The following is a 54,791-nucleotide window of genomic DNA, read 5'->3' on the forward strand; positions in this document are numbered from 1 at the left end:
GTACAAGAAAAAAACCCATTAAACATGTCACAAAGTATACTGAAATTGAAAAAAAAATGGTTTCAATATAAGATACAACAGAAAGTAGGCCCATTACTGCTACATCCATAAAGATGATTTTGAAAATGCTTCTTCTAAGCTTTCTAATTATTACAGACTTTAACCACACAAAGTAGAATTGATATGAAATCAGATTACCATTCAATTACGACGTAACACGCTCAAGTTTGTGACAAAAAAACAGTTACACTCAATGAAAACAACATTATTGTTATTATAACCGTGCATAATAGTATTCATTTCATAGCAAAATAGTACAGAGTAACAAACGAAGTTTGAAAAAAGCTACATTGCATATTAAGTGGCTATATTGTGTGTTCACGCGCCATGTATTACCAAGCAAATACAATCATCTGTATCAAACGTGTTGCAAAGATATACGAAAAGGCAAGATGTATGGATAAAGCAGGTACATGCCCTGGACCAAGGCTTTCTTTAAGTCTAGAGATTGCATACATCACGATTGAGATTAATGTAAAGCTGCCCTGCAGAGACAAACTAAAAGTTTACTGCAGATCTGTCAGTGAAGACAATGGCCCACGATTTAAACGGTCGTCCCAACATTGACTGTCAACCCATGCTGTCGTGAAGTCAGATTCGATGCAAGTTTGATAATAATGAGGATATTCTGGATGCTTAATAACCTGTGGGTCTCCTTATGCTCGGATTGAGAAAGTCACTTCTGAAGCTCCTGGCCAATTCGCGTAGCTGGAGGCTTTGTACCACTGACGCAGGACCGGTCACCGAGATTGACTGAGTGAAGTTTCCCGTTCATTATTGATGTTGTCATTAAATTATTCCATCCACTAGGTGAGCTGCTGGATGAAGAGTTGTCCTTAAAATAGATTGCTTAGTGCGCACCTCGAGATCTGAACAAGCGTTGCTTAATCTTACCGTTTCTTTGTTCACAAATCTGGGCGCTTATTCAATTAAGCTCAATCGGGGAGCATTATACCAAAAATCAAATACTGTGATTGCAGTGCCCCAGCTATCAAGCGTTGTCTTTTATACATCGTTTACGTCGAAACCAGGTAAAAAAAAGACAGAGCTAGTTAGCCAGGGTCATTGAGCTGGTGTTGACCAAACATATTCTGAAAATGAAACGCTGTGCATATTTCTGCGATTTACATGGGTATTTGCGTATATCTTGTGTGACGTTACAAAATTGGACAATGGACATATTTCAGAAAAATCTTTTACATGGCCTATGTTTTCTTTGAAAACTCAAAGCAATGTTTTTGTCAAGCGATGAAGTATTGTGAAGCTAGCTGCTGAAGCCACCTGACAATTCCTACTCAAAATAGTTATACAAACGTTTCCATAGATAATAAATATACAAATCCGCATTTGATCAAATTCTATCAAAACGACTGATTAAATAGCTAATAAAAAAAAATGTTTATCTCATGACAAAAATAATAAACTTTTAAAGAAATTTTATGTGTATATAATTTCCTCAGTCTTCGATCATTAGATTGAAGAAAGTTATTCAGTATTGCATGACAAAGACAGATATATAACAGTATACACCAACTAAAAACTTGTGTTTGCTGTTCAAAGAGTAACCATTGCTTTATCACGATCAGAAATAAAAACACCCAATATGTAGTTTTATGAAAAGTACAAATAAAATCGTGATTCTAAAATCACTAAAACATTTAAATCCTGAGTTATAAGGCGAATGGAAAAAAGTAAAGTTACGATATAAAAAGTGAACTTTATGTACAAGAATATAGGAAGGCTTCAGTTTCATGAAATCACCAACAGGTGTTGGCATTAAGCTACAAAACCATTAGGGGACATGTTTGATGTTACATTATGCTTAAAGCACAGCACGTCGGAAGACTACTTATCAGATGCGGTTTATGAAGAAATTAAAGTCCAAATAAAACTTTACAAAAAAATGCAAACATGTCACACTATTAAACAACCAATGAAGATAAGTGTTCCAACAGATTGTAGCTCAACTACCAAAATTGGTCTTTTTAACATTGATTTAATGTCTTCTTACAGACATAGACATTCAATTAACGTAATGTGGACGGACCAATTTTGGTAGGTGAGACTTTTTCGAACAACTCCACATCTTATAGTTGTCATAGCTAATGCAAAACTATCGAATGTCATTCTGACGGAATGTCGTTGTGGTGTTGAACTGTTTTAGGGTTAAAGTCACATCAAATTGTTTCAACAAACTAAACTGAACTAATTATTGTTAAAAAAACCTCACGTCAGGAAAAATGACATTAAAGTAATTTCATGCCACAACGTTTCAGCACCAACAGTCCAACACCGATCCTCTTTATTGTTAAAAATACGAAAAATTTTCTATACATGTAAAAAAGGTAAACGTTAAAACCAGCAGTTGATAAGATGGTGATAACAAGAGCTGAAGAACTTTTGAAAAAAAACTATGTTACTCAAGCATAAAGTTGTAATATTTTAAAATTTTAACTTGCATCCAGCAACTTAAAAATTAAAGAACATAGACTAGTTATTGTAATCTAGATCAGGGGTGTGCAACGTGCGGCCCGCGGGCCAAATGCGGCCCGCGAAGAAAAATTGTGTGGCCCGCGAAGATGTGCCAATTTTGAATTGTGCGCGGCCCGCGAAACGTGTTTATAATTTAGTTTATTCTGATAGGCCTACGTGTGAACAATTCATTGTGGAGTGGATTATTGTAGCCTACTGTAGATTTAGCACCTTCTGTTAATCATTTTAGAAATCTCCCACCGGTGACCGCAAATCCATTGTATTTAATCATTTGGAACGTAAAAATGTATGGTCACATAAAAGACTTTATGAACAAATTACGACTTTGGAAAGCTCACATGCAGACTGAAAATTTTTCCACTTTCCAACTTTGAGAGACTATGGAATGCATCCTGAGAAGAAAACTGACTTTGCAGACCAACTTGAAAAATTGTTGTATGAATTTTTGGCTCGTTTCAAGGACTTCAAATCTCATGAACATTGGTTTGATATATTCTCTTCGCCATTCAACACGGACAGTGACAAAGCACCAGCTGATATCCAACTTGAACTGATTGATTGGGAAAAAGCAGTCGAAAAAAACCAGCTGCAAATTTCTCACTAAACTGAAAATAAAGTCGGTGTGACATTAAATTTGAATAGCAGTTTTGTTAAGAAAATTATGCGTCTTGACTTATTATATCTGCAAAGAGATAACCCCTAATAATGCCATAAGAATAACATGAACAACAAAACAATACATTTTTATTCCTGCAACTACTAGAAACCATATGTTAAATAAACGTGCGGCCCGCGGTTTCACCCAGTTATTTATATATGGCCCTCCTGTAATAAAGGTTGCACACCCCTGATCTAGATAATGGCCAAAGATAACTTTAAAAGTCACAGAGAACTGCATGTTTTACGTAAACTTTACAATCATAAACAGGATTACGGAAAAGAATTCACAAATTTGGTCACATGAAAAAAAAATTATATATTTTTCTTCAGCGTTTCTCTGTCGCCTTCGTCACCAGCATAGAAAGTGGCTGCTTTGCACTGGCAATGCGCAATTTCATCTTGATAACATTCCTTCAGCTTACGGGAGAAATAAACTCCAACAAACAGACAATAGACTCCAAGCAGAAGTACGACCACACATACTGTTGCAACGGAAGGATAGTCAACCTAAAGGCAAAAAGCGACTTGTAATATAAACTAGAAATGGGCTTCACTTAAACTTGGGAGATATTCAGGCGATGTAAAGAAGACAGCCATTATCTGGATGAGATCAGTCGTACTGCAGGTTACGTAGATGAGCTCAAAATAATTAATAAAAAGATCTAAAAAGTAGGCAGTAAGAAAAAACAGACCCTCATTAACAGATCAACATGATGACGGCAAAAATAATTGCACAATACCTGTCCATGCAGCTCTTGCCATTTGCCAGTGGTAACATCCAAGTGGATGGCTATAATATCAAAATAGCAACCTAAGGCACCAAAGATGTGGAATATCTGATGTGAATGACCTGCAATTGAAACAACGTTAAAGCATCATTGTTTGTATTTGATATAAAGTTTCTGGAATATGAACAGTCATGCAACAGATAGGGCCACTTTGGAGAAAAATCGTACAAAAATATTGAAAAGGGTTTAATCTTATTACCCACTACACAGCTTGAGAAAATATCTCAAATTATGGGAAAAACGCAAAGACAGACACTATGTAGGATGAGCTTGTTAGCTCTTCACGTAAGTGAACGACTGAATCTTGAAGGTCGTTGTCACGTTCACCCTACTATTCTCGTTTCACGCAAAAAATTCAATGTTTTGGCAGTTAAAGGCACAAGCGTCTGATAATACTACTATCAAACAGTATCGATATGCTAACTTTATAAAATAAAACCACGCTAAGGGCGTGTTGGTTTAGCTCGTTATTGCAGTCAACACCAGCGTATATTTCGTCTTGTACCCTAAGCTATTTAAAATCTGCATTAATATATGTAACTTGTAAGACAAAAATCCAGATAAATATTAATTCTTATTAGGATAACCACAAATTAAAAGTGTTATAATGCGTACGTAATGTATGCTATCACGCTGATTTGCTGACGGCAGTAAAAAGTTTTGTCTCCTTGTCATAACAAAACTTTTCCATCTCATTGTTAGTTTTCATAATAAACCGTACGGTAAACAATACTGGAGTGAATAAAAGATTTTGTTGATTAAAAAGACAAAAAATGTATTAAGCCCATAGGGAGAAAAGAAAGGTGACTTAGCGTAGGAATAAAACAACGCGATTACTTCAAATTAAATCAAATGTAGTTATTACTATCTAAACCCTTGACAGCCTGTTTCACCTAAAGGAGGATTATTTATCAGAAGGTCCTTATTCAAATGGAATCTATTAATTTATATTATTATTATTATTATATTTATTATGGAGTTCTATTTGAATAAGGACCTTCTGATGATCCTCCTTTAGGTGAAACAGGCTGTCAAGGGTTTAGATAGTAATAACTATATTTGATTTAATTCGCTCTGGTTTTTGCTTGACATTGAGCACTTTTTGTAGTATTAATAGTTTTCATTGTTTTATTACTTCAAATTATATTTATATGCGATATCAACAGAATAGACTATTACAACCACCAAAATGAAAAGTGAAATTGTGCTTTTTAGTTTCCATTTTCTGGATTCAAGTTTACAGTTAGCTATAGCAGTATAGCCTATATCGTTTCAACGTATGGGGATGTTGAAACGATGTAAAAATTAGGACATTTGTTAGCTGGGATAGACAAGTCGTCACTCGTCAGTTGTTAATTAAGGTAAAATTACAAAATCTTTCACTGCTCACCGACAATATCAAACTTGCCAGGCCAAAATCTCTGTGGGATGTCAGAAGCATACCAAGCTGGACTGGATACGAAAAATACAAATTGCATTACGTGATAAAACATGGCGGGGTCTCTGCTACTTGCTGTCAATAACCTAAAAGAAAATTGCAGAAAATCATACAGAATTTTTTTTCTGAAAACCCAAGCAGTTGCACAAATGCACAATGACAACAATAAACTACATCATGGCACTCAAAGCATCAACAAAATTAATACAATGAGTAATCCCACGTATAATTATGTGTTTTTCCAGAGTCATTGTTTCAGAAAAATGTTGGAACATTGCAAAAGCAATTATGGTAAGCTTTTAGAGCCATTGCAATAAGTTGCAACAACAACAAGAGATGAAACTCAGTCACATGAGTTAAACAATCGAAGTTAGTTCTTCATGAGATTTGATTTAACAACAAAAAAGTTGTTGCTCGATCGCTGAAAAAAAAACTAAACGGAAATAACGCAACGTCAAACATTATAATCCTGCAGAAAAAAAAACACAGACGAACCTGTGGCCGATCGGTAGAATGCCATAGAGGTAACCAATGGCGTTGGACCAAAGTTTAAAGCTTCTGTGATAAGTGCTACCAGACTCCTTGCTGGTCTGTGAAAATGAGCAGAAGAAGAACCCAACACTGCATACCACCATCAAGACCACTAGGTTGTACCAACCAACCCTGCAAAAATACGGTAAGGATTACCGTAAGGTCATTCTGTGAATATCACTTCCACGCTTCTCGGTTTTTCAACCTGGCCTAGACTCTGGGATGGTGTGCGACTGCGATGGAGAAAAAAATACCCACATGTGGACTACCAACATAGTTTAGAAACTCGAAAGTAGATTTTACCTTGTAAAGTATTCAGATACAGGTTGAAGTGAATTTGCTTTTTACTATTTCGATCGCACCAGTGAAAACACCGTCCAGGGGCCACATACAATGCGCTTCGTACGAAGCAGGATATTGGTCATTCGTAAGTCGTTTATGTTTATGTACGGTACTATGTTCGGTGAGCTTTGTGCGACTATTTTGATACACGAAGATTTTAATTTAGCAAAATGTTTTATAGTCAAAATTTCTGTAAAATAATTGCAAGAATAAAAGAATGATTCAAGTTTTTGACATAAAAAAATCTTCGTGTTTGTCTTCGTAAGTTTTGTTCGTGTATTTCGAGCGCAAAAGTTTGGCTGTGAATAAAAAATATCACCTGCTAACAAGAAATTGTGACAATACGTTTAAAACAATGATTACGAATAAATAACAAGCATACTTTCTTAAATTTTACTGAAACGGATTGCACAAATTTGCAGTTGTTTTCAGCCAGCCTAGTAATCAAACAATACGACTATCCAAAGAAATAGATGTAAGCCTATAGTGACTGTCTCAGCCTTGTCGATCAAACGTATGAGTTTCTAGCTGACTGCTGCTTATTTTTTGTATTTCTACATGGCAATATCTTTCATCAAGAAAAAAAACAGGGAATAAAATGCCATTACAAATATGCTATAAATCTTTACTGCTTTGATACCCTAAAAGCTGCAATAAAGTTAAACATGACTTGAGCAAGCATGCTTGGGCCTAGTCTAACTTTACGTGTAAAGAATGTTCGTGATAGTTACGAATGGTCTTGACAATTCGTGAAAATCCACGAAAAAGTGCCCTTTCTACAAAGATTTTAATAAAATTAGTACGTACAAAAATGTCTTCGTACGAACAAAACAATTTTTCACAAACAAAAAAATATTCATTCGAAGAAAAATATCTTCGTACGAATATTCGTAAGTTTTGTTCGTAGCGAAGGCCATGGTATACCAAATTGCCGAATCACGAACATTCATGTTCACACGAAGAGCATGGTATGTGGCCCACGGCATATCCTTCTTTCGCACAACGTTTTAACTTTTGGTTCGGTCAACGGTTTTACAGAAAAAATCTAACATTCGAAACCACGATAAAAACGAACCGAAAAAGTTGTATAATATTTGAGTTCATGGCAGCAACGTGTCAACACAACAGATTTACTCCAAGTTCTGTAATCATAGTCAAATGCTTAACTTTGAAAGTATCAGCACTAATTAAAATTACAAAATGTGTAGGGATTCATAATCGTAGAATTGTCAAGAAATCGTAACAGATTACATCGACATTATAAATCGCATTGACCCATCCCTGCTCTGTCAAGTACTGTAGTTGCAAAGACGATATTTTGTGAATAGAAACCGTTTACATTTCTTTACTGGAAAAGATTACCAACAAACTGATTGCGTTAGAGGTAATTGATGTTAAAATTCATGGTGCTGTTTTTAGAGTTTTACTTCGAAAATAAAGCTAGTTGTTACGTGTGCTAAAGTTTTGCAATATTCCCGCCAGTGAAGGTTTACGTTTTCACTCCGTTTCAATGTCCTTTAAAGTCAAAACGATGTAAATAAAAGACAAATTGTTTTAGCCTGGATAAACTGGAAGTTTCTGTTGATCAGGACGCCACTACTAAAATGAGTGAAGCAAAAGTGTTTTGTACAAACTTTTCACGACATTTGGATGATTCAAGTGTCTAATGTCGACAGGAAGTCGCTATTTGGTACGATATAAACAAATTTCTACAAAACAAAATGTGCAATATACAAATTTTCTTATGGCTTTACTTTTGAGTCACCCCGTAAAAACATTGATAATGCATAATGACAATGACAAATAACGCACGACATCAAAAGTGATTATGATGACAGACGTTAGAGCAGATCCAAGCAACCATGGCTACTTAGAGATACGGCCTGATCTGGTACATTCTGCAGACTTTTCCAGATTTTGCCAACTTGGGGTAATTATCTGAATAAATTTATCTTTGAAATAATATATTAAACATATTTTTTACTATATTCCCCTGGTAATAAATTAGATTTTAAGATCACCATTCACCAGGCTTCGACAAACAAAGACAATTTGATTCAGAAATTTCAGGAAGACTGTCTTCATCAACAAGATTAAAGCAAAAGCGATTGATTATTTAATATCAATCGTAAAGCTTGGTCACAAAAGTAATTCTACACACTACAACACCATAAATAGATGACCGACAGTTCTTAATGGGATTGAATAGCATTATTCAAAACAAATACAATACACTGATAAAATAACAACATAATAAACTCAAGCGTTTTCAGCAAAAACTCTTTGCTCTCTTCAGGAAATACCTAATACATCTAAACAAAAAACGCAACCCTAAGCTCAACAAGCAGTTGTTCGCTGGAGGGGCATCTTTCCTACTGAATTTGTATCAGATTAGGTTTGCTTCAAGTTGATTGTCTTTAACTGCCGCTCGCTATTTTGTCTTGTGATTACACTCACACGTATCAACAAAACGTTAACACCTTTGGTATCTATTCTTCAGTGCAGTTATTAGCTCAGTGCATTTTGCATTATTGCAGCTATTTATTTTAGTCACTTGTCACCACCATTACGTACAGTTATTTATTTGTTTGTTTTTTGTTTAGATGCATTAGGTATTTCCTGAAGAGGGCAAAGAGTTCTTGCCGAAAACGTTTATTATGCTGTTATTTTGTTAGTGTATTGTATATTTTGTTTTGAATAATGCTATTCAATCCCATTAAGTTAATGTCGGTCATCTCCTGTTTATGGTATTGGTCACAAAAGTTGTACAAAAGATACCATTGAATTAAGATTGTGTCACTGTCACCATAACATAAACAGGGGGGAATTTAACAAGCTGTCACTCTACGGTGGCATTGCACAAAAGAATTTAAATGAAATTTGAAACGCATACCCATCAGTGGGTGGGAATGTGAGAGAATATCATATTGTCGGGCAAGGTTTTAATATTTTTTTTTTTCGGTGATACTCCTCTGCAAAGTGCAAACAACACAATAGAAAATCCATTGTGTCTTGGGCTTCAAGTGTAGCATCAGCATATTTTAATCTACGTTTCTTAATATCTTTTAGTTGCTTTTTACTAGATGAAAAGCGAATGTGAACTAACAAGGCATTTCAAAACAATGGCAAACAGGACAAAGTTGATAACAATTTTTCATCTTACTTTTCATAATAAGTGAGCTCTGAGCTGGCGAAGAAGTGAGCTGTAGTTGAACAAAAAGCAAATAAAGTTATCCCAAAATAATCGAGGATGAACAGACAACAATGGTGATAGCTGGATCTGTAATGTAAAAAATAAGCAAAACTGAACATTACGTTGCAATGGCAATTAGAAATGTATTTCTACTTTTATGTTATTTCTACGAATGTCGAATTGAGTGAGGATTCAAGTAATTATTACTATACATTTCTCAAAGGGCTGAAAGCTAGACTACTGGATTGTCACGTCTGGCAGCGAAAGACTGGTTCATATATTCTATCCATACTGTTATTCTAACCAGGGTTGTCGGTATTTTACCCGACCCAAAAAAAAACCGGGTGGGTTTTTTTGAAAAAACCCACTTAAAAAAACCCAAAAAAACCCATAAAAAAACCCAGAACATCATATTTGTCCAGTTTTTATTAGAAAATTTAAAAAATGAACAAAAACACTACAAGGCACTTAAAACAAACTTTAAATTAGGACTTAAGGATGTGATTGTGAAGTAAATTTCCAAGAATAAACTGAAAACGCAGTGGATATTGTACAGTACACAAAAATCAAGCAATGCCACTTTGTGTCTACTACATTAAAACTCATTTATGCAAGAAGGCCTTATAGTTAAACTGGTGAAAGTACTACTCTACTGTAGTCTGAAGAATGATGTGAAATGCATTTTAGGAGGCTATTTACCAATTACAGATTCATGATGCTAACGCATGGCTGTTTCAGAGCATTTGCCTAAATGGCCACGCAATCGCTCAATTGCTCATCTATTATTAGTATATATAATATAATATATAACTGGATAGTAGCATAGATACTGGACATTGAGCACTTTTTGTAGTATTAATAGTTTTCATTGTTTTAATATAATATATATATATAAATGATAAAAAATATTTAAACATGACGGCATAAATGCTCCTTGCCTTTAAATCTAAAGCAAATGATGCAATAATGTGATTTCTACCACGGTAGCATCAACTTGGCATAGAAATCAGTGGATGATGCAACATCCAACTTGATCTTGAAATGAATGGATGATGCAACATTCAAGCAACAACAGCCCTAGTGCATTATTTTATAGAGTTATGCAAGCATGTACTGTGAGTGAAAGGCACTTCATTCGTAAAAAGTAGTTTTGAGGTGAAATAAGCATGAATCTACCTTTTTTTGCATCTTTTTTAAAAAAACCCAATAAAACCCAAAAAACCCGGGTTTTTTTAAAAAAACGCGGGTTTTTCTCAACCCTGATTCTAACAAGGTTTGAATAACGTTAAACAAAGTCAACATTGAAGGAAGTCGTTGTCGTATGTATCGTTGGCGATGCAGCCCTGGATGAACCAGAAGCTGAGGCCGAAAACGTTGCCTGCCTTTCCGGTTGGGAAAGCTGGCGAATTGATTAATTGATAGGCTGGAGAATAATAAATGTGCCACCCGTCTCAGTATTCGGCTTAGTTGACCATGATGCAAGGAAGAAAAAAGCGATAAAATATCAAACCTTTCTAGACTTCTCTCTTAATTTATAGACGTGTAAAAACAAAAGTCATTCAAGCACAACTCAAAACTTAAGTGATTTGGACGATTGATCTACAGTACAGGACTACAGGTATTGCAACCATAGCATTTCGAATAATGTTATCCTTGAAAGAAATACACAATCTAATCGCAAACGTAACTAAAAGAATGATAACTGCTCGTTTCAAACAGTTTGTCACAGAATGACTGTCTAAAATGCAATTTACTTTGGCAAAGGTTGAGAGTTGCAGTATAAAGACGAGAAAAAGAAAAGATTGATGTTGATGGACTAATAATTTGTTGAGCAATGACGATTTTAGTCAAGCACGGCTTGAAAAATAACGAACAATCTAATTTTGACAGCAACCCAATAAAATATACGGTCTTGAAATGCGAAACGTGATCTCACTGAGATAAACTTACACAGACATTGAAAAAGGAAATGATAGTTTACTTCAAATAAATTCAATGATACATCAAAGATAGAATCCCAATAAAAATTTATATTTTGTATGATATCTTTAGAATTCCATGACAGCTCAAGTCTGATCAGACATAACTTCAATAAATACAATATTTTCGGAAAATAAAAAATATATACAGTACCGTATTTAGTGTACATCAAAAAGGAGTAAATTTAATAAAGATCTTTTTGTACAGCAATGAGCAGGAATATTGCATGGCATGAATCTATTCGTATCACTGTAGTAGATAGAGCCTCTTCTACCCGCATTACTCTCTACCGCAAATCTAACGAAGGAATGATACACCATTAGGGTGTACAGTTTTTTACAAGCTATAGAGAAACCATTGTTTTTGTCGGGAAATAAGTAGTTATGACCACATGTGAAATATTTTTTCTCAACTCCATGGTTTCGAGGTCCCAACTGCCACTTTTCTACATTTAAACAAACCTAATCTACAGTGTGTAACAAAGAAATAAACGCATCTCTTGATTTTCATTAACTGATATTTTTTTTTGCTTCTGCTTCAAAGGCACCAAACCCAATATGTTAGCAAGTGCAACAATAACTTCTGTTCATTTTTTATTATTACGAGAACATGTAAGTTGAGTACTGAGCACACAAAAAAGTAGATACATTTTTGGTACACACTGTATGAAACCATCAACACTACCAGACTGTTCAGCGCAGGGTGGGTAGGAAAATGCCCTTTTCAGGGCACGGCAGTGCTCGCACTGTCGAAAAGTACCGACGACCCACCGTACTGCAGCTGAACACCGAGGGCATCACGGCCAGCAAGCTCAACATCATCGAGCACCTGGCCACCAAGCATCAAGCCCTCATCATCCTCCTCCAGGAGACTCACTGTACATCTGTGGATAAGTTGGTAATAACCAACTTCACACTCGCAGGCGCAACCTGCAGCAGGAAACACGGCCTCGCCACGTTTGTCCATGACCGGCTGAGCTGGTCCTTGGTTGACCAATCCCAAGCTCAATCGGAGATCGAGTGGCTTTGTGTAGATGTAGCAGGCTACAACATCGTCAATGTCTACAAGCCCCCACCTTCGCGGATAACATCAACAGCCATCCCAGTGTTCCCCCACCCCAGCCTCTATGCTGGCGATTTTAACTGCCACCACACTGACTGGGGATACAACTCCATCAACAACGACGGAGATAGTCTGGCCGCTTGGGCAACCAACAACAACCTCGCCCTCTTACACGATCCTAAGGGCGCACCGAGCTTCCACTCCGGTCGTTGGAACACTGGCACGAACCCAGACCTGGCTTTCGCAAGTGATGACCCCGATGATCGCCAGCCGGACAGACGTGTGTTAGAGAAGTTCCCAAGGTCTCAACACCGACCCTCGCTAATCACGGCCCCCTTGCTTGCCACACCTATTCCGAGCAAGCCTGTCAAGCGATGGAACTTCAGAAAGGCCGACTGGGAATACTACAGCTTCCTTACAAACGAAGCTACGCAGTACCTCCCATCCCCACACACCATCAAAGTGGATGAAGCCTACCAGGACTTCTGTGATGCAATCATATCTGCGGCAAAAGACTCCATCCCGCGAGGTCGACGGAAAAACTACATACCTTGCTGGGATGTGGAGTGCGACAGGCTTTACCGCGACTTCCTCCGTTCCCCCCAGGGTACCGCCACCACCAACTCAGCAACAGCCCTGCTGGCAAGATTGGATTCAAAGAGGAAGAAGCGCTGGACAGAAGCCATAGACTCAATCGACTTCACGCACTCCAGCCGCACAGCTTGGAGTACACTCAACAACCTCACTGGCAGATCACGTGCCTCTCGTCGCCAATGCCCCATTTCAGCAAATGCCATCGCCTCACAACTTGTGAAAAATGGAGTGCACAGAACGAGAGACCGTGAATCAGACAAGTCCGTCCTCAAGGAAATGACGGACCTCTGGAAGGTCCCAACACCTGTCGAGGGCAACATCTCTGGTGAGTTTACCCCAGAAGAATTTGCCTGCGCCCTCCAGCACCTAAAGCCAGGCAAATCCCCGGGCCTTGACCACCTATGCCCGGAACTAATACTCCAAGCTGCCCCCTCTATGAGGTCCTGGTTAAAAGAATTCCTTTCCTGCTGCTTGCGTCACCTGCGCATCCCAAGAATCTGGAGAAGAGCCCTAGTGGTTGCAGTCCCAAAGCCGAAGAAGCCCCCAGGGGATCCGAAGAGCTACCGCCCCATCTCTCTGCTCTGTATCCCCTTCAAGATACTCGAAAGACTTATCTACGCCCGTGTCGAACCGATAATAGACCCTCAGCTCCCTCGGGAACAAGCCGGCTTTCGCCACGGAAGATCAACTGTAGACCAGGTCACCCTGATGACCCAAGACATCGAGAACAGCTTCTCGGCAAAAAAGAAGGCTGGCGCCGTGTTTGTCGATCTCACGGCTGCCTACGACACTGTATAGCACAGCGGCCTTACCTGCAAACTACTCCGTCTCCTTCCTGACAGGCACATGGTCCATATGATTATGGAACTTGTGCAAAACCGCAGCTTTACCCTTTCCACCGGTAGCGGCCGACGAAGTAGACTACGTCGACTCAGGAACGGCGTCCCACAGGGCTCTGTCCTGGCTCCCCTCCTCTTTAACACTTACATCTATGACCTGCCTGACACCATCTCCAGGAAGTATGCTTATGCAGACGATCTGGCTCTCCTGCATCCAGCCGGAGATTGGCAGTCAATGGAGAGGAACCTAAGCCAGGACATGTCAACTATATCAACATATCTCCAGAAATGGAAGCTACAGCTCAGCAAGGCAAAGACAGTGTCGGCGGCCTTCCACCTAAACAACAAGGAAGCAAAACGTGAGATCAACATTACCACCGATGACGAACACCTCCCCTACTGCGCCGAACCCACCTACCTCGGCGTAACCCTGGACAGGTCACTCACGTACCGACGACACCTGGAGTCACTGCGCAAAAAACTATCTGCGCGCGTTGCACTTTTGAGGCGGCTGGCGGGTTCCGGCTGGGGAGCTGATGCGAAAACCCTTCGCACAGCTACCTTGGCCCTTGTCCATTCTACCGCTGAGTACTGCGCACCAGTGTGGTGCCGCAGCTCTCACACCCGCCACATTGACACCGCCATCAATGACGCACTACGCACTGTGACTGGATGCCTGCGTCCCACTCCAACGGACTGCCTTCCCATCCTTGCAGGCATCCAACCTGCTGAGCTTCGCCGTAAAGGAGCCATGATTTCCCTTGCTCGTCGCGCACTGGACCCCGACCACCTCCTCCACAGTACATTCCAGCGCCTACCTGGAGGACAGCAGCGACTGAAATCAAGACGCCCATTTGTGCCCGCCGCACGACAGCTTCTGAACAACGTTGAAGATCTTGGAATAAGTGCGGCACACTGGACGAACTACACATGGAACATGGAGTGGCAAAACAACACCTCCCGACTCCGTGATTTCCTACCCGACGTCGATCCCCACCCTCCGGGAATGTCCCTCGCAAGACTTGCGTGGGTCCGGCTTAACCGCCTACGAACCGGCGTCGGTCGCTTTCGTTCAGACATGTGCAAATGGGGCCTGGCTCCCTCACCGGGATGCGAGTGTGGCGCCACAGACCAGACAGTAGATCATGTCGTCCATGACTGCCCAATCCATCAACCACCACATGGAGCGCTTGGACTGAAGGCCCTGGATGACGAAACTGTCGAGTGGCTGATGACATCATGCCCAAACATATAGTCCAGAAGAACAGCTCATACGACGAAGAAGAACACTACCACAATGTCCAATGCACTCCTTTGATGCTTGTCTAGTTGTCTACACCAAAATTTTGAAATATCAGTCAGAAAACAGACATTTTAAACACTACCATATAACATAAAAAGCACATAATCACATTAAAAACGAACAACAAGATTGAAATTTATTGCAGCAACTTTCAGGGCTGTGGAGCCGGAGCTGTGGAGCCAAGCATTTTCTCTGGAGCTGGAGCCTTTTTTTAAATGTCTGTGGAGCCGGAGCTACAAAAATTTTATCTGCTCCAGCTTCAGGGTTGGGTAGCCTAATCTTGATTAGCTTAAAATCAAGTAGTAATACTGGTAAACTGATAACATGAGGCTGCAAAACTACTACTTTAGTGTGCTTGCCCCTTTAAACATAATTTTATATATAATACTACAATGTAAATTACTAAACCGTTGTGTCCTACTGTGGTAAATGCTTTAAACAATAAACATACGTAATGGAGCTGGAGCAATTTTTTTAAAATTTGCAGCTCCCGATACTGTTGGGCGATATTGAAAAAACAAAACGATACGATATTTGAAAAAATACTCGATATTTCGATACTTTTGTTCTAATTAAGAAAAGAGTTTCTCAGTTTTCAAAATTAGTGTCGGCAATTGCCAACGCAGATGCATGAATGGCGCAATAAAAATGCCGTGGCCACACGAGCACTTGTAAGGTTAGGGTTAGACATTCCTCCCAGTCGTTATGCCACAGCCATAGATTTGCTCCTTAGTCAATACCCTGAGTGATGGAGCTCTGCGAAAGATCCGTGTGGAATGTGGATGGGTATCAAAGCACGAAAGCGGCAAAACGTGGACGCTTCATTGCGAACGGCAAAGACAGTGTAGATTTACAGCCAAGCGATGAGCCTCTTGAAGTGTCCGATTCCAGTGATGACACGACAACCTCATCCTCCGATACAGCATCTGATGATTCCGATTCTGACATTTAGTTCTTCATCAAACAGACTTTGTGTTGCTCGCAGTATCCCAATTGTGTCGAAATTATGTTAGTGCATTGTCACGATTTCTTTCTATCTCTTACCAGGAAAAAGACTTGGAAAGGTTCAATGACGTAGTTTAATGGGTCAAACCGAAAAGCAGTCAATTAAATATCGAATGATTCTACTAGTGAAATGATAATCTGACTTCTTGAAGGACTTTAACGAACGGCTTCTCAAATAACTCTAATTTCGAACACAATTTATATCAGCACCAATTCTCATCTACTTGTATTCGATTACTTCAACCTTCAATCAACAATAATTTCTGCACCAACTACCAATCCACAACTCATAACACAACTCTCATAACCAACTCATAATAATCTCATAATAATATTTACACAAACTACACCACTATTTATAGTTGGTTGTTCAGTCCAGTAACTTCGAGAAGGTTACGTAAGGTTACATCATAAAGAACCATTGTTCTATCAAGCAGCATTTAAATGTAAACAACAGAAGTCTCTAGAATGTCACGTAGGGAAAATGATTCCAGAAAACACGTTTTACATAATACAGATTTCGTAATCAGAGGTTACTTCAGGTCATAACCGATAATAACACATCGCACCAGAATTCTACAACCAAAACAACATGCTCGTTGAAGATACAAAGCAAGCCATTGCGAGGCATTGCACCTTGATTGTGACATGCATACGTAAATCATGGCAATCTTCTCGCAGGGTGCTATTATTTTGTTACCGGTACTTGGTTGAGCAATATAACGTTATTTTATGATAATTCAACGTCACTAGATGTCAAATTAATGTAAAACAAACGTAAATTTCTTATTGGGCAATGTTGTTACACAATATAACCCACCTGGAAAATTAAATCGATTTGTGCTGACTCGAACGTTGAATCAACCCAAAATTAACTTGCTTTTCCTCCCCGTGAGTTATTTAACGTGAATTACCGAATTAATCAATTATTAAGTGGTTAAAATTCCCATCGCCAGTACCATGATTTTACACCAAATTTCTTTCTTGAGTTGGGACCTTGAATTGTTGGAGTAGGAAAAAAATATTTGAGATAATGAGTTTTCAGCTTATTTCCCGACAAAAAAAATGGTTTCGTTGGAAAATTTGAAAAAAGATTTTGAAACCGTACACCCTAATACACCATACACGAGAAATATGAGCACACAAAGGTCATTCGGTCGGTAAACATTTAGTGCAAGCACCGTGGCCTAGTGATAGAGATGTCCGAAAGGTCATTGAAAGATTATTGGTACGATATCCAGCTAGAGCCTTGAAATGCTTAGTGAACACGAAGATTGGCTTTGCTTCTCAGTGTAAATCTTCTACACCAGGCAAAAGCCTGGATTCAATTGTGAAAAACTTTTGATATAGTCCTGATTCCATTTACAGTTCATAACACAAAGGTTATTTAAAAAAAAACAGAATACCGTATTTGTTTCGTGTTTGTTTGTCTAGCACACGCAACTTGACGGTAGTATAAAAACGCTATTACAAACCAAAGTCAGCAAATGAAAAGATTTTTGAGAGTCTTCCCCCATGCAATACATTGAATCAACATAAAAATGTTGGATTTTGTCAGATATGATGCTGCAAGCTCGAACGTTTTCCGATATCAGAACAAACTAAACAACGCACATAGATTGTGCAAACGATATTCTAAACAGGATGGCCTGATCGCCTGGCATAAGATCCGATTGCAGTCACGAGACTGTTCAGTTCCAACAATGAGAAAGTAAATCATATGACATGATTTTCCAAACGGGTGTTCGCTAATGAACTAATCATAGCATGGAAAAGATTTTTGTTTCGGTTGAATAAAAGAAAATCTTTCAAGCATCTTTCATGAATTTACATTAAAATGAATGGCCTACTTCAGCGATACTCAATATGTTTAAACTAGTGGCATCTCACAATTGAGACATATGGAAACTGCTTAAGTAACAAATCAGTGAAAAAAACGTAAAAAAAAACTTTGCTAAGAGCTTTAAAATTGCATCAAAAAATCTACGCTTGTCGTTCTGTGACAAGATTAAATTGTCACAATGACTAGCTTTAATAAATTTCAGCACTGGTCACAGTGACTGGCTTGACACCCACTAAAGGCCGATGGTGAATGGTGATGGCCGATGGGGTACGAATTCAAACCTTGTGGCATCACTCTGTTGTTTGAGAAAAATCCAAGCCGACAGATTCTCAATACTTATACGCGGACCTTTTGTCATACGCAGCTTCCGTTAAATTGCTGCCAAAGCGCATGGCAGGTTCAGGTTGAGAAGGTAACCTGGCCAACACTAGACACTAAAAATCGTAGCAACAATGTCATGTAAATACAATCGGCTAACAAGCCGCGTCTAAAAATAGAAAAGTTGTTTGCACATCTGGGCAACGCAGACGTGCAGAAGTGTTGGTCTGCAATTAAAGGCAAGTTTGAATATGAAAAAATAACACGCTAATGACAAAAAGTTTTTAGCACGACGAAAATGTTTCGTGACAAGTAGAAAACCACATCTTTTCAAATCATGATTTGATCATGCCTGATATTTATGTGGCCCCTACTTTTTGTGTGAACAAAGTTATACAAGTGCTGCTTCGATTCACTAGTAGAGTACACCTGATATTATTAATGCCCTAGGAACACAAATATCAGCAACAGTGACATATAAAGGATGATCACAAATGTGACAGCATTCATTTGAGAGAAAACAAAATGGAAATCGTAGAGAAAAGATGCTTTTAAACTGGACTAAAAACTTACAAACAACGATTAATATTGTGCATAATTGTTGTACCAATAAATTATATTCATCTATGTCACCAACACCAATGATTCATTAAAATCATAATTCTTTATTATGAAATTGACAGTTCATAAACTATCGTCTTCCACAGTCATAGTCGCAAATGCCAAAACGTGTCAGTGATAAGTTATTATATTCGAAGTCAACATGATGCATAGGAGGATATATCTTTCTGCAATTTCGCCTATGAGGTTTTCGCCGATTGCCAAAACAGAGCTGAGATTTTACAATGACCAAACACAATTGTAATTTTCAGTAATTCATAATTTGAAACTTTCTAACAAAACGGAAAACTAAGATGAGTTGAAGTGAGTTTCATAGACACAACAGGTCATTCACAAAACCTTTTTTGTGCAACAACTTGAATACGAGGCTTTTGCTTAAAATCATTTTCCAGTCATACTTTTCGTAGAAACAACCTCCTAATGACCAGGGTATAGTATGGCAATCGAAATGGAATGAAAATTGCAAAAAGAAAGATGAAAATTTTAGGCTTTAATCAAAGATGTAAAATATGACATAGGAAACTTCTAAACTTTGTTATTTCTGTCGTCAAATAAACTTGATTGTTCATTTGATTTTATCATGTTCTTAACACTAGCGTTTGCACAGTTTTTACCTTCCGAAGCAGCCAGCTTTAACGTTTACAGCTACAGCTTTTCTGCACGAAAGAAAAAAAAACTTTGCAAGATACGGAATGCAGCGAATTTTCGGCCCGCTTTATAGTATACTTTGACAATAACATGTTTAACTTTTTATATTAGTTGCTTGCGATTCTGACGGAATAGTTGGTATGGTTTATGATAGAAATTTTGTTCAAAGAAACTAATCAACTGTAGCGGCGGTTCCCAGTCCTAGCACTGCAAGGTTTCACCAGGGGCGCCGCGCAAACATCCGAAAACTGTTGCGTTCATGTTTTGTTCGCATATAATGATACACGAAAACGCGAAGCTAAGTATAATTCACACCGCGCGAAGGTATGTTTTGTAACTGATTGAACGTTCTCTGTTACACCACAAAACGCCTATCTATACGTACATCCGCCGGATGTGATTATGCTTAGTTGTATAACAACGACAATCCCCCTTTATTTTTTTAAGAAAATTTTAGTTCCTGAGTTGCCAGTTTCTCGGTTTGTTGTTTTGTTTCCCAGTCGCGTAAAAATTTTAACAGTTGCGGTTTGTTTGGTTTTGTTTCATTTCAAACTGACTTTTATAGAATAAATAATAACTAAGTATCATTTCAATTTTCCTTTATGTTGCTTCACTTTGCGGGAAAGTATGGGTTACTTTTTCTGGGTCTGCTACTAGTCTTTTTCGGAGAGTTCCCTATTCGGTGATTTTTTGAATTTTTTTTTTGAAAATTATCGGGTACCGTAGCTTAATTATCATTGCCGCTTTTACATCGTTTTAACGTCGCTAAACGTTGAAATAAGACCCTAACCCTAAACCCGTAACTCTCTAACCCTAACCCTTAACCCCCAGTCCCTACCCCTTAACCCCTAACCCTAAAACGCAATGATAATTAGGCTACGGTAACCAATAATTTTAAAAAAAATCACCGAATAGGGCTCTCACCGAAAAAGGCTCTCACAGGGAACTCACCGAATCGGACTCACCGAAACGGGCCATTCCGACTTTTTCTAGTTGCTACTTCGCATTAAATGTTTTTATGTGGTTTAGAAACTTCGTCATGTTTTGTGCGTTAAACATAATTTAATACGATTTCTTCTTCATTTGAAATAGTTGTAAATTTGGTTTGATCGGGGCACAGTGAGTATTTGTAAGTTTTTACAGGGCGCTGTCAGCAATAAAAGTTTGGAAACCACTGAAGTACATATCAACCTACGAATTCCCACGGTTAAGTTCGAAACATTACTTCTAACGAAACCATTCGTTTTTTTTCATTTTCATTGTATTTTGTCTTATCGTGTCATGCCATAACACAAATATGCATTGAAAGAGAATCGCCAAGCAAGTACTCCTCAAAAATTGTTCATGCAAACAGTGCATGAAATATACAGTAATTACGATTCCTTTAGTTATATAGGCATACCTGCTGTGGAACATATGAGCCAGGGCACTGAATAAGGTAAGAAAGATTGCTGCTGTTGTGATAAACAATAACGGCCAGGCTGCAAGCAAGTCGATGGTCTGCAAAACATTGGTAGATGTCAATAAATTGTGACAAATGCAACTACCCCTGTTTACAAGGTACACTACAGTCATTGCATCAGAAACGTAATATAACAAACTTTGGGTACACAATTGTTTTAAGGGACGGTTAATTCAATATTTGAGCGTTTGCCAACAAGAACACTTTTAAAAATACGGTTATTCCAAAACTTTACGGAATTATTTTTAAAGGTAATAAATCGTAATTATTTGTTGTCTCTGAAAGAGCGCGTAACGAATTTCAAAAAGCTTGTTACTAAGCCATCCTAATCGGTGCGCGTTAAGGCTGGAGTAATATGTGTGAACAGAAGAATAATATGTGTAAGCCACACCTTGAATAAAGCTGACACGGGAATTTGCAGTAGCTCAAATCAAGGTAGATTTCTGTGATTCACTTCAGACACTACCAGTAAGTGGACTGTTAGACCAACAAAACCAGTGACGACTTGCTTACAAAGTGCGCAACCACTAAAATCCATTGCATTGGGAAACGTCGGAATTGCCCGTTTCGGTGAGTCCGATCCCTCAACGGGGGATTTTTACCGTAGCCTAATTATCATTGCCGTTTTAGGGTTAGGGGTTTGGAGTTAGGAGTTAGAGGTTAGGAACTCACCGAATCGGACTCACCGAATAGTAGCAGACCCGGGAAACGTAATTACAAAATTTATTAAAATAAAACATTTCAACAAGCTTCATCACTTTGAGTACGTGTACATCAATAAAGTCTGACATTAATCACATGAGACTGATAGAATGTTTCCTTTAAAGCAAAAAAAACTTTTTTGAAGATTAAAATACGCCCAGTAGCCATTCAAACATCTCACGTTTTAAAATTATAATACGATAATTAAATAACAATCTTGTTTGATTTTGCGACAACATACAATACAATGGGAACAACATACATGCAACAGTTACAACAAAGCAGGCAGCTGGAAACAGCATCGACTTAGTTGCTCCCATTAAGATTCTTGCGGAGACACAGAGCTATGACATAAGGAGCGGTGCCAAGGGTCGCGCAGACGTTTCACCGCTCAGCCGAAAACTACATGATGATTGCACAACCATTTTTTCGATTGCTCATAAACTTGGTCAATGTTAAGCAAAAAATCAAACAACAAACCACCTTTCATCTACTTGAGTTAGACACACAAAAATTTGACTGAATGAATCCACTTATTTAGATTCAACATCGATGTAATCAACCAAACACTGCGGAAGTGCGCAAGGACAATCATTGTTCGGCGGAGACAGCGAATCCAACACGATACTATGACTACTGACCAGCAAGCATAGAATTAACCTCTCCAAAATACGTTAATCTGCTCAATCAATTGTTGTTAGAAAATCCTTGGAAAGAATACAGCGCAAAAATGGAGAATTAGCAATATGCTTAACAGCACAAACTATGTTATTGTCACAGGCTTCAGTGTTGCTTTTAAATGTTTCAGTTCAAATGCACTACCTCTCTCACAGGCTCACAACACTCACGCAGCACAAGCAAAGTTAATGTTTCACATTCACCTGAAGCGATTTTTACATGACACACATTTACAAACACTTCATTGATGTTAATTATTAAAGATAAAATCCTCAAATTTAAGATGTTATGCTATTGCATTGGTGCATCGTCCTTTATCAAGCAAGTGAAAATCCGCGGGAAATTATTCATTTAAAAGCTGGCAGACTTCCACTCAATCGCAGAGGCGCAAACCACATCCGGCCAGCAAATCAGTGATTTTGACATTGACTCAACGTCTGTAACTGCTGTAAACTAAAAAAACAAAAACAAAGAAAGATTGATGTGCTGCCGCATGAGAAGGGTGTAACTGGAATCTACAGCGTACGTCGAGGTCGAGAGCGACGAAACAAACATGTGCCGACAAAGGTCACGATGGCATAAACAAAGCTTCGGTGAATTATATGGCACCTTTAAGCCTTTCATGGCAACAATTAAAACAGCCACACCCACTAAAGATAAGAAAGCGATTGGTCAATGACTAAGAAATAAGTATATATATACAGCACTTACAACGATTGTACCTTAAGGAAATACGGAGGTGGTTGAAATGAAATGGTGTATTTTTTATATTACGGTAATCTAAGTACCACAGTAATATGGACAATGGCATGTACCGTTTCGCTTGGTTTTGAAACTTTATTCTTTGACTGACAAAACCTTTGATTGCCGCTGAACGGAGAGGCTTGAGCGCAACCCCAAGAGTCGAACCAGTGCCTCTTGATACGTTTAATGTTTTGCATAACAAACTATTTTATGAAATGGGCTCAAGTAATCTAACTGCAGTTGAATTTTGTTTACCAAGAGTCTCAAACTCAAATTGCTCTGAGGACCAAATGAACACTTGTAAATTTAACCCGAGGGCCGCAATACACAATAAAAATAAACAAAATAATACGGTTAAAACGCAATAAAAAACGTAGTAACAAGACATCAAAAACAATAGATCGCAAGAAAAAGTAGTAAGAACAAAGAGATGGAAAAACGCAAACGAAAAAGTAAAACAAAAAAGAACGCAAACGAAATGACGGGCGTGGAGAGTGAAAACCTAGCAATCAGTTTTCAAAAGCGCGGAAAAAACTAAACCCTTGAAGACTTCAGCAAATACCAAGGTTACTATTGCCATAACAACACAATTAGTGAATAGGCAATGATGTGATTGTGATCTAACAATACGAGTCCCTCGCATGCAATAAAATAGTGGACAGTAGAGCTAAAAAGTCGAGTGAAGTTTGGTAGCTGTTTTCAGATTTTTTGAGAAATTTTAGAGTGCATAATTATTATCTTTCTAAATCTATGAAAGAAAATATGTACTGTAATTGTTATTTCAAAGTTTAAAAGTGCATCACCGGCCCGCGTATATGAGACCCTTGTTGTAAATGATATCACGAGCTTTTAATTCTCTTGCAGCATATCGATACAATGAAACAAGAACGCCGATATTTTATTGCATTCGCTTCAGTTTAGACTCGAATTACAGTTTGCAAACGCGTTCTTTGCAAGCGTTTTGATATCGACTCGACAAAGCGTTTTCACAAACAATCTTTGCTTTTGTCTGGCTTGATCTTAAAAATTTTCTGAAGCAAACTAGGCCTACGTCTCTAAGGATAGACGGGTTGTATCGTGACGTTTCAATAACTTAATCGATCCGGAAGATCAGTTAAAGACTAAAATGCAGCAAGCAAAATTGTTTAGCCTATCAGCAATTCATATGGACACGCACAGACTTACATAGTATTGCAACAAGGGTTGCAATATCAGGTTGCCTATGACGAAGGCTACAGTGTTTTGATAGCTGGCTTAACACATTGTGATGAGTGACACGCAAACGATTGAATACAACGGTTGTAGCGACGCTTTTCTTGCAGCTGACACGTATTCACTGATCACCAAAATTATAAATGAAGGTTAACCTTGTCAAAAATTTTACTTCGATGTGTTAATTAAACAGATAAACACGCGACGCAATAGCATAAAAATGAACACGATCCATACACGAGTTATATCTCGTTGTCATGTCGCATCTAGTCCAGGCATTTAATTGACAACGAGATATCAACAAACACAATATAGGAATTTTACAACAAAATAAGATAATAACCAGAAAAACACAGATGGCTCAGTCACACTTGGCGTGGTTTGGAAAAACTTTAGGCAAAAATGAAAAGCGACATTGGGTACTACCAGATATTACTGCCCAGTAGACTAAATTAATCTTTTTTACATGTGTTCAAGCTATGCAAACGATGAATTGATGTAGAAAGAACCAAATAAGGAACTAAATAAGGAGTTAACATAGTATAACATACTCTATGTCGGTCTATGAATTAAACTAGCCTTTGAAATTAACACAAAAACGTGAAGTCTTATATTAGCCTACTCAATAAAAGCAATAAATATTGTAGCAATAAAAGCCAATCATTTAAGGATAGCATGTGATCACTGATTAAGCAAACATTTTCATGACTCACAGAAAAACAATTTGATGAATGCCATGAAGCAAAAATTAGTTGTAATCGTGCAGTTATCTTATGGTCAACTGATGGTTATGTATGTGACTTACGTGCTTTTAACAAGTCATTTGATGAAACTTTTTGACTGCTTTTGTATTGCTAGGCTATATTGTAGCAGTTCCCATTTAACAAAAGTTGCATTTTTTAACATGTTGATAAAAGCATTCTTGAGAGTGGTTTGACCTTCAACAACAATAAAGAAACAAATACTGTTGCTACCAGTTCACAATCAACAAGTGGTTTTCTCTTTTACTTTACATTGAGTCAACAGCTCCAGATGTTGTCAATACAAAAAAAAAGCTGATCAGTTGACTGCGATATACCACACTCACTAAAAATTTATATGCCCTCTCATAAACCCATGTGTAATTTCATGCTGGTGATCTTAATCTATTGGTTGGATGAAATGCTTTACCTTGTGATAGGAATACAACATCCACATGAAATAGAACGAAGGTAAAAGATGAGTCCACACATTCAGAGTCTCATTGTTGGGAATGTAGAGCACTTTTAAATAATACCTGCATAATAATAGCATTATATACGGTACATTAGGGTGTTGCAGGCGCCCCGACCCTCTCGGATTTTGCTTACCTTTTTTGTGGTACTGTGTTTAGCTCAGTAGATCACAAATATAAAGTTTCATAAATTTTCATCGACGTTTACCTCCACCGCCGAGGCCATTTTGAGGCCCACTTTTTGAATTTTTTTATGTATTTTGCCACTAGAGGGCAGTGTATAAGTTTTGCAATATTGGGGGTACATTTAAAAGATGCTCTATGATGTTCTGAATTGTTTAAAAAAAAAATTGGAGAAATGGGATAAGTATATCCTAAAATATTCAAGTTTTGTCACTAATTTTTTGCACAATACTGCCCCTAGTGGTAAAAAGAAAAGTTAAAATATCTTGAAAACTACTCATCATATTGTTATGAAACTTGCATGCACCCCTCCATTTTCATGGGTAAGGAGTTTGATTTCAGCAATATTTTTGCAAAATATTACCACTAGAGGGCGGTAGTTCTAATTTTGAACTATTTTCCTGTGAAAAGGCGATATTGTTGCATTTCTTGAGCTGTGCTTCTGAAGAATACAATTTCATGGTTTATGCACAACAAAATTTATTCAATTGTAAAGAAACTGCATGCATGCATGTACTATATCAATAAGTCCAAACAGGCAATGTGAGTCTTAGTTAACACAATTTCCGCAAAGGCAGTTGTGCATCTTCATTGTGTTGATAAACGACGTTTTCTAAGATTTGGTATCTTCGATTCTCCTCCACCACTTGAATATAGTTTTGCAGATTTTTTTCTTGTTTTGCTAGATGAAGAAAGTCAGATACCACTTTTACCCCTCTCTCTGCTGAATCTTTACAGACTTTGAGTGCACTTATGATACTATTAGCAGAAGCATAGCCATCATCTATTTCCCACTTTTTTGGGTGTTTGACAAGAAAAGTTGTTGAAATGTGCAAAAGTTCAAATAACATTTTGCTGCTGGCATTTGCATAGGAGCACAATGACAGTGAGTTACCATTAACAATGTCTGGCAGCTCTGGCTTACCGTATCCATTACCAAACCTGTTTGTAACCTGGCCATGGAAACTTGCATTTAAACGCAGCAGAGTTCCAGCCAAAGCTTCCTTTTCATCAATAGTGACTTGTTTGTCCCATAGAACTAAGGGGATCAGCTCCCCAGTTACATACCATGTGTGCCTACCTAAAGCTTTTAAAGCAGCAAGACTGATAATTTTGTCTACTGCAGCATAGCTTTTGATGTCACTTACCAGTTGCAAATCTTCTCGGGGTGCTGATGCAGCAATTGGACAGTTGAACCACCATCCATTAAATACAAAACTGCAGAGGTCAACAAATCACTCTATGTTTTGTATTTGTGACTTGGAAATGATTCCTTGCGGTAGAAAGTCTTGCAGCATTACTATCTCATAGCAATAGAGCTGCTTTCCCATCCACCTTGCTCGATGGACAGCAGAGAGAAATGCATGCAGCAGAGAAATGGCCTTAAAAAAAAGAAAAATTTAAAACAACAACACCCAAAAACTTTTTTCAAGCCATCTCTTTGCTGCATGCATTTTTTTTTGAAATAAAGCTAGACAAACCACTTCTCTGCCTAGCATGCAGAAAACATATTGGAGAAGTTATACTTTCTCATGTGTGGGAAGCCCTGTAAGTCGAAACGTCAAGATCTCCAGGCATTGAACTATTTGAAAGATTCCGGAACAAAGGATTCAATGCAACCCCACATGCTGCAGCTGTACTGCACACCAAAAATCCTCAAGAGTTGGGAGAATTTGTAACAACTCAAAGCAGAAAAGTGTAAGCACATAAAGTTTGAGAGAGATATGCAAAATTATCAGAGGGGTGATTACAAAGAACTTTTAGACCTGATGACGGTGTAGATTGGAATCAACAGTGGACAGTACAACTTCATGAAATGTGGTACAGTCCATCGAGCAAGGTGGATGGGAAAGCAGCTCTATTGCTATAAGATAGTTATGCTGTAAGACTTTCTACCGCAAGGAATCATTTTCAAGTCACAAATACAAAAATTAGATTGATTTGTTGACCTAAATGTGCTTTTGTATTAATTTAATGGATGGTGGTTCAACTGTCCAATTGCTGCATCAGCACCCCGAGAAGATTTGCAACTGGTAGGTAATATCAAAAGCTATGATGCAGTAATGGATACGGTAAATGGATACGGTAAGCCAGAGCTGCCAGACATTGTTAATGATAACTCATTGTCATTGTGCTCCTATGCAAATGCCAGCAGCAAAATGTTTTTTGAACTTTTGCACATTCCAACAACTTTTCATGTCAAACACCCGAAAGAGTGGGAAATAGATGATGGCAATGCTTCTGCTAATGGTATCATAAGTGCACTCAGAGTCTGTAATGACACAGCAGAGAGAAGGGTAAAACTGGTATCCGACTTTCTTCATGTAGCAAAACAAGAAAAAAATCCGCAAAACTATATTCAAGCGGTGGAGGAGGATTGAAGAAAGATACCAAATCTTAGAAAACGTCGTTTATCAACACAAAACTGCCTTTGCGGAAATTGTGTTAACTAAGACTCACATTGCCTGTTTGGATTTATTGATATAGTATATACAGGTACGGTAGTTTCTTTACAATTGAATAAATTTTGTTGTGCATAAGCCATGAAATTGTATTCTTCAGAAGCACAGCTCAAGAAATGCAACAATATCGCCTTTTCACAGGAAAATAGTTCAAAATTAGAACTACCGCCCTCTAGTGGTAATATTTTGCAAAAATATTGCTAAAATCAAACTCCTTACCCATGAAAATGGGGGGGTGCATGTAGTGTTGGGCGATATATCGAATTTTCGATACGATACGATATCTTTTCAATATCGATATTTATTTCAATATCGTTCGATATTTTGACTATTACAGCCCTAACTCGTAACTGCAAACTCCTACAAAAACGTTGCCAAGGCCAAACGGCAAAAGTTGAAATTGCCTCGGCAATTGCTGTGAAAGTTTATTACGAAAAAAAAACTGTACCAAAACATGTAAAACGAGAAGCGAAAAATTTACTAGAGCAGTCTATCACGACCGCACTGTTGGATTTGTTGTGATGTAATAATACCAAAAGTAGCGATAAAGCGAACAACGCGATACGCACGCTGTTACGATGATTCACGTTAAATAAAAGTAAGTTAATTTTGGGTTGATTCAACGTTCGAGTCAGCACCAATCGATTTAATTTTCCCGGCGGCTTATATTGGTTATATTGCGTAACAACAATGCCCAATAAGAAATTTACGTTTGTTTTACATTAATTCGACATCTAGCGACGTTGAATTATCATAAAATAACGTTAATTGCTCAACCAAGTACCGGTAACAAATTAATAGCTCCCTGCGAGAAGATTGCCTCGATTTACGTATGCACTAACACTGTTTTTTTTTTTTTTGGTCATTTATTGGTCATTGACCGATTATTTAGCAAAATGTCCGAAAAAAATAGTCAATTCGGTCAAAATGTCCGAAAGTTTGGTTGAAGTTTCGCTGATAAACGTTGAAGAAACGTTTGTCTGTTCCAACTTTTCTCAGATAAAACACGACAACGTTTCTCAGCGAAACTTAATGTTGTAGCTAGTCAGGAAGTGCAAATTTTGGTTTGTATCAGCTACTTGAAAGGAAATATATCAGAAAAAATGACCGAAATAAATAAAAAATGACCGAATTTTTTCAAGTCATTTCGAACAAATGACCGAAAAGTCTCGACGAAAAAAAACCCCAGCACTAACATAATTTCGACACAATTGGGATACTGCGAGCAACACAAAGTCTGTTTGATGAAGAACTAGTCAGAGTCGGAAGCATCAGATGCTGTATCGGAGGATGAGGTTGTCGCGTCATCACTGGAATCGGACACATCAAGAGGCTCATCGCTTGGCTGTAAATCTACACTGTCTTCGCAATGAAGCGTCCACGTTTTGCTGCTTTCGTTCTTTGATACCCATCCACACGCCTCTTTCGCAGAGCTCCATCAGGGTGTTGACTAAGGAGCAAATCTATGGCTGTGGCATAACGACCGGGAGGAATGTCTAACCCTAACCTTACAAGCGCTCATTTGGCCTCGGCATTTTCATTGCCGACGCTAATGCGCCATTCATGCATCTGCGTCGGCAATCACCTCGGCAATTGCCGGCACTAATTTCGAAGACTGAGAAATTCTTTTCTTAAATAGAACAACAATATCGAAAAGTATCGAAATATCGAGTATTTTTTCAAATATTGTATCGTTTTGTTTTTTTCAATATCGCCCAACACTAGGTGCATGCAAGTTCCATAACAATATGATGAGTAGTTTTCAAGATATTTTAATTTTTCTTTTCACCACTAGGGGCAGTATTGTGCAAAAAATGAGTGACAAAACTTGAATATTTTAGGATATACTTATCCCATTTCTCCAATTTTTTTTTTAAACAATTCAGAACATCATAGGGCATCCTTTAAATATACCCCAATATTGCAAAACTTATACACTGCCCTCTAGTGGCAAAATACATGAAAATTTTTAAAAAGTGGGCCTCAAAATGGCCTTGGCGGTGGAGGTAAACGTCGATGAAAATTTATGAAACTTCATATTTGTGGTCTACTGATCTAAACACAGTACCACAAAAAAGGTAAGCATGGTGAAACCAAGATTTAAATTTCATGGGGCGCCTGCAACACCCTACGGTACATAGAACGAGTATTTCAGATGCCACATATAGAATGCATTTGTATCATTAACAAAGATCCAAACTGAAACACACAACACAAGCATTGCTCAGTAACACTTGTGTAATAAGCAACAGTTTATTACGTTGATCTATATAAAATAAGCCAGTTCACCATAACATCATACATTCAATAACCTCAGAAATTAGGTTGAATTAATACATACTACAAAGCACATGTCAAGTAAACCTTTCACTGCCATATCTTACTTCCAGGGCTTATGAGGTAAAACATAGCCTTTTAAAATATATGGCTCAACGCAGCATTTTGGTACATTGGTGTGACTATTTTTGACTGCATGAAAATAGTCTTCAGGATCCAGATCATATTCTTCTGAACTGTTTTCATCTGAGTCTCTTCCATGAACACAATCACTATTCTTTGTACTTAGAAATATAGCTGCATGTGCCGATGTTGTGAACCTTGAAAACCTTCCCACAAGATCCAAAGACGGCAATGGAGATAAAGTTTCTAAAAGAATATTACAACAAAATTGATATTAAGAATAGTTGTATGCATTATGCAAGGCATTAAATCTTAGAACGTTTCAAGGAATCTTGCATAACAAAAGATGCAAACAAACTACCATTCACTAATTGCTTACATTACACTACGCCATCCTGGTTTGTTTTTTTTCGCTAAGACTTTTCGGTCATTTGTCCGAAATGACTTCAAAATATTCAGTCATTTTTTATTTGTTTAGGTCATTTTTAGTCATTTTTGGTCATATATAGTCAAATGACTACATATTTTTTCGGACATTTTGACCGAATTGACTATATTTTTTTCAGACGTTTTGCTAAAAAATTGGTCAATGACCGACAAATGACCGAAAAAAAAAAACCAGGACGCCATCAGGGGTGAGATTGCAAGAATCGACTATTTTAATTATTATTACATACGGTAATGTTGGTGTGGGTTGAAAACAAACAACCTTGATAAACATAGGATAAGGGCAAGCAAGAGCAAGAAAATGGCACAATATAATACTTAAAAAATAATCTCTTATCTTATTTTATTTATCAGGCAACATCTTTAAAAAAAGCAACATGCCTAAGTAATGAAAAATCATAAACAACATACCCTTTTTTCTTTGAAATGTTTTAAAATTTGCACACTTTGCTGCTATATACGACATGATGATAATGGGAGGAAAATTACCAATAAGATTTTGAAAGCTTTCTCGCTTGGGGAGATATTCAGCTAAACTATGGTAAGACATCTTTGAAGACATGTTGATATCCACATTTGAAAATTAAAACACTTAAAAAGGCTATTATGGTATGTTTCCAAGTTTCACAGTTATAAGGGAATATAAGCACATGCTAAAATACCTAAAAATAACAATGTTACAAAAAATGCAATATATATAAGCTTTACCGTAACACTATTACACCGGACGAAAAACAATATTGTCACCAACTATTACAAGCAGATACATAGCTAGCTGAGTTCTTTTTCTGTGTGTGTGTGTGTGTGTGTTAGCCACTTTTTAAAAGTGAAAATGTTTAAAGAAGTAAATGGCCTACTGTAGTCTTAAACAACAGTTATCTAATCTTTAGAATAGAAAGCTTCTTTAAGAACTCAATTCTGGCAGTTTTGCATACCGTACTTGTAAAGATTTTGAATTACCTACACATGCCCGATAAGCAGAGTTGCCGTCGACATGGACACCAAAATAAAGACAGCCAAAATATAAATTTTCATATGAAAAAAAAACAAACGTTTTTTAACAAATTGCATTTATATATACAAGCCATGACATATCACATGCCATATTTTTTGCCAGAAACAATCTGTTCCAGCAACTCCTTGTTCATAGAAAACATGTTGTGCATCTCACCATCAGGGTCATTCCATATCAACTCAGCCACCCATGTATATGGCACCTCTCAGATTTTGCTGAAAAGTTGTCATACCATACCTTAGGCTACCAAACGAAAGAATCCTAAGTTTTAAATCAATATCTCAAACGGTTTTCACATGGCGGCCGTTTGAATTTCGGGTGCTACCCTCGTTTTTGACTTGGGGGGGTAGCAAATAGCAATTTCAGCCATTTTCAGAGCCCCATAACTTTTATTGTAATTGTGGTAGAAGACAAAAAATTGCTGTGCTAGTTCATCATAAACTAGACTACACAATTCAATAGTAACAAACAACATCTCTTGATGCATAAGTGTTAGGTGGGTCATCAAAATCCTGTTTTTTTGCCGCGTATAAGTGATTTTTTCAATTTTCAAATGCTTCTACCACCCAAACCAATCAAAATATTTCTCTAAAACCTAATTATTTGTAATATTTGGAAACTTTTCTTCTGCCAACTTAAATTTGGGAGTTGTGGTGCCATTAACAGAGATCTTATGGGGGTCTGAAAACCCTATCAGGCAGAAATGGCCCTTTTTTACCCCTATGTTTAGAGCCCCAAATATTATGGTCATGCTGAAATTTATACCAGACAAACACATACATTTATTCTTTTATTTCATGAAATAAAATGTTTGAGTATCAAACTCCTTCACTATACATTTTATGTTTTTAAAATGTAACATTTTGGTCATTTTTGGCAAATAATCTTAAGTCCTCAATGTTGGTCAGAGAAAATTCAACAATGATTTATCATGAAGACAGTGAAAATAATTAGGTACTGTGCTTACTGATCATAAACATTGGAATGCTGACACTGTTGACCATTAATTTATGTTCAAAATGATGCTTTCACCTCTTCTCACCCATGAAAAAGTACCCACCTGCAATCAATAAGCCATTATATAGAGATAAAATTGTAGGAAAATGATCTATCCGTTTTCAAAAAATAAATTGTTTTCAGTTTGCACTATAATTCTGCATTATGTAAAATGCTTAGCTCAAATCAGTATTCCAATTGTGCGGTTGTTGGTACACCACTCTCACCAAGCAGTGAACATTGCTTAGGGTCCTGTAGATGGGTCCATTTAGGAATATTTTTTTAGGTAGATTTCCAATTTGGCAAAATTTTCTATTCACCTGATTTTGCTTTTAAGATATTTATGATTTTTGATTTGTCATATTAGATCCAATGTTACAGGTTACAGCACAAAATAAAAGGGAATGCATGATCCATCTTTGTGACTCACTCTTGTTACCTCATCTAAAACAGTTTATCTCGAATCTGCACAAAGTAATCTATTTTAGCGATGGTGCAGCTTCACAATATAAAAATTATAGGAACTTCACCAACCTGTGCTATCACAAACATGACTTTGGTATTTCTGCTGAATGGCACTTTTTTGCCACTTCGCATGGGAAAAGCCCATGTGACGGAATTGGAGGCACTGTCAAGCGTCTTACAGCACGTGCAAGTCTTCAGGCCTCAATGCAAACCATATTTTGACACCATTACCAGGGGTCGATCTTAACTTTTTTTTTCACTAGCCCACCGGACTAGTTGCTCTCCGTTTTCACTAGCCCGCACGATTTTTCACTAGTCCGACTAGTTTACTGATTTTTCACTTGTCTGATGACGTATTAAGATAAGTGTTTTGGCTTAGACTGAAACTAACTAAAGGCTTTCAGATTTCAGTAGGCCTACGCACAAGAGAGCAACAATACGCACAAAAACACCTTCTAGGTCACGGCGGCACACGAGCTCTTCAACTACGACAAGGTAGCAATCCAAAGAAAAGAAAAAACGAAATAAAATTCAAATAAATTATTGTTTGTAAAAATGTTCAAGCTTGGGGACGTATTAACATTACACAGTAACGTTGTATCAGCATTTGATCACGATATATCAACAAAAAACGTTAATTTCGCTAACTGCTGCTTGTTGGGATGCTGACTTCTCCGTGCTGGCGTGCCAGAGGAAATGAGTTCGATACTACACGGAAGCGTTTTTTTTTATAATTTTTAACTAAATTTTGACCCGAAGTGACTCAATCGTAAGGCTGCTGCATTTTTGTGGTCAATTTTTAATTTGAGTAGCCTACAGCCCAATTTTTTATGTCTTTTCAAATTATGAGTAATAAAGTTAGAGTTTTTTAATTTTCTTGAATTTGGGAATTTCTCTGAATAATTTTTCGTTCGTCATAAGAGGATGTGACCGTGTTTGCCAAATGACGCAAAAATGTAATGCGTGCCAAAGTCGCAAAAATGTAATGCGTCAATCGGCAAACACGGTCACATCCTCTTATGACAAACAGAAAATTATTCAGAGAAATTCTCAAATTCAAGAAAATTAAAAAACTCTAACTTTATTACTCATAGTTGAAAAGACAATAAAAAATTGGGCTGTAGGCTACTCAAATTAAAAATTGACCACAAAAATGCAGCAGCCTAACAATTGAGTCAATTCGGGTCAAAATTTAGTTAAAAATTTAAGAAAAAAAAATACGCTTCCGCGTAGCTTCGAACTCATTCCCTCTGGAACACCAGCCCGAGACGTATCCTATGCGCCACCGAATCAGTTGAACATAATTGTCAAATTTAGAATTTCTATAGGCACTCTTCTCGTCTTTTGCTTTGAAAGAGAAAAAGAAAAAAGTGCCTATATAGTGACGTTATGACCGGTTAAATAGTGTTTCAGATTCAACGACCGGAGCTGGTCAAATAGCCACTGCATTTTATTAAAGAAATATTGTTAGTCTTCACAGATCTACCAAACTTACTTGCTAACTACGGTAGCAAGTGAAAAAAAAATTGATTCAGCAATTACAGAACTAACAGTTGTGCAACTTGTATGCAACCTAATTCGTACCATGAACAATTCATGCCGTCAGTTTGTACCTTGAAAAGATCGAGAGAAAAAGTTAAAAAAAAGCCGAAGTTGCTGATGCAGTTTCCGCAAACATTTTAAAATTTTCTGCAAACAAAAACTCTTAGGATCATTACCAAAAATTTTAAAATGTTTGCGGAAACTCCGATCAACCCTAACCCTTTTAAAATGTTTGCAGAAACTGCAATCAGCAACTTCGGCAAACGCTTAAGATCATTACCGGAAACTTTAAAATGTTTGCGAAAACTGTAGAAAAACGGAAACTGCGATCAGCAATGAATTTTATTTTTTCCTCTCGATCTTTTCAGTTTGTTTGTTTGCGGATACCGATACCTAACCGATACTCCGATACCCTAACCCTTTTAAAATGTTTGCGGAAACTGCGGTCAGCGACTTCGGCTTGTTTTAATTTTTTCTCTTGACCTTTTCAAGGTACGAACTGACGGTACAAATTGTTCATGGTACGAATTAGGTTGCACCCATGCAACTTGTGTGGCAAAGATCAAGCGCAAGTTTGTTTGGCAAATGTGGTTACATCCCCTTTTTGACGAACAAAGAGTTAGAGAAATTTTCAAATTCCAGCAAAATTTAAAAAAACTTTCAACTTTATTACATATTTGAAAAGACACAAAAAATTGGGTTGTGTTCTAATTATCATATTGTTTTTGTTTTTATAATGTTAAATGTAGTATTGTTGCTGGGTTATGTCTGTTTATGGATTAAAAAAGTTACCTCTCTAGTCTCTACCCAAATTGAATTACATGTTTGTCACAAAAAAGCACTATATACATCGATTAAGTCGCTTCAAATTTGAATCAAGTTTTTAAAAAAGAAAAAAAAATTTTGGGCAGTATTATTTATTTGGTTCAGACCAGAAGATAGAGGTCCATAGAAACACACTATCACACACATACAAATAAAATAATTGAAAATCAAACATTATGATGCTTTGAAAAAAACGGGTGCAACCTAGTTCGTACCCTGAACAGTTCGGACCCTCAGTTCGTACCCTGAAAAGATCGAGAGAAAAAATTTAAAAAGTTGAAGTCGCTGATTGCGGTTTAATAGCACAAAGCCGAACTCGAGGGTTAGGGTTAGCGGAAACCGTGGTGAGCGGAACTGCAAAACTGCGGAAAAATATTTGCGGAAACTGCAATCAGCGAGGGTTAGAGAGCATAGATTACTCGATGGTTAGAGTTAGGGTAAGCCGAAACTGCGGTTAGCAAAAACTGCGAAAAAATGTTTGCGGAAACTGCAATCAGCGAGGGTTAGGGTTAGAGCATAGATTGCTCTATAACTTAAGTTAGGGTTAGGGTAAAGATTAGCGGAAACTGCGGAAAAATGTTTGCTGAAACTGCGATCAGCGAGGGTTAGGGTTAGAGCATAGATTGTTCTATAGTTAGGGTAAAGGTTAGCGGAAACTGCGGAAAAATGTTTGCGAAAACTGCGATCAGCGAGGGTTACGGTTAGGGCATAGATTACTCTATGGTTAGAGTTAGGGTAAAGGTTAGCGGAAACTACGGAAAAATGTTTGCGGAAACTGCGATCAGCCAGGGTTAGAGCATAGATTAGTCTATGGTTAGAGTTAGGGTTAGCGGAAACTGCGATCAGCGACTTCAGCTTTGTGCTATCTTTCTCTCGATCTTTTCAGGGGAAAAATATTTGCGGAAACTGCAATCAGCAACTTCCGCTTTTTTTAATTTTTTTTCTCGATCTTTTCAGGGTACGAACTGAGGGTCCGAACTGTTCAGGGTACGAACTAGGTTGCATCCGAAAAAAACACTGTAGAATTGCGCATTCTAAGAGTACATTTCTGCCTAAATCAATATGGCAGTAAGCTCTGTCAAATGATGCTGTAACAGAGATTGAAACATTAAAATTTGAAATATTTTCCTGCCCTGACTACGCCCTCGGCCACATCTATTTATGCTAAGTTTATGTATGTTATTACCAGTGACATAAGGAGACCAATTTTTGGTAAGTTCACATTTTTTTGGAAAGTTTCCAACATATTCTTGATTTGCACAGTGACTCTTTATATCATATCACCTTCACATCAGTTTATTTTGATATGATCTCAACAACATAATGAGCAAACTGCAAACCTAGTGTGTGTTTAAAGTACCGTAGCCTACTAAAAGTGAACACTCTTAAAACAAATGGTCACTGTAAGCCACTGGTTGTTAAAAATTTGTTTGATCAACGACAACTTTATTTAAGCTCCTCATATATCCCAGCTGGTCTTGTTGACATTGTATGTCCGAAGCAAAAACGATAGATAGTTCTAGTCTGAATTGAAACATTAAAAATGACAGTGTGCAACAGTGCAAGTGACCGATCACCTGCACAGGTGATCGGTCACTTGCACTGTTGCACACTGTCATTTTTAATGTCTGGAAAAACCTGGTAAGTCAAATTTTTGAAAAAATTCAGTTAGGCCCTTATTTGGATTTACTAGGTCTTTTCCCATCTATTAATCCAGTTAAAGTGTAAGAAATGCTTCTCTGTTGGCAGATTTTCAACTGGATGAACCTAGGAAGCCATGTGAGTGATGTATAATGCTCTAGAAAAACCTTTGATTTCTCAAATTTGTGTTCAACAGACTTACTAGGTTTTTCCAGATTACAGGAGGCTTAACTCAAGTAATCACGATTCAGGTTGCTAAGGCAGAAGGCTTGACGAGCTGCAGTGCATGGCCAGCATGGGTGTTCATTTATTTACAGTAAAGTCACCACAAGAAGCAGTGTTGTTAACTCATTGGTCCTCAACCTTTTTATCATCGTGAAGTGAAGCCCCTGGTCACCTGGTGTAGCCTAGCCCAATTTCGTATGTCGTCCTGTTCATGCCGTCTCAAGATTCCGAAAGTAGGCTATATATAGCCTAAAGAAGATCTTTGGTCGTCGCGATCCCTAAGTATCAAAAAAATATAGCCTAGTGCCCTAATCTGTCATGCATCACAGTTTCATTTCGGCTACTATGCAAAAGCAAAATGCAATTTTCTTTTGTGAAATTGAGAAGAAACCAGGGATGGAGGAACCACGTGGGCCTCGTGGGCCTGGGCTCACCTACTTTATTTTCTGGGTGGGCCTGGCCCACCCACTTTTGGAAGCCAAATTTCTTTGAAAAGCTAGCGAAAACGGCAAATTACAGATCTTTACTGCTTTGATACACACTATAGCTTGATTGCACAGGCCAACAAAAAAAATGTGGCACAAAAGATGAGAGTCATTTTAGAGTATTTCAGGGGCCCTGATTCCTAAAATGCACTTAGTTTTTTTGAATTTTCGATACTACCAGGAATTGAATTTCGAACCAAGATTAGGCTACGTTCTTCCGTAACAAGGATAAAATTTTAAGCAGCTACTTTATTGAAGAACACAACTTTTTATTCTGTAATTATATAAATGGCCTTCGTACCTTGATGGGTGTCGCTCAGTATGGTAAGCCTACCATAATAAAGAATTGCGTTTGTTCATTGATGGCTTTGTTTTGCTTATTCGTCTAGTTTGTTAAGCAAAACAATGTAGGGGAACGTTCAAATACTACGTAACGCTTTTTTTTCCGAATTTTTGACCCTCCCCTCCTCCATGTAACGCCAACGTAACGCTTTTTTCAATCCCCCCCTCCCCCATGTAACGCTTTTTCACTACGAATTCAGCACAAAAAACTACCATTCCGTACTCGAAAGCGTTACGTAACGTTTTGCTTGAACCCCCTCCCCCCCGATGTGACGCTAACGTAACGCTTTGCATAAACCCCCCCTCCCCCTCGAAGGCGTTACGTAATATTTGAACGTTCCCTAGGCCTATTTCTTCTGTTTGTACTTAGTAGCTTATACAGTAGATTTTGTAATTGTTTTCAAACTCCAAATCACGATATTTCTCTCGAGTGAGTTTCAGGGTATGAAACAGCTCTTCACAAGAATCAATGTCAAGCAAGCTTTTCTCCTTGCAATGTGATACTAAATTGCTCTATAAGTGCCAAAGGCTTCAAAACCAGCACAAGTCCCAAATATGTTTCTACAGTTTCTTCATTACTGCAGTGCCGTGGCCAGTGGCCCGGCCCAATTCGTCCTTAATACCAATGAAGGGAGACCTTTCCCGCAGCTCTGTGCAATGAAGCGTGACGTTGAAAACAATCACCTGGCTGCTTCATTGGCAAGCACCGAATTGCTTGTGAATACTTGATAACTTGTTGAGTACCGTAGTTAGTAGAATCTTCGTAAAAACATGGAATCCACAAGGATCTGACTGTTAAATTTTATTCAAGTTACTTTTATATGAAAAACAAGCCAAGTGATACAATGATAAGCCACTTATTTAATGGGTTTTAGTAACTGCGCATAAGCTATGGCGCTTGAAGGAACTGGTCGTCGTCGTCGTCGTCGTGTGAGCGTCTGGGGCCGAGGGTCTATCCTTTTACCACCCCAGATTCACGATGTTCCCGGACTACACTGGAAGGCTGCTAGAGAGCAGCCAGTCTTTAGTTTCATCATCCATGACGCGCAGACCTTCCACTCCGTTAGGTGGCTTGAAGATGGTACAGTCATTGATGATGTGGTCTGCGGTCTGTTCCTCGGCACCACATTCACAGGAGGAGGAAGAAGCCATTTCCCATTGGTGCATGGTTGAGCGGAAAAGGCCGACGCCCGTACGGAGACGGTTGAGGCGCACCCATGCCTGTCTCTGTAGTGTCAGGCCGATGGGGCGTGTGTCGGCGTCGGGGATGAATGAATGGAGTCTGGTGGTGCTTGACCTCCATTCAGAATTCCATTTATGGTCCGCCCAAATAGCCGCAGATATGTCTTGTTCATCAGCTTCGTTGATCAGAAGCCGAGCGGCTCGCACGAATGGGTGTCTTGATTTCAGTCGGCGGTGGTGCCCGTTTGGGAAGGCAGAGATCTTGTGGTGGAGAAGATGATTAGGCTCCAGTGCCCGTCGACCGAGGGATAGAGTGGCTTCTTCGCGACGAAGCTCAGCAGGTTGGATGCCAGCGATAATGGGGAGATTGTCCAATGGTGTGGGACGCAGGCATCCGGTCACTGTGCGCAGGGCGCTGTTTATGGCAGTGTCGATGTTGTGGCAGTGAGCACTGCGGCACCAGACAGGTGCACAGTACTCTGCTGAAGAGTAGACAAGGGCTAAGGCTGCTATTCGCAAAGTGTCAGCCCTCGCCCCCCAGCTAGAGCCTGCCAGGCGCTTCAGTAATGCAGCGCGGGATGTCAGTTTCTTGCGCAGTGACACCAAATGGTGGCGGTATGTGAGCGATTTGTCTAGTGTCACCCCAAGGTACCTTGGCTCGGGGCAGAAAGGCAGAGGTTTTCCGTTGTTGTGGACATGTAGCTCACGATCAGCTTCCCGATTGTGTAGGTGGAAAGCTGCCGCCACAGTTTTGGTTTCGCTGAGTTTCAGTCGCCAGTTCTAGAGATAAGCTGAGATGGTTTGCATGTCCTGGCTCAAGGTGTCTTCTAGATTTTCCCACGACTTTGTGGAGTGGAGAATTGCCAGATCGTCCGCATAAGCGCATTTTGCGGAGACCGTGGTTGGCAGGTCGTGGGTGTAGATGTTGAAAAGAAGTGGAGCCAGGACCGATCCCTGTGGGACGCCGTTTTTCAGGCGTCTCAGTCTGCTTCGCCGTGGGTTGCCGGTGGTGAGGGTGAAGCTTCGATTCCTGACAAGTTCCATAATCATATGGACCATATGTCGGTCAGGAAGCAGGCGAAGCAGCTTGTAAGTAAAGCCGCGATGCCATACGGTATCGTAGGCAGCTGTGAGATCTAGAAAGACAGCGCCGGCCTTTTTTTTGCCTCAAAGCAGTCCTCGATGTCTTGGGTCAACAGTGTGACCTGATCTACTGTGGATTTTCCGCGCCGAAACCCAGCTTGCTCTTTTGGAAGGAGCGGGTCGATGATTGGGTTGACGCGGGCATAGATCAGTCTTTCGAGGATCTTGAAAGGAACACAGAGGAGGGATATCGGACGATAACTCCTTGGGTCCTCTGGTGGCTTGTGAGGCTTAGGGATCGCAACTACTAAAGCTCTTCTCCAGAGTAGTGTGTTAATGTCTAGCAAAACGCTGTTGGTCTGGAATTCTGATAGACTTAAAATTTCTTTCTGCTTTAGCTACTATGTCTTTATAATAATAAGTGAGAATTTCTGTCTTATTTGCTACAAAGTAGGCTAAGTGGATTTCAGTTTGTAGCCTTTTTTTGCTTCTTTACTTGTGAAAGCAATGCAGCCTATCACATATGGCCTACTTGCACTGAATATGAATCAACTGAAGTAGGCTAATAAGCTGGATTGCCATTCAATCAAGGCCGTAGCCTAACTTCGTCACTTTTGGCTCCGATACAATTAGGCTATGAGCAGGGATAGTATGAGGCCTCCATTTGTTTCTGTGCTTAGGCTATTATAGAACGTAGAAATGACATATGTAAAGCTCGCACGAGCTGCAGACCACGAAACACCGGTCTCTAACTGTCTATTGCTGTCAATTCTTGCTACAATCAGCTGTTGACAAACATTTATTGTTTATTTTATTATAAGCTTATAGGCTACTGGTACCTTGTTTTGGCCGCTTTTTGGCTCAATTGCCCAGCGGGTCATCCTATTAATGAAGACGCAAGGGCACACACTTCGCATTTGCCCAAACTCATCCAATAAAAACTGGATTTCCGCAGAAGTTTGGTGATTACTTTAGATATGAAATCGAAGCTACGTTTTAATCTTTTTTTCCGACCACAGAAGGATTTCAATGATTTGTTTGTTTAGCCTACCTAGTTTCATATAAGCCACCCAGTGAAGAGATGAAGTCCAGTAGCCTAATAGGCTAGCTTAATCACGTTTTTTTGCTCCCATTGCAACAACATATAGAGTAGCCTACGTAGCCTTCACTGCGATCACAAATGCAACACAATAAGAAGCAACGAAAAGATATATAGCCTATAGTTGTCGAGTCAGCTGCTATCCTTATTTTAGCATGCCATTAAGTGTCTTTGCCGAGACACAGCAGCCGCAAACTCTGGGGCGGTGTCGAACTGCGAACGTCTGCCTTTGCGAACGTCGCACAAACGTTTTCACCACTCAACCATGCAGTTGCTACGTTACTATAAATTGTTTGTAGCCTACTTAATTAGAGTTTTATAATGTTAAAAAGTTTACTAAAATTTTAGACAACAGTTAGTAGGCTAATAATTTAATAAAATTGTATTAGTCTCATCAAAAATATGGTAGGCATATATTGGGGATACCACTTGCGCTGTAGCCCAATTTAAAATGAATGCGTGTATGTTGCAAACTTGTGATGTGATTATTCCTATTTCGACAGAAAGTAATAATTGCCAAAAATATATAGGCCTATGCTGTCTCATTCTGTGTTAATATATTTGTTCCATAAGAATAAAAGAAGCCGAACCAAACACAAACATTAATGGCTAGAAACCTGGAGTGACCAAAAGCATAGTTAAGCACAAAAATTTGTTAAGCTATAGGACAAAAACATCAATTAATACACGGAAATGCTGCAAGAAAAAAATATACGTAAGTGTAGATTCTAAATGAAATGATAACACGTTTAGGCTACCTACTTTAGTTGTTAACTCAAATATTTTTGAAATAAAATTTATCAATGCGAGGTCCTTTCGTTCAGTGGTCGCGTGCAGTAGGCTATAGAGCTGTCCCGGCGGTAGTTAGGCCCATGGGCTAAGGCCCTGTAGTAAATTCAAATTTTTTTCATAAAATAAATACGTAACTTAATTGTAATACTCAGTCAAAAAAGTACTTTTAGTACAAAATGTAGGCTACGACTAAAATGAGCGATGGTTCGATCAAAACGTTCAAAAACTGTGCTTCACTGCTACGATTTCAGTTCTTGAAAGTGGTTTGTTTTCAACGTCACGCTTCATTGGTTGGCTGCGGGAAAGGTCTATTTAGAACTGTGCATAGCATCTTTTCACAAATTGGGACTAGGTGGGCAAATTTTCAAAAAAGGGCACTTTTCGCGCGTAAATGATAGGAAAAAGGGCATTTTTTTCCCGAGCGTAAAACATGTTAGCCTAAAAATGTAGATTTCTCAGGCAAATTGTGGGTGAAAAGGCATAGTATAACTAAACTAAACTTTCGAGACTCATAATTGATTCCTATATTCATCTCCGCCCACAATATTTTCTAAATAATAATGTAATAAAATTTAATCTAGCAACATTTTGTTGCAGAGGTCTCTTGTACTAAAGTAAAAAGAAACAACTATGGTAATAGCCAGTGATGGGCATTATCGGCGATAATTCATCGGCGATAATTATGGGCGATAAATTTTTATCGCTTATCGTTATCGCTCAATTATTTTTTCAGTTATTGTTTATCGTTATCGCCAAACGCAATATTTGATTATCGCCGATAATTAATCGCCGATAAATTTTATTTTGGATCAACACACAAGTGAAAGACCATGAAAAGTAATATTTTTACTAGCCACCTAGTTAATGAAACTAAAATTAAAACCAGTTCTTCTTCAGTGCCTGAAGTGTGTGTGCACAGGTCGTTATCAGGGGAGGGGGCACGCCCCCCTGCAGCGACAGCCCTGACAACACAATAATTTTTAGAGTTGCAAATTGCAATGCAATGAAATGCATGCAACAAGTCTCTTGTTGTTTTGCTGCAATGGGCAATCGCGAGTGAATTTTACAATTAAAATGTAAGCGCACAGGCGACACAACTTCCTTTGAAGCGAAGCGAAAGAAATTGGCAAGTGGTTTGTGAAAGTGTCGCAATACCAGGTCGCTTTTACATCGGAAACATGGTCTTTCGCGTCTCCTCACGATCAACTATTTTATTCTTGTGTTTTCTTTTTTCGTTGGAATTGTTAGTTTTTAGTAATTGTCGTAAAAAAATAAAATCTCTCTCGTCAAAACATGAAACTTACTGTTTTAAGCGCATTAAATCTTTAGATGAGTAGATTAACTAAAATTGCAAGAACTTGCCTTGAGACGTGCGGTTACGTCACAAACTCAGATTAAAAGACAAAATTTACACACAATAACAACACAAGATCGGTTATAGACTGTAAGATCGATTTTTTTTCTAGCTTGGCGATATAACTTTAATCCAAAAATAATAACCGAATGCATAAGTGCCATTTACCTTAAAAAGTTAACCCATTTGTGCCGAAAGTGAAAGTACTTAAAAAAAATTTCGGAAAATTTAAATAGGCCTATTGCATAATTATGACCTAAAAAACATATCACAATTGTTTTTTTCCTAATTGTGTTTGTACTTTTTGAGAAAAAAGCCGTCCTATATATAAGATGCTAAGCAAATCCGTTATCAAATTTCACAAGTTTCTTGTGCCTAATGCTTAAGCGTTATTAGTTATTACATTTTACTTATCGCTCAAAGTGATAAATGGGAAATGTCTTGTTCATGTCTTGTCATGTCATTATTGTCATCGAGCATTTTATTGAAATGAAAGTTCAAAAAATATGAAGATGAAAATTAGCAAAGTAACACAACATCACTGAAACAAGTCATTGCGGAATATGATATTGCTTGAAGCATTTAACACTTTGCTCCTCAAAGGGAGGCCAGATTTGGCCCCCCCCCCTCATACTTCTTTTGATTACTTGAAGCACAGTAACGCCATGCACTTGGGTTTTCTTGACTTTTCCTAAAATTGCCATGCGGATCTGATGATATTAAATTTGATGTTGAAAGTTGTGTAGTTTTCTTGTAAATTCAAGATTTTGGTGAATTTTTGCTATTTCTAGCTAACTTCCAGCAAAGCGTGAAATGGATTACATTCCGATAACAAGCCATGAGCTCATAGTTGCTTCGTGCATCGATATGCGCGAGCAGAGAGAAACATCCTCTTGTTTTCCATTGTTTGGTTTGACCTCAATAACACAAAGCGCGTTATTTCTTATGCTACAAAAGAAACGCCAGTGATCACAAAGTTGTTAATTAGAAACAATAATAGCAAACGTTTTTTGCGTTATCAGCTCTACGAAGAATAGCAATCCACGATCAAAATAGTATGCTATGTAGGCCACAAACTATTCAAAACAGTTGTTTCAACCAGCAAATATCCATTGACGAATAAAAAACGTTACAATAAGAAATCTTCCCTTAGGTAATGACACGAAAAACCTAGTTTCGAAATAAACGTTTTATGGAAATGCTCTCATTGACAAAACTTGCAATTGAGGAAATGTATCACTGCAAATGCTTTTAGAAGAAGCTGACGAAATGGCGTTTTTGCAAACAGTAATTGTGAGATTCTGTATACTCAAAATTATGAGATCACGTAGCAGCTTACTCGATGACTACATGTCCCTTAGCGGCTTTATGTCGCCTACTTGTGGTTATGTGTTGCATTTTTGTTTTACGGTGCACTGTGTGTTGTTTCAAAGAGCGCAAAATAAAGATGATAATGCCTAGTCTTCACTACAAAATATTTTGTATTGTAGATGAGGCATAATGCTCGGCGTCACATAAGACAAACAACAAATCAGCTTTCTTGATCATTGATTCAACATCTGAATACGTTGAGCCAATGTATAAGAGGCCGGCTATTGTGAAGACCCGCCATTCATAAACGATCCGATTATACCAAAAGTGGGATAAACTAACGGATCAAAGAATGAATAAACAATGCTGAGAAAACTAAATCTAAGTGACGAACAATACCGATGTCTTCATTTATCGTGGAAAAATGCTGCCTAAACTTATCAACAAAAAATACCGTAAATAACAGCAGGGATCCCGAAAGCAAAATTTGCTCGACTTTGGCATGAATTTTGTCAGACATCTAATAAATCCACACATACAATAACGGCCACTCAACGGCTATAATATTCATAATCAACCTGGTTCTGGGCGATTTGTGTAACAGTTCAGGGGAAGATACTACTTGAAATGATGCACCACACAAAAGATTTTCAATGAACACTGAGTCTAAAAAGCGATGTGGATTGTAAAGCACAGTGACTTCAAGTTTAGGACAGAAAAGGCACAAAAATATCACGATAAAAACAAAGACCTTGTGGGAAATTTGCGGGAATCATAACACGATGCAAATGCCATAAACGCGTAGTTTGCATGCTGCTCTAAGCTGGCCGGCAACCACAAAGGTAGACAACAAAGGCAGTTTATAACTCGATAACAGCGCAATAAACATTATAAATACGTAACCCGACAATTTTCTTTTACAAACGTTTTACGTCTAACAGTAAAGTCTATGCAACAATTTTTGTGAAGCGTTTACAAACCATGGTTATGCGAAATTATTCATCATTATTATTTTTTACTTTTCGGATGTTGTAAAACGTCATCAGAAAAAAAACAAAAAAACATTCCATTACTTCAATGTAGTAGGCCTAAGAATTATTTATAGAATTGTAGCCACGTTTTTTCAACCAAGAAGCCATTTTTCGGCAATATAAAGTTATAGAAAATAATTTGCAATCCTGCAAATGTTTGAAAAGAATCTAGGAAGTCTTCTCAGAATCTGGCACAAAATGATTATTTTTATTGCATCTCTGCAATATTTTTACGACAAATTTTGAAGCTTCGTTGTAATCATTTTTATCTTTGAAGTCAAAAGTTAATTTTTTTTTGGCCAGAAACATAATCGCTGCCTTGCTCTTGTATCGTTTTGTCGCCTTTACGCCTTTTTTTGTCTTTCAAACAATAACGACCCAGTCAGCAATTCAGTCCTTTTACATTGATTCAACATTTGTAAACGTTAAATTAATGTAGGTTTGCTGACTGCGGGTTTATTTCACATTTCTTTTGTTTACCCGTGTTCCTTACTTCGCTGTTGCATTGTTTCGACGCTGGCGGACTAAAATGCATTTTCAAATTGATTGACACAATCTTCAGTAAAAAGTGAGCTTCGAACTTAGCTTTGTTGATGTAAATGCTGTATTTTTAGTGGATGTAATTCATGAGTCATGTTTATAAACACCGGTAAGCGAAATGACTTATGATGTAGCCTGCATGATATTTGTGATGCGACTTGACACAAATCCACAATTCCAAAAGCGCCTAATTTGAACTTAGAAATTTCAGATAACTTCAACAGCTTGTTCAATTGTCTTCTCTCTACTAAAAATGTTCATGCTACAAATTCAATATTGTAGAGTGAAGACCTAAAATACACAAACGAAGATGTAAACAGCTATTCAAGTAGGCTAAGGTGTTACTTATGAGAAGTTTGGTTCCATAAAACTAGAAGCTGGCCATGAGTTTCGGAAAGCATTACTTTAGGACAAAAATATAAAACAACAAACGCAGTTTTGTTTTTTCAAATTCGTGTAACAATATTACTCTGATTCAGTGGCGGATTCAGAACGTAATTTATGGGTGGGCCTAGTAAATATCTTGGTGGGCCTTCGCCAATAATGCCACGGCGGGCCAGCATACAAAACTTAGTGTTATCGACAGACAACTCAGTGCCACTTGGTTGTTCTAGTGTTAAACATTAATATGTTTTTTTCATGAATCTGATTTTGGGTGGGCCCACTGTCAATCTGGGTGGGCCTGTACCAACCAGGCCCACCCGGTAGATCCGCCCCTGCTCTGATTGTAACTATTTTAGAATTAATGAGTAGCCTACAATAAGATTTGCTTGCAAGTCGTAAATCTTTATCAATGCAATGAGTATGCACACCGCACACACACTTCGTGCGGCCGATCAAGCTCTTTGTTCTACAAAACTTTGCATGAAATCGGATTAGCACGGTAATTACACAGAGGCAAGAAAAGTCAAAATTGTGGTTTTTGGGTACCTTTGCAAAAGTTGAAATATCAAGTTTAACATATAAAATTTTAGAATAATGACTTTTCAAACTTATAGACAAATGATTTTTTTTCACACCAGTGCAACTTCTGTTGAAATAGCACCAGCGGATCACACGTAACAGCTGATTGAATTTGATCCAAAAACGGCCCCCCCCTTGAGTAGTTAACTTCCAAAAAAACGTTGAAAAGCAAAGGGTTAACATGCAGACCGACATCACATTTTTTGCATCTTGTAGTAGTTTTTGCATGACAATAGGCGGATCGAGTTGCGTGGTAAAATTATGCTAAATACAGTATAACCTTTCTCATTTACTGTAGCCTACCTATGCGACATAGCCTACCTCAATCAAATATTTTTATTCCCATTAATACAGTGCCTACATTGTAATTCTTATCTCAACAACTCAGCGTTCTGCCATTGCTTTAATGATGGTGTTCACAAAGAAAACAAAAAAAATTATCTGAAATTATCAGTAAATTACGATAATTATGTTATTGTTCTTAAACAAACACTACTGATTTGACAAGCTTGATGGATTTCACAGTATGCACATTTTTACTACCAATAACGCTTAAGGTTACTGATAAATTTTCAAGCATTTTACGTTTTTGGGAATTTTTTCAATTATTGCAGACTTTGCTGTAAACAGCCTTTTAATTAAGCAGAAAGCAAAATACAAAGTTTGGAATTTTTTATGGTATTTTTATTTGATTTAATTATTTTGCCTACTGCACGTAAGAAGCAGTGTAACTCAATTGATAAAAGCATCCAACTGGTGTCTGAAGGTATAATTATAAGCACGGCGGTTACCTCAGTGGTTTGATTCTGGATCAAGAGGTTGAAGATTTGATACCCACTGCCGCTATTGCGATTCTATTTATGCATAACTTACAAAAAGTTTTGTCCCTTTACAGTATGTTATGTTCGATTTTTCGTCATGTTGATGAAAACAGTTCGTGCTGCATGGGATGGGGCAGCGCTACTCAAGAAAAAAAAAAAAAATTATCGTTATCGGACATTATCGGCGATAATTTATCGTTTATCGTTATCGCTTAACTTTTTTTGATTTATCGTTTATCGTTATCGCTTTAGGCATTTTTCGTTTATCGATTATCGTTATCGCTTTACTGAAAAATGAGTTATCGCGCCCAACACTGGTAATAGCCTATAGGCTATATGAAACACAACTGCTAAGATACTACAGGCTAATGAGTTGAATCTTTGCAAAATTAGATAATTCTGAAGAGCTGGTATTTTATTTTGATGAAAATCAGGAAACAAACCTCGGTAATTCAGACATTTAGAATCTCACACAAAATTCGAGGTACCGGTAGCCTACTCACAACACCAATTGATAATTAATCTGCTTGAATGAAACATTTAGGATATTATAAGTAAGGTCAAAGGTAGGCTCATAAGTTCTAAATGTATGCTAAAGCTTTCCATTTAGCTCAGTGGTTCCCAACCTGAGGGTAAATTACTCCCGGGGGGTAATTTGCCTATTTTTAGGGGGGTAGCGAGACCCGATTTGGAAGCAATGAAGCAAGTGAAGATTGTGAACTTTATGAAAGTGAAGAAATTGAACAGCCGTCTTTTCAAGGAACTGTGCAAGAAGATGGGAGAAAGATACGAAGCATTACTGTACCACACACAAGTACGATGGCTGTCTCGTGACAAGGTGATAGCTGAACTTCTTGAGGCTGTCCATGTTTTTCTGATAGAAAAGAAGTCTGACTTGTCCGAATATTTCCCTAACCAACAGTGGATTTTTTCCCAGCTGTGCTACCTGGCTGATACCTTTGGTCGTCGTCGTCGTGTGAGCGTCTGGGGCCGAGGGTCTATCCTTTTACCACCCCAGATTCACGATGTTCCCGGACTACACTGGAAAGCTACTAGAGAGCAGCCAGTCTTTAGTTTCATCATCCATGACACGCAGACCTTCCACTCCGTTAGGTGGCTTGAAGATGGAGCAGTCATTGATGATGTGGTCTGCAGTATGTTCCTCGGCACCACATTCACAGGAGGAGGAAGAGGCCATTCCCCATTGGTGCATGGTTGAGCGGAAAAGGCCGACGCCCGTACGGAGACAGTTGAGGTGCACCCTGTCTTGGTAGTGTTAGACCGATGGGGCGTGTGTCGGCGTCGGGGATGAACGAATAGAGTCTGGTGTTACTTGACCTCCATTCAGAATTCCATTTATGGTCCACCCAAGCAGCCGCAGAGATTTCGTCATATCCTTGGTGAATTGAACAAAGACAATCTTTTAATTCAAGGCAAGAATGTAACTGTGATTCCAAAGTAGCCGTAGTTGCATTTATCGCGAAGGTTAAATTGTGGAACAACCAGTGTTGTACGCGTCAATGAAATAAATTGACGGCGTCAGCGTTAGCGCGAATTGCCTAAAAACTTTACGGCGTAAAGTACAGCGTAAGCTTTTAAAGAAATTGACGGCGTCAGCGTCAGCGCTAACTTCTAGCGCTATCTTAGCTAGGGTCTCACAAAACGAAAGTATTCGACTTCTAACGAGTTTGGTTTTTGAGGCTGTTTCGAACTGCGAAAGACGATTTCGTCTTTTTTCGACTCAGATTAACCCAGGATACAATAAACAAACTTGAAACTGCATAATTGGATAGACGAACAGCTGCCACAGAAAAAGGTTGTTCATTGCTATCAGTCTGAAAGTCAAAACGTCAAACAAACTTTAACTCTCATAGTTAAACGAGATTTTCCATGCAAACGAAAAATGACGCATAACGCGTGACGCTTAAAATCGGTAAAATAGTTGACGGCGCTATCACTTCCGTAAACTAAAAAATAAACTGACGGCGCTAGCCTCAGCGTCAACAAAAAGTTGACGCCGTCATTTGACGCCGTACAACGTGAACGTACAACACTGGGAACAACCGAGTTGGAAGAGGCACAGTAGTGCAGTTTCAGACGCTTGACATGTACTTCGAAGGCAATGGACTTGAGTTGACAGTAGCGTAGAAGGAGGACATAGCTGACCACTTAGGCCAGCAAGCCAAGAAGATGGACATTGGCCAACTACTTTCCGAATTTGGACACGGCTAGTCTCCAATGTTGCGCTGAGCCCTTCACATGTGATGACACTCAAGTGGGTGATGACCACTTTCCGGCCAAAGAAGAATTTATCACTCTCCGAATGAACGAAGCGTTGAAACTTGATTTCAAGGGGAAAGGCTTGGATTGAAACCCTTCTGGTTTGGCAGACTCCAGGACGCACCAACTTAGCGACACTGCATTAAATATCCTGACATCTTTTTCAACAACGTAGGCTATCGCTGCGAACAAAGGTTTTCAACTGTCTTGGGAATGAAGACAAAGAAGCGCAATCGCCTGGATGTCGAAAGCGACACAAGAATCGCTCTCAGTAGCACAAAGCCCAGGATCACAAAGCTGGCGGCTGAAGTCCAGGTCCAGCTTTCGCATTGATTGTTTACCACGCATTGTCATCTTGTATTCAGCATAGTAGGCCTATTGCATTTTGATTGTCATAGTTAGCCCTTTGAAATACATAGCAATAAACACTTTGTTTTTGAAAATTGATCTTGGGGGTAATTGGCTCACTTCAGGGCGGAGATTAGGGTAACAGCCAAAAAAGGTTGAAAACCATTGAATTTAGCTGTTCATTATTTAACTTGAATCTAATTTAAACAAAAATTAAGTCTTAAAAATTGCCCACCTAGTTTCAAACTAGGGGGGCAAAGAAAGGGCTAGGGGGCCAAGCAAAGGAACTAGGTGGGCAAGTGCCCACCTAGTTTATATGTGAAAAGATGCTATGGAACTGTGATCAAACATCAATAAAAGAAAAACAACAGCAATTCGAGATGCTTGCAAACAACTAAATCGAAGTACCGTAGCCTACAACCTCAAAGCATTTTTTCTAAATTATTGAGGGGATACTGCCAAAATATTGGGGGGATATATCCTCCCCATCTCCCCTACTTCGGCACCACTGAGCAAACAAAATACAACATGACTGCACTAATGGAATACAAACAAATAAACAAACCAGGCAAGCGTAGTCCTTACAATTTACAGCAGGTGAATTGATTGTTACACTTTTGATTGTTCGTTTAGCCTACCACTTACTGCCCTTTGAGGCAATTTATGTGATTATTTATCACAGCAGCGCACAAAGAAAAGTGACCCTACTGGTGTATTAAATGGTTTTCAGTTCCACAGAGTTTCCAATCCCGTAGTTATAGTCAGATATCCCTGTCTGCAGCTAACCGTGAAATTCGAGGTTGCGTGCTAGACAGAGCTATAGTCTCGTGTCGTCTTCCACATCCATTTTATGTCTTTCCTTCGTTTTCATATGCAGAAGAGCTGAAAAACCACTCTCACTTAGATAGCCTACGTCGTAGCGAAGGGCAGTAATACTTGAAAAGCCAGCTTAGAAATCTGTAGGTATGAATCATACATTTCACACCAAAATTGAGAGAGTGACTTTGTAGGCCTATTGCTGGTTTGCAATTGCTGTCGAAAATATCTATAATTATGATTTAAAAAACACAAAGCTATTGCACTGATGGAATGTTCAAATTCTCTCTTCCACCTACACTACAAATAAATACTTAAACAGACCACAAACTACTAGCACTAGGGCTAATCTCGTTGCTAGGATCTCATTGCGGTGTGTTTAGGCTACATCACCCGCAACCGCTTCATTTCGGTTTCATTTCTGTTGAATCTACCGACATAAAATCCAGACCGGCACGAATCTCATTTCGGTGATCGCATGCAAACAGACTACAGACTACGAGTCTGGCAGACTAACCGAAACGAAAAATTGTCATTTCGGGCGCAATGAAACGTCATGTAACATAGCCTGGCACATACTACTATAGCGGACCGGTAGCCTACCTCGTCCTACTTACATTCACTTTTGTTATTGCATGAGCAACAGCTTCGCGATCCCCTATAAAATGCTCTGCGACCCCCAGGTTGGGAACCACTGCTGTAGAGGCTCTTGACGTAGGGCCGGTTATCGAGATTTGACAGTGTGAAGTTTTCCGATTGTTGAAGTCTTGTTGCCGGGGTATTATTCCATTCATCACTGAGCTAACGGGGCTGTCTTTCGTTTTCTTCATTTGAATTTACAATTTGTTCAAATCCGCAAAAATTCCTTTTTTTGGACTATTTTTAGCATGAAGAGATTGGGCTATTTTTTGGCTAGGTTTGACGGCAACTGTGCTGTTGTTGTTGTTTCGTTTGAGACTAGATCAAATTTCAGGGCAGGTGGTGGAGAGCCAGGTGAGTGTAGCTTCGTCCAGCGTTGCTATACCATGCGTTCCATTTGGTGCCTTGTAGATGGGACATTCGAGAACGACATGGTCAGCAGTTTGTTCCTCCGCGCCGCATTCGCAGGCCGATGAGGGAGCCAGACCCCACTTGTGCATGTTGGAATGGAAGCGACCGACTCCGGTTCGGATTCTGTTGAGCTTGACCCAAGTCGGCCGAGGAAGGTCCATACCAGGGGGGCGCGCCACCGGGTGGGGCATAAAACCATGTAGTTTGGTGTCGGTGGCGCACCATGCTGCATTCCAAGTGTCTTCCATGAAGTGTGCTGCGCTGATGGCACGATCGCTGAATGGTTGTAGTAATTCAACAGCAGCTGGCACAAAGGGGTGTCTTGACTTTAGTTGCCGGGGAGATTCCTGAGGTGGGATGTTGAGTTTTGCATGGAGCAAGTGGTCAGGATCCCCCGCCCGGCGAGCCAGGTGTATAATGGCTCCCTTTCGGCGAAGCTCAGCAGGTTGGATGCCTGCAAGGATTGGTAAATACTCTGTTGGAGTTGGGCGCAGGCATCCAGTCACAATTCGCAATGCGTCGTTGATTGGGCTGTCGATGAGGCGGGTGTGGGCACTGCGGCACCAGACAGGGGTGCAGTATTCAGCAGTGGAGTGAACCAAAGCCAGGGTTGCAGTGCGCAAGGTGTCAGCACCTGCGCCCCAAGTTGTGCCTGCCAAACGTCTCAGCAGGGCGACGCGAGATGTCAGCTTTTTGCGTAGTGACTGTAAATGGTGACGGTATGTGAGTGACCTGTCAAGTGTAACTGTGCTGAAAATTTCTAAAGAATCTGGCAACCTTGACTGCAAAGCACAAGCAGGTCGTGAGGTTTCATTTTATTTGGTTTCATTTCTTTCCAAATGAACGCTCGTTTTGTTGTTGATATCAGGGTTGCCAGATGGCCTTTTTTTAGGCCAAATTCCAGAAAACTGGCCTTTTTAAATTGCAGTTGGCCTAAAAAAATTGATGCAAATAAGGCCAGAAAATCTGGCCTTATTTGGCCCTTTTTATGGCTGCAAGTTTTCACCAGTTTAGAAAGTATTATTTTAAGGAAATTCAATTGTAATATAAAAGTATCACTTATCATCACTTAGAGCCTAGCTTATATTCGTTTTAATTTTAATTCGTGAGTAGAGACATAAGTAGAGAGTAGAGAATGTGTTAGCAGTGAACAGGGCGGTTTTATTAAGTTGCACCTGCCGTAAACCGTAAAGTATACACTTGCCTTGTTTGTTAATGTAATGTGTTTGCATTCCACTTGTGCAATCTTGTCGTATTTTGTTTGCTGCTAAATAATTTCAGAACCGAGTATTAGTTTTAGTTCTCATGACATCTTAAACGTATTGATTTCGTACTGGGTTGGTCTGTGAATAAGTTTATTATAA

At 38.7% G+C, this 54,791-nt stretch overlaps 1 protein-coding gene across 1 annotated transcript; it reads right to left on the minus strand.

The window, feature by feature from the left end:
• Positions 1-2,413: 2,413 nt before the first annotated feature.
• Positions 2,414-31,704, minus strand: LOC145765456 (membrane progestin receptor alpha-like). The gene is made up of 9 exons (XM_082577282.1): positions 31,633-31,704; positions 30,759-31,020; positions 25,687-25,792; positions 21,121-21,218; positions 9,476-9,592; positions 5,935-6,102; positions 5,392-5,525; positions 3,954-4,063; positions 2,414-3,720 (listed from the first exon to the last, which is right to left on the minus strand). The coding sequence occupies exons 1-9, from the start codon at positions 31,685-31,687 to the stop codon at positions 3,526-3,528; spliced, it is 1,245 nt and encodes a 414-aa protein (XP_082433408.1). The 5' UTR covers positions 31,688-31,704; the 3' UTR covers positions 2,414-3,525.
• Between the last annotated feature and the right edge of the window lie 23,087 nt (positions 31,705-54,791).

Source organism: Aplidium turbinatum, chromosome 2 (genome assembly GCF_918807975.1).
Source record: "Aplidium turbinatum chromosome 2, kaAplTurb1.1, whole genome shotgun sequence".
Lineage (NCBI taxonomy): Eukaryota > Metazoa > Chordata > Ascidiacea > Aplousobranchia > Polyclinidae > Aplidium > Aplidium turbinatum.

Bases quoted from the DNA above. Each gene is read 5' to 3' on its own strand.
- LOC145765456 (XM_082577282.1), bottom strand. From the start codon at position 31,687: ATGTCGTATATAGCAGCAAAGTGTGCAAATTTTAAAACATTTCAAAGA. The intron at 31,021-31,632 runs GTATGTTGTTTA...ATATTCTTTTAG, and splicing joins AACATTTCAAAGAAAAAAGG to AAACTTTATCTCCATTGCCG. The intron at 21,219-25,686 runs GTAAAGCATTTC...AATGTTTTGCAG, and splicing joins TGTTGTATTCCTATCACAAG to ACCATCGACTTGCTTGCAGC.